This window comes from Salvelinus fontinalis, chromosome 25, assembly GCF_029448725.1.
Source record: "Salvelinus fontinalis isolate EN_2023a chromosome 25, ASM2944872v1, whole genome shotgun sequence".
Lineage (NCBI taxonomy): Eukaryota > Metazoa > Chordata > Actinopteri > Salmoniformes > Salmonidae > Salvelinus > Salvelinus fontinalis.
The window spans coordinates 31218373-31289648 of record NC_074689.1 but is presented as its reverse complement, the minus strand read 5'-3'; the positions used below and the strand labels follow the sequence as shown (position 1 = coordinate 31289648).

The following is a 71276-nucleotide window of genomic DNA, read 5'->3' as shown; positions in this document are numbered from 1 at the left end:
AGGCCACAAATGTGCTTACAGCCAACACCGTGCAGGACGTTTGGCATTTGCCAGAGAACACCAAGATTGGCAAATTCGCCACTGGCACCCTGTGCTCTTCACAGATGAAAGCAGGTTCACACTGAGCACATGTGACAGACGTGACAGTCTGGAGACGCCGTGGAGAACGTTCTGCTGCCTGCAACATCCTCCAGCATGACCGGTTTGGCGGTTGGTCAGTCATGGGGTGGCATTTCTTTGGGGGGCCGCACAGCCCTCCATGTGCTCGCCAGAGGTAGCCACACTGCCATTAGGTACCGAGATGAGATCCTCAGACCCCTTGTGAGACCATATGCTGGTGCGGTTGGCCCTGGGTTCCTCCTAATGCAAGACAATGCTAGACCTCATGTGGCTGGAGTGTGTAAGCAGTTCCTGCAAGAGGAAGGCATTGATGCTATGGACAGGCCCGCCCGTTCCCCAGACCTGAATCCAATTGAGCACATCTGGGACATCATGTCTCGCTCCATCCACCAACGCCACGTTGCACCACAGACTATCCAGGAGTTGGCGGATGCTTTAGTCCAGGTCTGGGAGAAGATCCCTCAGGAGCCCATCCGCCACCTCATCAGGAGCATGCCCAGGCGTTGTAGGGAGGTCATACAGGCACGTGGAGGCCACACACACTACTGAGCTTTATTTTGTTTTAAGGACATTACATCAAAGTTGGATCAGCCTGTAGTGTGGTTTTCCACTTTAATTTTGAGTGTGACTCCAAATCCAGACCTCCATGGGTTGATAAGTTATCAATAGAAATCAAATGTTTGTGTGATTTTGTTGTCAGCACATTCAACTATGTAAAGAAAAAAGTATTTAAGAATATTTCATTCATTCAGATCTAGGATGTGTTATTTTAGTGTTCCCTTTATTTTTTGGAGCAGTGTATTTTTAAACCTGCATATTTAGTTAATATTGCCTGCTAACATGAATTTCTTTTAACTAGGGAAATTGTGTCACTTTCCTTGCAACAGTCAGGGGATATGCAGCAGTTTGGGCCGCCGGGCTCGTTGCAAACTGTGTGACGACTATTTCTTCCTAACAAAGACAGCCAACTTCGCCAAACAGGGGATGATTTAACAAAAGCGCATTTGCGAAAAAAGCACAATCGTTGCACGACTGTACCTAACCATAAACATCAATGCCTTTCTTAAAATCAATACACAGAAGTATATATTTTAAACCTGCATATTTAGCTAAAAGAAACCCAGGTTAGCAGGCAATATTAACCAGGTGAAATTGTGTCACTTCTCTTGCGTTCATTGCACACAAAGTTAGGGTATATGCAACAGTTTGGGCTGCCTGGCTCGTTGCGAACTAATTTGCCAGAATTGTACGTAATTATGACATAACATTGAAGTTTGTGCAATGTAACAGGAATATTTAGACTTATGGATGCCACTCGTTAGATAAAATACAGAACGGTTCCGTATTTCACTGAAAGAATAAATGTTTTGGTTTCGAAATTATAGTTTCCGGATTCGACCATATTAATGACCAAAGGCTCGTATTTCTGTGTATTATGTTATAATTAAGTCTATGATTTGATAGAGTAGTCTGACTGAGCGATGGTAGGCAGCAGCAGGCTCGTACGCATTCATTCAAACAGCACTTTCGTGCGTTTTGCCAGCAGCTCTTCGCAATGCTTCAAGCATTGAGCTGTTTATGACTTCAAGCCTATCAACTCCCGAGACTAGGCTGGTGTAACCGATGTGAAATGGCTAGCTAGTTAGCGGGGTGCGCGCTAATAGCAGTTCAATCGGTGACGTCATTCGCTCTGAGACTTGGAGTAGTTGTTCCCCTTGCTCTGCAAGGGCCGCGGCTTTTGTGGAGCGATGGGTAACGATGCGTCGAGGGTGGCTGTTGTCGATGTGTTCCTGGTACGAGCCCAGGTAGGGGCGAGGAGAGGGACGGAAGCTATACTGTTACACTGGCAATACTAAAATGCCTATAAGAACATCCAATAGTCAAAGGTATATGAAATACAAATGGTAGAGAGAGAAATAGTCCTATAATTCCTATAATAACTACAACCTAAAACTTCTTACCTGGGAATATTGAAGACTCATGTTAAAAGGAACTTTCATATGTTCTGAGCAAGGAACTTAAACGTTAGCTTTTTTACATGGCACATATTGCACTTTTACTTTCTTCTCCAACACTTTGTTTTTGCATTTTTTAAACCAAATTGAACATTTTTCATTATTTATTGGATGCTAAATTGATTTTATTGATGTATTATATTAAGTTAAAAATAAGTGTTAATTCAGTATTGTTGTAATTGTCATTATTACAAATAAATAAATACATTTTTAAAAACAGCCGATTAATCGGTATCGGCGTTGAAAACCCATAATCGGTCGACCTCTAGTCATCACCCATCTTTGTGCCCCTCTGTACTGCTGAAAGTCACGAGCCTGTTCAGTTGCAGAGTGAACACTGATCTGTGTGAGCCTGACAGAAGTGCATGTGTCTGCATGTCTACATCTTTGCACGTTATGTTGGCCTAAATCACAAAACCGCTAACTTCCCCTTCCTGCCTAATCTCACGGTCTTTGGCTGACAGTTCTCCCAGTAATGCTGTCAATCACCATGGAGATACACCCCTTCACCTCTTATCATTATACCTCATCAAGACCATAAGTGACCATGAAGCTTAGCCTATATAATCACACTTGTTCAATTTCCATGAAACCTACACAAAGTGTCTAATTTCACCCTGGATAGCCAGTAGAATATAGTCAACTAGATATCAACTGATCAAATCAAAATCTGACAAGGATAGAAAGAGAGCATGCTCATATTTATGTGAACATAACCACCTGGTGGTTCATAAGTCATTTTGAAAGTGATAGTTGAATTACATAACAAACCATAGATATGATCTCAAGCCTCTCCTGTGGACAGGAAACATGTAGGCACCTATCGCTGAACTTTGACCCTGTGTGTACACAGTCCTTTATAGAGTTAGTTGCAGAGTGAGCTTTTAGGAAGGAAGGACATCATTGCTCATCTGTTGTAGTTCAAATAAAACAGATAAAACAAACCAAGTCGCAGCCAGTCAGTCGAACAGCGAGCAAGTCTGGAACAGAGACAGAACAGTATATGTGCTTTAGCCGAGCAGACAGGCCCACAGGAGATTCAGTTCAATAACAGCCACGGTGTCTTCTAAACTCAGAGAACATAAAAAAAAGCAGTGAGAACGCACTCCTCGCTCTACTCCACACAGAACCTCCCACCCCTTAAACTGAACCTCACAGCTTGTTCTTGCCGAAGACTGGCTCCACCCCAACCCTCCTCCACAGAAATGACTACCTGCAAGAATGAGTGTGTGAGGGTTGTGTGGCTATTAAAAAGTCCCCACGCAGCAGATTTATATCAATGTCAAATTATTTCTGGGTAACAATTAAGTACTTTACTGCAATAGATTTCCATTAAAATGGGCAAAAATGGCTTTTTAGCAAAAAATATTTCTCAAACAAGTATTTTGCCAGGACTGTCTGTGAGTGGTGTTAGTGGGGAGGGGAAAACTGAAAACAAGTTGTTACTGGCAGAGGTTTGGAACTCATTATTGGTCTATTAGCCAATTTAACGTATGGTAATGTCACCATGGAAACCTGCTGATTTGAAGTTCCTGTGTAGATTGTTTTTCAACCAGCAACTATCAGGAAATAACACTGAACTAATTTATTCACACTTTTACAGTATTCATTTCATCAGCTGTTGTACAATATGATACAAAAACACAGGAACAACTAGATATAGACTGCACTGGGCCTTTAATAGAGTCAATAGCATAGGGAAGATGAAATCAAGGATAATTTACTGGGAGGGACGCTCTCTCCTGTATCTCAGTTCATGTATGCAACCAGGCATACCAGAGTAAAACAAACTGTCTTCTGGCAGCAAGCAGATGACAGTTTATCATACCTTTTAAAAATGGGTGCCACTAGGTAGGCCTACTGAAAGTTTGACATGTCACTCCCTAACCCTACCCTGTAAGTATTCAAGTTTGTATAGGAATGCGTCAGCTTGGGCATCACCGTCAGGAGTGGAAAAATCCCCTGGAGGCCAAAAGTCAAAATGCGTTGGTTCTACCTTTTTAAATAAAGAAGCTTTTTATTTGATTCCATTGTCCTCCAAGTGTTGCTGAATCTCCTCTCTACCTCAGTAGTGCACGCTACCAGCTTATAGGCTTCTGTGTGGCCTAGTTTGCTCATCTGCATTCTTCATGTATCATCAGTGTACTTTGAGATTGGTCGGTGAATGCTTGGAACTTTTAACATGAGCCACCGTGTCAATGACTCAGCCTGGACAGGGAGGGCCGGTGGTTCTGTGGAACAAATCACTCAGTGACTGGCCCTCACTATGAATACTCACAAAAAAATATTTGTTTGGTGTGGTTTAGTCCCCAAGAGAAAAAGCAAATGACTTACACATTTGTGCATACATGAGTTACAGAGTAAGGTATTCAAAGGGACTTTATAGGCCAAAAACAGGGATTACTGTGAACCTGTGTTCCACATAGGCCGAGGCTTAGTAACAAACAGGCCTAAGTATTGGTTAGGGAGACAAATGTAATCTAAAAATGGGTTTGAAATCTGATTAAAGCAGCCTTATAGGCAATAATGATAAATCCAGCAACATATCAATTGGTAGTGGTAGTTGACCATACATGTTGGCTAGATTTAGCTTGGGCCTAAATAGCATTCCTGTTCCATCTGAGGACAGGAAGAACCAACCCCATGTACATTGTGTCCCTGGCTTTTATATAGGCTAACAATGCTGAATCAATGGTGTTCTGGAATGATCCTGCCACCTGAACTACTGCCCAGTTGTCTAATCTCCTGGTCAATTTTCCAAAAGGCCTTTCCCCCCCATCCCCAGCTTTAAAATGGTTTAATGAGCATGACATGACACTTCAGAAGTCCTATCATGTGTGGACTGTAGTGACCTTTAGCCATGTTAGCCACAATCCCTCAGCCTTCTGAGGCTACAGGGGAAGACAGACGGAGAAAGACAGGCGGGAGAGCAGAGGGAAATTAAGGCAAGAGGATGTGGAGGAAAGACAGTGATGGAGATAAAGAGGAATGGGAAGGCAGGAGGGAGACAGACCCAAAGGCAATATTTTAACGGGTTCCGTTCAGTAGGTGGCAAAAAATGAAGAGGAAATGTCAGTCAGGGTGCAGTAGTTATAAACTCCTTCAAGGCTTATCAGCCCAACCGTCTCACTGTCTTATCATTAGGCTATACAGTAGTTAGAGATGGATAAGTGACAACAAGATTTGTGAAGGCTACACTATATGGCTCCTCTGAAAACTGAACATTGTCCCCAGCAGTTAGGCCTCCATTGATAGGCAGAGAAAAGCAGAGCTAGTATTGTTTATCCTATGGTTGGATAAGACGTTTGGTTAGGTATGGTTCTCTCTCCTTGCTGTGTGAAATCTGTACTGTTCAACATAAAGACCTTAGACCCTCTCAAAAGAGTTAGCAAGATTTAAAGTCAACCAAACACAAGTCAGCCACAGAGCAAAAGTTTACGTAGGCCAGTGTGTGTACCATGTTGCAATGTGGCCTAAGCTATTGTGTTAATCTCCAGAATCTTAGATAGTGTACACATGTGAGTGCAGCAGTGTGCGCTACTCAAGCTCATGCAGTAGATGTAACCTCTACCTCTCCTCTGCCAGATCTCTCTAAAGTATAATAAGAAATGTGACCTGCTTCCTCTCTTTCAATAGACTGTTTCTTCATGAAAACAAAATCAAATGCTAACTTATGCAAATCCAGGGAAATAAGAACAACTATGACCAGTATCATAAATATTAGCAGCACGGACATTAAGTGTAGGGAAAGCCGACATAAGGTACAAAGTGCGTTTGTCATTTACAAGGCTGTGTCATTCTTATAACGTAAATTCTAAGCCTGATATCCTGTTGGTCCTTGACACACACAAATATAATACACTAACACTTCATACAGTCAGACCTGGAAAAGAACGCATGGACAAAATACATAAATGCAATAGACTTGAATTTATATTCTAAAGTAAGGCATTAAAAATGTATACATCTATCTATGCTTCTTTACTTGGTACCTGGCAAAACAGTCTTGCAGTGCAGCCTACTGAAAAATACAAGTAACTTGTTGCATGAATTGAACATGTTAACAACTGTCTACAATCATGTATCAAGTTATCCTCCTAAAATAACAGGAAATGTCTGATGACTGAATAATACATTACAAACTTTGAATAGTAAGCAAGCAGAATCATTATGAAAAATGTGTTTCACTGTGTGTAGATGTTAGCAGATTTAACTAGCACGCCTCAGGTAAGAAACTAGTTTAGCATGCTAGGTGCCAGGTTACACTAGACGCAGTAAGTAGCTAGGTAGCTATCTAGTTCAGCCAAAAGTCTAAATCTAATCCTCCAGTCACAAAAACTATGCAGCTGGTTATCTGACGGTACTAAATTAAATTTGGTCATCAACAAACGTTTTCTACGTCGCTTAACATAAACTACCTGCTACATCAAACATACGTTACCGCTCTCCGTGGCCAACCTGTGCGTCATTGCCATTTTGTAATGCCTGCCATGCAAATTAATTAGGAAGCCAAGCTATCGCTAGGCTGCTAACACAACTCACTTACCTGACCTCATTCAGTCGCGGTAAAAGTTTGCTTTGCGTAGCTCAAATGTCGACTTTCAAATGTATTGGCGATGAAAAACAAAGCATGTTGCTGTCTCGTTGCTTACCTATGGAGTTTATTCAGTCTGACAGAAGCGCGAGCTCGTGCTCTCAGCCCGTCTGAAACCGATCAGCTGCTTTCTGTCCCCAACGCCAACTCTCCAATGTTTCTCCAGCCTTCAGGGGAAATGCTTCTCCATAACAACCGCTGCGCTGTCATATTCTTCTTCTTTTTCTTTTTAAGGTTGTTTGGCAGAATACACCGATTGGTGTATGTCTATTGCCGCCATCTACTGCACCGGGTATTGAAACAAAATATATTTCATTGCGGGATGGGGTGGGAACACGAGGTTATACAAAATAAAAAACATCTCACTCCTCCAGTCACAGTTAAAATCCCATCCATAAACAGGCTTAGGTGCATGTGAAGATGGAGCATTCATCGACAGCATTCCTTGTAATGCCTCTGCTGTAAAAAAATAAAAATACCACAGTCCCAACAAAATACTCAGCCGCACTCACAATACCTATTCTCTTAGATGTCCTCTTGTTTGCCCTGTGCAGATGATAACCAATGCAATTAACGCTAAAGTCCACCTTCTTAACATGCAACATGTCAGGATCCCTCTGACAATTAATAGTATCTGGTGTCTCTACTCCTATTAACATTATTTCTTAAACTTCACTCCTTTCTTCCACTCTTCTCACCGCCGCCGGATAGGACATGCTGGACAGTCCATATTCTTACCGCCTCCGTCTCCTTCGCCCTAACAGGACACTTCAGAAATTCGGGTGCATGTTCACCAACGCAATTACAGCAGAAGCCTCCCGAGTCGCGCAGTGGTCTAAGGCAATGCATCGCAGTGCTAGAGTCGTCACTACAGTCCCTGGTTTGATTCCAGGCTGTATCCCAACTGGCCGTAATTGGGAGTCCCATAGTGTGGCGCACAATTGGCCCAGCGTGTTAGGGTTTGGCCGGGGTAGGCCGTCATTGTAAATAAGAATTTGTTCTTAGCTGACTTGCCTAGTTAATTAAATAAAGGTAAAATTAAAAAAAAGTGGTTCAGCTGGCATACGATACCCTGCCCATCTACATACACGTGACCAAATATTTTGCATTTATCACACTGTGGGTTTGGGCATGAAGGCTCTCACAGGGTATCTCATAAAATCAAAATACACAGGTGAAGGGAGAAGAGACTTCGTTTTTTTTAAACTATAGAATGGATGGAGTGGGCTTCTTCGCGCCATCTACTTCGCGGGTTAGTCGGTGTGCACCAACAACTTGATCCAATTCTTCACATATATCCTTTGATTTCACTTCTAGTGCCACCCCAGAGAAAACACCCTGGATATGCGCTCTGCTTCGAAGAGCCACACACGTCACATTCCAATCCGATATCTTCTTGAGGCGCAGAGCACGCTCCTTCTGTTCCAAAGATACACACAACAAAAAGTGCACACCTCTCGTTACTCTCATCGACGCCACCTCAAACCACAATTTCTATAGACTTCAATCGGACAACATCGATCCAAAACCTTTACTCCGACCTAAAAATTGTCATAACTACGCTTGGAGTCTAGAGTCCACTAGCAGTTTACTTCTCTTATTTCCTTTTGCATTTTCCACTGTAATCCAATTATTCTCACTCTCATCTCCACTTGACACGCCATCTGATTCAAACATAACATCGGCTGTTGTCATTGAAAGGTGCCACAAGAGGACGACATTGCTCAGACCAAACCCTATAAATTAAAATACTGTGAGCCTAGTGCAATATTTATTATGTGACATACAATGCATATCAGCTGTAACTGTACAGTAAAATGACCTTCACCAAACTATTTGACAACAAAATCCTAGCTATCTAAACTTAGTCTCACATTTTCTGACATTTCCCTTTAAAATCATTCAAAAGAACAGCTGTATGAAAAGTACTGTAGTCCACTCCTTCTCATGCTTCATAGAAAGGGGAAAGAGGGATACCTAGTCAGTTGTACAACTGATTGCATTCAACTGAAATGTGTCTTCCGCATTTAACCCAACCCCTCTGAATCCACGTCTTCAGTGCGGGGAACAGTGGGTTAACGGCCTTGCTCAGGGGCAGAACGACAGATGTTTACCTTGTCAGCTCTGGGATTCGATCCAGCAACCTCTCAGATACTGGCCCAAGGCTCTAACCACTAGAAAAAAATATATAGGTGTGTTATATTTTACAATAGTGAAAGTGGAGGGTATTGTATCTATCAGGTAATGAAGATAACACACCTGAAGAGATCTAGCTAACATGTGCTATATTTGACCTGAAATTTGTTTAAAATGTAGGCCTATTCTGTTTATGTGACGGGTCCACTGACAGCTCGGGGTTGGTTGGACTGATAGATAATCCTGGGGAAACTCCCAGGCCAAGACGATCTGCTACTGAGACCCACAGACAATGATGACTCAGTAATCTGTTGACCTCTGCTGACCTCCCTGGTCAACACTGGAGTAACATTCTGCAGAGGTTTGGACACAGATTTTTTATTTTATTTTATTTAACCTTTATTTAACTAGACAAGTCAGTTAAGAACAAATTCTTATTTACAATGATGGCCTACCAAAAGGCCTCCTGCGGGGACAGGGGCTGGGATAAAAAAATAATAATAATAATAATATATATATATTTTATAGGACAAACACACATCACGACAAGAGAGACAACACAACACTACATAAAGAGAGACCTAAGACAACAACATAGCAAGGCAGCAACACATGAAGACACAGCATGGTAGCAGCACAACATGACAACAACATGGTAGCAACATGTTTGTTTTTTTAAAGCAACACAACATGGTAGCAGCACAGAGAATGGGATGCTTCTCTTGTTGTTTTTCACTTTAGAAATCATGCATCCTGAATTATGTGTTTTCTCAATTGTTTTGTGATCGGTGGTTAAATTATACTTTATTGACTGTGCTTGTTGAAGCAACATTGTCTAGAGGAGGCTCAGGAAAAGGAAGGTTTGCCATTATCTCATGATGTGTACCGATTCAAGATAACTTAAATAGGATGTTGGGATTACATGGTTATTGTTCATGTGGATCATCCATGCTGTGCAGTGGCCTCCATTTCTGTTTCTCAAACTAAAGATTTTGTCTTAGTCTTATCCAAACCAGAGGATTGTGCATCCTGACTGAGAATGTATTTGAAAGGTCTGTAGATGATTCAGACATGGAATTTGTCCCTTTATTGGAAAGCTTCAGAGGGACAAAGACAGCGACTCCTCTCTCCCAGCAGGACTAAACCTACTCTCTTTAGTCCATCTCAGTATCGGGGAGTATCTCAGAGAAGCTTAAAAGGATTACAGTGGCTTCAGAAAGTATTCACACCCCTTGACTTTTCCCCCATTTTGTTGTCATACAAAGTGGGATTCAAATGGATTTAATTGTCATTTTTTGTCAATGATCTACACAAAATACTCTGTAATGTCAAGGTGGAAGAAAAATTCAAACATTTATAAAAAATATAAAAAATACAACACTAATATATCTTGATTTAATAAATTCAATTCCGTTACCCCCTGAGTCAATACATGTTAGAATAACCTTTGGCAGCGATAACAGCTGTAAGTCTTTCTGGGTAAGTCTCTAAGAGCTTTCCACACCTGGATTGTGCAACATTTGCCCATTATTCTTCTCAAATTCTTCAAGCTCTGTCAAATTGGTTGTTGATCATTGTTAAACAACCATTTTCAGGTCTTGCCATAGATTTCCGAGCAGATTTAAGTCAATACTGGCCACTCAGAAACGTTCACTGTCTTCTTGGTAAGCAACTCCAGTTTAGATTTGGTCTTGTATTTTAAGTTATTGTCCTGCTGAAAGGTGAATTAATCTCCCAGTGTCTGGTGGAAAGCAGACTGAACCAGGTTACCTCTAGGATTTAGCCTGTGCTTAGCTCCAATCCATGTATTTGCCCCAAACATTAACACTTTGCATTCAGGACAAAAAATGAATTGCTTTGACACATTTTTTGCAGTATTACTTTAGTGTGTTGTTGCAAACAGGATGCATGTTCTCCAGAGTGAAAGCAGCGGTTTAAAGCACTGCATCTCAGTGCTTGAGGCATACCTACAGACACCCTGGTCCGAATCCAGGCTGTATCACAACCGGCCGTGATTGGGAGTCCCATAGGGCAGAGCACAATTGGCCCAGCATCGTCTGGGTTTGGCCGGTGTAGGCCATCATTGTAAATAAGAATGTGTTCTTTACTGACTCCAAAATAACACAATACACTATTTACCATTAATTTCTATTGGGCATCAAATCATCTCAAACACAACCAAACAAGGTGAATCCAACAAATTTGTAGAGTACCAAGCTGGATATAGTCATTGAGTGTCTCCTGACCCCTCCTGTCTCAGCCTCCAGTATTTATGCTGCATTAGTTTGCGTCGGGGGGCTAGGGTCAGTTTTTATATCTGGAGTACTTCTCCTGTCTTATCCGGTGTTCTGTGTGAATTTAAGTATGCTCTCTCTAATTCTCTCTTTCTTTCTCTCTCTTGGAGGACCTGAGCCCTAGGACCATGCCTCAGGACTACCTGGCATGATGACTCATTGCTATCCCCAGTCCACCTGGCCGTGCTGCTGCTCCAGTTTCAACGGTTCTGCCTGCGGCTATGGAACCCTGACCTGTTCACCGGACGTGCTACCTGTCCCAGACCTGCTGTTTTCAACTCTCTAGAGACCGCAGGAGCGGTAGAGATACTCTTAATGATCGGCTATGAAAAGCCAACTGACATTTACTCCTGAGGTGCTGACTTGCTGCACCCTCGACAACTACTGTGATTATTATTATTTGACCATGCTGGTCATTTATGAACATTTGAACATCTTGGCCATGTTCTGTTATAATCTCCACCCGGCACAGACAGAAGAGGACTGGCCACCCCTCATAGCCTGGTTCCTCTCTAGGTTTCTTCCTATGTTTTGGCCTTTCTAGGGAGTTTTTCCTAGCCACCGTGCTTCTACACCTGCATTGCTTGCTGTTTGGGGTTTTAGGCTGGGTTTCTGTACAGTACTTTGAGATATCTGCTGATGTAAGAAGGGCTATATAAATACATTTGATTTGATTGCGTGCTATGAATTTCGGACCAAATACTTATCTTTTTACTACTTTAATATAAGTACAAGTGAATTTATCCCAATACTTTTGGTCCCCTAAATTGGCTGGACTATGTACAAAAAGTGCTGTGATTTCTAAACGGTTCACGTGATACGGATGAAAATACCATCCAATTAAAGCTGACTTTAACCTCATAGTAATTTCAAGTCCAAACTTGTGGAGTATAGCGCCAAAATAAGAAAAACATGCTTCACTGTCCCATTAATTAAGTAGGGCACTGTATAATCTATTATCCTTCATTTTCTAATTTTAATAGTCATCAGGGAGCAATACTGAAGTATTGATTTTGGCCTAAACATGTCTACTCAAATGTACATACATGTCCTAACAAGTTTCTGAACAGCAGACTATAAAATATTAGTTAGTCTTTATAAATTATATCACATTGTTCTTCTATAAATACCCAAATAACCAAACATATTTAGTTTCATAGTACTCTGAAATTGTGTTTTGCATGGAATGCCTGTCAAAACACAATTCATAATAGGAAGCAGGAAGAGTTGGTCGATTACAACTAATTGGAAACGAGAGGTCACATTGGAGCAATTAGACCGTGTACCAGGCGATTGCTAGCCAGGTGAGGACAGCATGAATGCACGACGGTCTCCTGTACCTTTTCGATTTCATCTTCACTCCAATATCTGATCTGAAACATTTGACTGCTCATTTCTACACCGTAAGATCGAAGACATAAAAAAAAACGTCAGGCCTAGCTTACCTGAGACACTCAACAGGGTAAAACGCGCTTTGCCACTTTCACATATTGTAGGCAACATGTATTTATTACTTGCCCATTTTTCAGTTTTGTTTGAAAGTGCAAATTGCTCCCCATATTGGTCTGCCTAACTGTCAGAGTTAATGAATTATAAATGTTCCCTTGGTTAGACAGACTTCATAATAATGTGTCATGTAACGGCTTCTGCATAGCCTATATTTAAATTGAACCTGTGCATAAATCGGACAATAGCTCGTATTTACAAGGTGCGAATGTCTCCATCACTTGGCGACCATGGATGGTGTTCAATCTTCCATTGTCTTCCTCACATGCTGAATAGTAGGCAATCCCAGGAACGAGACGGGGTCAATCTGGCTAATCCAACTTGTTTTGCTGAGAGGTAGGGGCTATGGCATTAACACTACATTAATTTACACAAAAGAAACTAATCTCTTTGGACCTGCACTGCATATTCTCAAGGGACTTCCTACTGTGCGCAATACACCCTCAACCCGGTGCGCTCCTGCACGGTCCCTGGGTTTTTGAGAACTCTCAAAAATGTGTATTTACTCTTGAATACGAACATCGATCCTAATTCTGCTGACACCACGTAGGCTATACCAGTGCCTAGTCTGCCTACTGTTTCTTTTCTCCGAATATGCAACATCTCCCATATTTAAATAATTCGATTATATTATCCTTCTAATAAATATGGTATACAGGATCTTAATAATCGGGCAGTTACTATTGACAAATGTGATCGATTAGATTTTGTCCGGTGTTGACAATTTATAACAAATCAGCAACACAATTAATGAGGTAATCTTTCAGTTGACATTTTCTCTGTCTTCCGTCAGTATGTGTTTTAGTGGGCCAGGGTGTTAATCCCTCAATATTTGTATATTAGCGGTCCTATGTATATTGAATGAAATGAAAGCCTCACAAAAAAATACCTCTTGGTTTATTTTTCAATCTGCTTTGTGGGACCCTCTCGTTCTACTTCTCCCCGCTCTCAATTCACCCCTTTTATATGGGGCACGCTGGCGACTGATGTAGTGGCATTGGAACGTCACAATCTGTGTTTACTGTAAGCAAGTTTTAAAAATGAAGGGAATGAGATGGAGGTTGGGGGTACCTTTCTCACTATGATCCCCAACACATTGTGTAAGGGGGGCTAATGATTCAATTCATTCCAGTGGACTGATATATAAATAAAAACATTTGGTTGTTTCTCTCTGCGGATATAAGAAGCTCACTCCTGTGCGCACTTGATGCGTAAAAGTTTTGGAGCGGATTACCAAAATTAACGCTGTGTGCTAAGTGGCATGTTGTTTGTCCGAGGGGTTATTTACAGGTTTACTGTCTCTTTCTCACACACAGAACCTCCCTAGCCGCCCGGGGCGATCAGTCATTCTGCCCGCAGATAGCGCTCCATTCTCTCATCGATTACACAGCGGGATTTACATGAAACTGTTAATTGTTTGCTCTTCAAATAGGTAGCCAGCCAGCGGCCTGGAGCCAGCAGTCTGCCAGGGGTTAAGGGCCGACTCCCTCCCTCTCCGACCGTGCAGCCCGATCTGCCCCCAGGTTGATCAGCATGACAAAGCACTGGGGGGGTCAGAGCATGCTGGCACCACCCGCTCTCTACCTGCACTGTCCTAGCCTGGAAGGCCACCAAGATCATCAACTTGACTTCCAGATCCATCCTCTGAGCAACACAGCGCGGAGCTCTCCAGCCCAACACTGGCCCTACTGCTCAATCCAGGCGCCAGTCCGACAGCCTCCACGGCTCGAGAAGCCTGCCCTTGACCAATTCAGCCTGGTCTCAGCGCCCATGGATAAAGCGACGCCGCTAGACCAGGAGAAATCTTGGGACGAAGAGAAAAATGCGAAAAGTGGAAAGAAAAAGAACTATCAGCGCTACCCCAAACCACCCTACTCCTACCTCGCAATGATTACCATGGTCATCCAAAACTCTCCAGAGAAGAAGCTTACTTTGTCTGAGGTAAAGTGAGTTTGTGTGTGGACATGCGAATTTAGAATGGTACATTTTGGCCCTAATTACGAACGGTTGTGTCAATTTTGGCCAAATTATGCATGGTTATGTGTCCGTTTTGTCTATTAAATGATGGTTATTTTAATATATTATTTAAGTTTCCGAAAATAAAGGTTAAATGGGTTTTAATTATTTAAAAACTTAATTTCTAATCGGGGATGTTCTCTTATGATAAGTAAAAAAAACTGTCTTTGTTGGGGTAGGGATATGCAGTTCAATTGCATTAAACCAACAGGACAATCATTTGACGCTTAACAGAGTAGTAACACTGCCATGCTTTTCTTGGTTTGTTTTGTTAAGGATAGCAGCATACAGTGAAACCAGACACTGAGATGTATCAGCTGGAGTGGGTTGAGTTGATAAGAAGTATGGTCAAGGATTGCTCTCCGTGCAGTCCTACAGTGTATCTTAGGTTATTTATTCTAGGCCTATGAAAATGCTGCATGATGACAGTGAATGATTAGTTAAATGTATGCCTACAAACATGTGGTGTGTTAAATCGTACATATCTTAATATAGTCGGTTAATTTGTCTGTTTTAATGCAGACACCAATTGAAGTAAATTGACTCCCTTCTCTCTCCCCAGATTCTAAAGGAAATTAGTACACTTTTCCCTTTTTTCGAAGGGAACTACAAGGGCTGGCGGGACTCAGTGAGACACAACCTCTCTTCCTATGACTGCTTTGTTAAGGTGTGTCTTATTAGGGGTCTTTATTGGTATGTCAATCAGTGGGCTCAAAAAGGCACTTTTGATTCTAAAATCCAAACAACCTACAAGCAAGTATACTCTCCCATTTGTATTTCTTTAGACAATGAAGCAAAAACTTTTACTTCAGCTCTATACTTCAGCATTTTTTATTTGAGATCAAATGTTTTGTACGAGGCGACAGTACAGAATGTCACCCTTTGTGAGGGTATTTTTATACTTGTTTTTCTGCTTGAAATGAAAGCATTAAGTATCTACCCCCCCCCCCCCCCCCCCCCCCCATTGGAAGGTGCCATGTATTAAAGTAGTGAAAAGGTCAGTATTTGGTCCCAAATTCCTAGCAGACAATGACTACATCAAGCTTGTGACTAGACATGTGTAATTAATTAATGGTAAAATAATGTTTTGGAGTCACTTTTATATTAAATAAGAATGTTTCTAAACACTTCTAAATGGATGCTACTGTGCTACAGATTATCATTGAATTAATTGTAAATAATGATGAATGAGAAAGTTGGAAGCAAATATCATACCCCCCCCCCAAAATGCTAACATCCCCTGTGACAATGGTGAGAGGTTAGCATGTTTTGGGGGCATGATCTTTGTGCACACAACATTATTTACTATTAATTTCTATTGGGCAAACCATATTCCAAAAAACACAACCAAAACAAACTTCAAATGCTGCCAACAAGTTTGTAGAGTCACAAGCTTGATGTAGTCATTGTGTGCTTGGAATATGGGACCAAATACTAAACTTTTGACTATTTGTCCAAATACTTATGACCCCTTCAAATGGGGGGACTCAATACAAAAAGTGCTTTTTATTTCTAAACAGAAAAATATATATTTTAAAATACTCTAAATAAAAGGTGACGCTCTGTTGCCTCATACTGTATATAAAACAGGAGTAAAACTGGAGTATTGAGAGAAATTAAGTTTAAGCTTCACTGTCCAAATAAATACAGAATACATTTTATTTGTAGCCTACCAAGAGTCACTGCAGTGCTTCATGAAACTTTAGATCAAGTAAATCATTCTAGCTAATTCTGAGTTTTGTGAAACTGGGGCAATCCTGTCTGACTGGTTTTCAGGTTGTACTATACTCTTGATCTCACTGCTGTCTGTCACTCCCGGTCCCTGTAGGTATTGAAGGATCCTGGTAAGCCCCAGGGGAAGGGCAACTTCTGGACTGTGGAGGAGAGCCGGGTGCCTCTGGAGCTCCTCAAGAGACAGAACACTGCCGTGTCGCGCCAGGATGAGACCATCTTCGCCCAGGACCTCGCCCCTTACATCCTGCATGGGCACCAACTTAAGCCAGACGCAGAGCCCCCGGCCCCACCGCCACCAGTCGCTGTTCTACCCCCAGGCCCACTTGTCACTGCTCTACCCCCCTTTCCCACCAGACAACACTCCCCCCTTCAGGAGGAGCTGTACCGGCCCAAGCTGGACTCGTCCTTTGCCATTGACTCCCTCCTCCACAGCCTGAGGCCGGCCAGCGCTGCAGGAGAGCCTGGCAGGGACTGCTGGGGGGTGGAGCTCCACACTCGTCCACACCCTCGCTACTCCTCCACTGCCCGCAGCGCCTCAGCCAGCTCCGCCAGCCCCGCCTCCTCCTCCTCCGATGAGGACTGGAGGGGCATGTCGCAGGGAGGGAAGCGGGTGCCTGAGGGAGAGGCGGGATCAGATGGGTACGAGGACTGCAGACTCCCTCCACACAAGTCTGCCCGCAGAGTCTCCGCACCTCCCTGGGAGCTGCCCACCTCGTATGCCAAGTACACACCGCCCAATGCTGTGGCCCCGCCCAGCATGCGTTTTAATGGGGGCCCTCTGATTCCACTAGGGATGCCTCTGTATGGCTATGGGGGGTCTCCTGTCACATCTAGCCATTTTGTAGGTCATGCCTACTGGCCCCTCTTACCCAGCGGGCGCCCTCCCCTCATTATGGACTTGGACGCTATGCTCCAGTCAGTACCGCCCAATAAGAGTGTGTTTGATGCGCTGGGTCCGCCCAATCAGTCGTCTCACCAGCCTGCTGGTCAGTATACCCTACAGAGTGGGCCCCCTCTCAGGCGTCATCCCCATTATTGACTATGACTGTCAAATCAAACCAGCACCAAATATATTGTAAGTGCAATGCAAGGATACTACTGACCTATTCGTACAAGCTTAACTCATGGCTAGAAATGTGTCCACCCTATCAATCTGTCACTTCTAATTGTATTAAATGTTTACAGAAGACAATTGTACATTCAAATGTGCTACTAACATCTAACTCGACCATACAACCACTAATATTTACCTCAAATATAACCACTGTTTACCTCCGTCTTAATACAGGGATTTGTTTTCACTATTGTATATGTTAATTTTCTTTAAATAATTCTTTGTTGCAACTATTCAATGTTTTTCAGCTGATTTTTTTTTCTCTTCCCCTCCTGTCTTTATGGTTGTATTTAAGATTTAATTGTAGAACTGCACATCAAGCCAGGTTATGGACAGAGCATTATTGAAAAAGTTTACTTATCTTTTACAGGGTATGACTTTTTTCCCACTCTTTTGAGTGTCAATGTAGGAAGAGGCAGGGTGCTGTTCAACATTGTGCTCGTCCAGTGCCGAGAGCCTCAAGTAGGAAAACAAAGTGAGGTTTTCTGAACCTCAAAGTGAAGCGTGAGCTGTTTGTCTTTGTGTGCGTGCGTGTGTTGGTCATCTTGTCTCATTGCTTTAGAGACCAGTGGATCACCCCCCTTTTATTCCAGTGAAGTTGTGTTTGTTCAGATGGTGCAACCCAAATTAAGTGTTTGTTCCTGACTTGAGTAAGGTTGTCAGTGTTAATGGGTTCAGCGTTAACGTTCCTTGTCAAAGTTCAGTCAAATACCTTGTATTCCTTGTCCTTTAGAGCTGTGCCAGTGTTACAAGACAATTTGATCTTACTGTGTCTCTATTTTCAGTTGACAAAAGTTGAGCTTCAATCCCCCAGTCAGCTCTAACGGGCTTATTTGTATACTGTGAAGGATAACTTCTAGACTGGAGTCATGTCTACAATTTGATCTATTTCACCCATTTTTAAAAGGTTAACTGTATACAAAACTGCCGATTGAGTAGTATTTCCTGATGTGTAGGCAGATATCCCATGTCAGTCAGGGCTGTAGCTACCACCCTGTCTCTCAACCCAAGCGTGGGTGAGTGCTCAGTGGTGACAAGGAGAGGCAGACTTGCTCTTTGGGTGTGACCAACATTTTTACCACAGGAATTGTGATTTTCTTGTCTTTGATCCGCGGTCCCACGCCACTCCAACCTCCTGCTGCTGGAACAGCAATGCTCACTATCTCTCAATCTAGTCTCCATGCATGCCTGCCCCCTCAGACACTCCTGCTGTGTCTCCTAATCTCCCAGAACACCCTGGAATTCATATTGGGGTTGGGGCTTTAGTTTGAGGGGATACTGTAAACCTAGGCACCATGCAGGGGTTAGTGTTGTAACTGAGGCCTGTGAGCGCAATCATTGTACTCATTATTATTGTGTCGTGTGGTGCTCTGAACACAGGGTGGCAGTGCAAGAACAGCAAACCAGAGGGGTCAGACATTTTGGCTTTGTGTGTGTGAATTTTGATAACTACTTTCCTTGCTTCTCTGGGAGACTCAAATGGATATTCCTTGATGCCTCAACCCATTGGATGAGCAATGAGTTTTGAGAAGGAGAGTATGCAATTGAGATGCTCCCTGTTGTCAGGGCTGTGCTCACACTGCTACTGTAAAACCTCATGAATGTTTTTAAATGGCGTAATTTTTCAATAAATAAAATGGCAAGCTTTCAAATGTAGTCAATTGGTATCACATAACTGCATGTATCCATCTCCAAACTAGTTGTATAATAATGGAATGAAAATCAAAGTTCCACACAGAACAAATCCAATGCAGCGATTTACTGTATACATCTGATCCAAAGGTCGGCTAGTTTTCGTTACACCTCAGATTTGAAGAGTAATGTTTCAAGTCTAGTTAGTTCGCACCCTTGAAGCCATACAACTGTATAATCTAGTGTTGCTTTTACATCCTGTTTCTAATCAGTTGTGGTGAGAGGCAGCAGACTAGTCTAGAAGAGTGTAGACTAGATGTCTACAGATAGCTTTAACACACTGTGTTGCCTAAGCTTAAAGGAAAATACAACAAACGATACTGTTGACAGGTCAGGTTAACCCTTGACCTGACTGAATCTAGGCCTAAAGGTCTACTGTCTTCAGAGGATTAAACTTGTTTCATTAACTCCCCTACCGGTGAAACAATTTCCATGTTTGTCTCTGTGCAAACTCAGAAGTACTGTAAAGGACATACCATTAGCATCCTTTTAAACACTGTGGTATGGGTTGTTGACTACAGACATGAAAAAAGGCATTGTTCAAGGCCTAAAAAAACCTGGACATGAATGCATTAGCATTTTAAAAGCTCTCTCCAGCCTTCATCTTTGGAGTTTTTCAGCACATCTCTCATCTTCTTAGTGGAACTGTGTCTCTTTCCCCTCCAGCTCTGGCCTGTCGCCTGTTCTCATACACCCTCCTGTGCCATGCGATACTCAAACACACTGCCCCTCTCGGAGAAGTTGTCATTGAAGCGCCTGCGCTTTTTAAGGAGTCTTCCATCCCCAGCTGTTTGCTTGTCCTCCTCACCATATCCACCTCCGCCAGGTGTGTACAGGCAAAACATATCCTGCAACAAAGAAACACACAGATGGTCAATCAACACACACACTCAGAACAAAAGACAAGCCTGAACACGAGTACAATGCAACAACACTAACAGGCCCATAGTGGGCAGTACACCACACCAACAGGCCCATGCAGATGTGCCACACAGACAAGCCATGACAATAGTCTAGTCTCACCCCAGGCTCCAGGCTCACAGTGGTCTTGGCCCCCAGGTTGAGAACCCTTCCATCTGCTCTGTGGAGCTGGTTCAGGCCTGATGCCCCACAGCCACCCCCTAAGAGAGAGAGAACAGAATACAGTGAACAACAAACCATAGAAGATGTTATGACTGGAAGACATGGCGGTACAAAACAACAGACAGCTACTCAATCAAAACTACACAGACATTATCATACTAATAAAGGTCATTGGAGAGGTCATAGGTGAGAGATTACCATGGAGACCATAGGGTCGGGTGGAGCGCCTCTCTGTCAGAACTGACAGGACCACCTTATTCCTGAACAGGAGCTTCCGGATCACCCCGTCGCCTCCACGGTACTCCCCTGCACCCCCCGAGCCGGGCCGCAGGGAGAAGTGTTCCAGAACCACAGGGTACCTGAGAATCAGATCAACAGGACAGAAGAAATGATTGCAAGACAACTACTATGGAACTGAATGTTAAGTCATTGCCTTTCTCACTAGAAGGTTAAAGCCTATATTATAAATCCTCCACCCACCTCTTCTCCAGAATCTCTGGGTCGGTGATGCGTGTGTTAGTCATGTGACTGTGGACACCACTCCGCCCAGTCCAGCCTGGTCCCGCCCCTGCTCCCCCGGCAACCGTCTCGTAGTAACCGCTCCCCTCGCTGCCGAAAGTCACATTGTTCATGCAACCCTGAGTGTGAGTGAGAAGAAACGAGAGAGTGAGGGCTGGTAACACTCAAACATCAAGACTATTGCTCCATATGGAACTGTAGCAGGACTTTCCAGTAGCAGCTCTCTCCTACCTGTGAGGCAGCGCAGACCTCGAAGGCGCGGAAGATGACATCAACCACCCTCTGTGACGTCAGTACATTTCCCCCCACCACAGCGGCATTCTGGGAAGGCTGGAGAATGGAGCCGCTGGGAATGATGACCTTGATTGGAGTGAGACAGCCCTGAGAGACAGTGGCTTAATTAATACATTCTCAATATAGAGACACTGTTTCACATATCATAATAATACAAATATTATTATTATGTTGCCACATTCTGCATTCAGTGCAGACATGTCATTAGAAGTGATCATATCACCTAAAGGACATACAAAAGAAACCTACAGCTGTAGGTATACTGAGCCCAAACTTCAACGTTGCAGTATCCATGATCCCCCACCAGAGGTCCTAGCATATGTTTCCCATTACTGACTTTGTTCTGTGGTGGATTGAGAATGTGAATGGTGTCTGACCTGGTTGAGGGGGATGTCTTGGCCCACCATGCAGCGCAGGCAGTAGATGAGGGCAGATAAGGTGATGGCACGAGGGGCGTTGCAGTTCCCCCACACCTCTGTTCCCGTCCCTGTGAAGTCAAACACTGCACTCCCCTGGGAGGGACGATAGCGAGATACAGGGATAGAGAGAATGAGGGATAAAGATAACAAGAGATAGAGAGAACGAGAGAGAGTGATAGAGGGATAGAGGGAACGAGAGAGGGATAGAGAGAACGAGGGATAAAGATATTAAGAGATAGAGAGAACAAGAGAGAGAACAAGAGAGAGGGATAGAGGGAACGAGAGAGGGATAGAGAGAGGGATAGAGGGAACGAGAGAGAGGGATAGAGGGAACAAGAGAAAGATAACAAGAGAGAGAGAATGAGAGAGAGTGATAGAGAGAGGGATAGAGGGAATGAGAGAGGGATAGAGAGAACAAGAGATAAAGATAACAAGAGATAGAGAGAACAAGAGAGAGGGATAGAGGGAACGAGAGAGGGAACGAGAGAGAGGGATAGAGGAAACGAGAGAGAGGGATAGAGGGAACGAGAGAGAGGGATAGAGGGAACGAGAGAGAGGGATAGAGAGAACGAGGGATAAAGATAACAAGAGAGAGAGAACGAGAGAGAGGGATAGAGGGAATGAGAGAGAGGGAACGAGAGAGAGGGATAGAGGGAACGAGAGAGAGGGATAGAGGGAACGAGAGAGAGGGATAGAGGGAACGAGAGAGAGGGATAGAGAGAGGGATAGAGGGAACGAGAGAGGGATAGAGAAAGGGATAGAGGGAACGAGAAAGGAGCAGTAATGTTGATTAACATTATTAACAGTAGTTGTTGCCCAGTCTTGATGGTGGGTAGCACACTGGTTGCCAGATCTGTCTATTTTAACCAACACTTCTCTCGTGTTCGTAGGCCTGACAAACACGAAAGAGCAAGAGGAGTTTGCTCCAGTACAAACAGATCTGGCGCCCCAGCCATGCTAGATGGGTAGTATTAGATCTCCACCCACCTCGTGCTCATTAATCTGGACCCGCAACCTGATTGGTGTTCCATCGTCCATGAAGTCCTCTGCCTCCACCTCCAGGGAGCCTGTTTGTTGCCGCCGGCAACGGGCAAACTCTTTCAACATGTCTCTCACCGCCAGTTCTGCATTGGACTGGAATAACACACACACACGTCAGATTACACAAAGACAATCACCTGAACAGGAATGCTTCCCACTCCATTTATAATGTGATATGACCTAAGAATCCAAATAAAGCGAATAGAATACAGCCCAATTGAAAGAAGCATCTCACAGTGACGTCCTCCTCACCTGGATGTACCCCATGTAGGCCTGCACCACAGCCAGCCCATAGCTGTCAATCAACTCCCCCACCAGCGTGCTCCCTCGCTGATTGGCTGCCACTTGAGCTCGCAGGTCTGACAGGTTGTCATGGAGATTGCGAGTCCCAGAGCAGTCTGGGTACTGAGCCGGAGCCATGAGGGCTTCAGTTACAGCTGACAAAGGAGGAGAAAGAAAGAAAGAAAGAGAGAGAGAGATCAGTACAATGCCATGGAAACATTATTTCAAAACAGATCCTGGAGTGCTTTGAATTCATAGGATTTAAGCCAGTCAGACAAGTCTCATGGTGTGTTTAGTGAAGCTCAACATATCCTATTGTGACTATAGCTTTACACTGAAAGCCACTGCTACCAACATCTCCTGGCTACAACACATTATACAGCCAACTGATAACAACACACTATCTCAATGACTGCCTGTGCCAAGCAGATATTACAACATATTGGCTCTCCCTTTCATAAGGGTTCCTCTCCGTAGAACTTCCTCACCCTCCTCCTGGAAGACTCCAGCAGTGACCAGTTTGAAGGAGGTGAAGACAGCACCCTCCTGCTGCAGTGAGGTGGAGTGGGGGGGCATGGAGCCCGGGGTAATCCCCCCGATGTCTGCATGGTGCCCCCTACTGGCCACAAAGAACACTGGCCCACTCACACCTCTCCTGAACACCTGAGAGGGACAGAGAGCGCGATATATAGTGATAAGGGGCTCCAGGCCCCCCCACCCCGGGCTCCAGGCTCCCGACTCCACCTCATGTTTCTAGGGACTATTATAAGTGAAACTCACCGGAGTGATGACAGTGAGGTCAGGGAGGTGACTGCCTCCTGCACATGGATGGTTACTCAGAATCACATCACCCTCTTTAATGATGCTCCCTATGGATTTGATCTGTAGATGACAACGATAGAAATAAGGAAAGCGGGACAGAGAGACATGACAATTTACTCTTCCTGGCTTAGTGTATCAATGTATCCACTTCCCCAAATACTTGCTTAGTATGTTTTGCAGACTTTTAATAGATTGTTGAAGCAGTGAATTGTCATGCTTGCAGTGATCGTCCAGACCTGGTATTGGACGGTCTCCTGCATGGCTCCCAGGTGAACAGGGATGTGTGGTGCGTTGGACACCAGGCCTCCGTCAGGACCAAACACAGCGCAGGAAAAGTCCAGACGCTCCTTGATGTTGGTGGAGATGGAGGTTCTCTGGAGCACTCTGCCCATCTGTTCTGTAGATGCATGAGACCATGGGGCATTTAATGGAGACTTCAGGGAAAACTTACAGTGGTGTTTTGCTTGTTTTCAGTTAGTTACCTTTCTGTTACTTAAATGGCAATGATTATGGTAAATGGCAATGGTACAGTTGAAGTCGGAAGTTTACATACACTTAGGTTGGAGTCATTAAAACCCGTTTTTCAACCACTCCACACATTTCTTGTTAACAAACTATAGTTTTGGCAAGTCGGTTAGGACATCTACTTTGTGCATGACACAAGTAATTTTTCTACAATTGTTTACAGACAGATTATTTCACTGTATCACAATTCTACTGGGTCAGAAGTTTACATACACTAAGTTGACTGTGTCTTTAAACAGCTTGTAAAATTACAGAAAATAATGTCATGTATTTAGAAGCTTCTGATTGGAGGTGTACCTGTGGATGTATTTCAAGGCCTACCTTCAAACTCAGTGCCTCTTTGCTTGACATCATGGGAAAATCAAAAAAAATCAGCCAAGACCTCAGAAAAAATATTGTAGACCTCCACAAGTCTGGTTCATCCTTGGGAGCAATTTCCAAACGCCTGAAGGTACCACGTTTATCTGTACAGTCGTGGCCAAAGTTATTGAGAATGACACACATATTAATTTTCACAAAGTCTGCTGCCTCAGTTTGTATGATATTTGCATATACTCCAGAATGTTATGAAGAGTGATCAGATGAATTGCAATTAATTGCAAAGTCCCTCTTTGCCATGCAAATTAACTGAATCCCCCAAAAACATTTCCACTGCATTTCAGCGATGCCACAAAAGGACCAGCTGACATCATATCAGTGACTCTCTCGTGAACACAGGTGTGAGTGTTGCCGAGGACAAGGCTGGAGATCACTCTGTCATGCTGATTGAGTTCGAATAACAGACTGGAAGCTTCAAAAGGAGGGTGGTGCTTGGAATCATTGTTCTTTGTCTGTCAACCATGATTACCTGCAAGGTAACACGTGTCGTCATCATTGCTTTGCACAAAAAGGGCTTAGCAGGCAAGGATATTGCTGCCAGTAAGACTGCGCCTAAATCAACCATTTATCGGATCATCAAGAACTTTAAAGAGAGCGGTTCAATTGTTGTGAAGAAGGCTTCAGGGCGCCCAAGAAAGTCCAGCAAGCACCAGGACCATCTCCTAAAGTTGATTCAGCTGTGGGATCAGGGCACCACCAGTGCAGAGCTTGCTCAGGAATGGAAGCATGCAGGTGTGCGTGCATCTGTACGCACGGTGAGACAAAGACTTTTGGAGGATGGCCTGGTGTCAAGAAGGGCAGCAAAGAAGCCACTTCTCTCCAGGAAAAACATCAGGGACAGACTGATATTCTGCAAAAGGTACAGGGATTGGACTGCTGAGGACTGGAGTAAAGTTATTTTCTCTGATGAATCCCCTTTCCGATTGTTTGGGGCATCCGGAAAAAAGCTTGTCCGGAGAAGACAAGGTGAGCACTACCATCAGTCCTGTGTCATGCCAACAGTAAAGCATACTGAGACCATTCATGTGTGGGGTTGCTTCTCAGCCAAGGGAGTGGGCTCACTCACAATGTTAACTAAGAACACAGCCACGAATAAAGAATGGTACCAACACATCCTCCGAGAGCAACTTCTCCCAACCATCCAGGAACAGTTTGGTGACGAACAATGCCTTTACCAGCATGATGGAACACCTTGCCATAAGGAAAAAGTGATAACTAAGTGGCTCGGAGAACAAAACATCGATATTTATGGTTCCAAGCCAGGAAACTCCCCAGACCTTAGTCCCATTGAGAACTTGTGGTCAATCCTCAAGAGGCGGGTGGACAAACAAAACCCACAAATTCTGACAAACTCGAAGCATTGACTATGGAAGAATGGGCTGCCATCAGTCAGGATGTGTCCCAGAAGTTAATTGACAGCATGCCAGGGCGGATTGCAGAGGTCTTGGAAAATAAGGGTCAACACTGCAGATATTGACTCTTTGCATCAACTTCATGTAATTGTCAAAAAAAGCCGTTGACACTTATGAAATGCTTATAATTATACTTCAGTATTCCATTGTAACATCTGACAAAAATATCTAAAGACACTGAAGCAGCAAACTTTGTGGAAATTAATATTTGTGTCATTCTCAAAACCTTTGGCCACGACTGTACAAACAATAGTACGCAAGTATAAACACCATGGGACTACGCAGCCGTCATACCGCTCAGGAAGGAGACGCGTTCTGTCTCCTAGAGATGAATGTACTTTGGTGCGAAAAGTGCAAATCAATCCCAGAACAACAGCAAAGGACCTTGTTAAGATGTTGGAGGAAACAGGTACAAAAGTATCTACATCCACAGTAAAACGAGTCCTATATCGACATAACCTGAAAGGCCGCTCAGCAAGGAAGAAGACACTGCTCCAAAACGCCATATAAAAGGCAGACTACGGTTTGCAACTGCACATGAGGACAAAGACTTTTTGGATAAATTTCCTCTGGTCTGATGAAACAAAAATAGAACTCTTTGGCCATAATTACCATCGTTATGTTTGGAGGAAAAAGGGGGACGCTTGCAAGCTGAAGAACACCATCCCAACCGTGAAGCACGGGGGTGGCAGCGTCATGTTTTGGGGGTGCTTTGCTGCAGGAGGGACTGGTGCACTTCACAAAATAGATGGCATCATGAGGATGGAAAATTATGTGGATATATTGAAGCAACATCTCAAGACATCAGTCAGGAAGTTAAAGCTTGGTCATAAATGGGTCTTCCAAATGGACAATGACCCCAAACATACTTCCAAAGTTGTGGCAAATGGCTAAGGACAACAAAGTCAAGGTATTGGAGTGGCCATCACAAAGCCCTGACCTCAATTCTATAGAAAATTTGTGGGCAGAACTGAAAAAGCGTGTGCGAGCAAGGAGGCCTACAAACTGATTCAGTTACACCAGCTCTGTCAGGAGGAATGGGCCAAAATTCACCCAACTTATTGTGGGAAGCTTGTGGAAGGCTACCCGAAACGTTTGACCCAAGTTAAACAATTTAAAGGCAATGCTACCAAATACTAATTGAATATATGTAAACTTCTGACCCACTGAGAATGTGATGAAAGAAATAAAAGCTAAAATAAATAAATCCCTCTCTCTACTATTATTCTGACATTTCACATTCTTAAAATAAAGTGGTAATCCTAACTGACCTAAAACAGGGAATTTTATTAAATGTCAGGAATTGTGACGAACTGAGTTTAAATGTATTTGGCTAAGGTGTATAAACTTCCGACTTCAACTGTAAATGGCAATGATTTTCTCCATGATAAGTTTGACACTCCCTATCCCTCATTTTTCTGCATCCTCGACTCACATCCATTTCCCTCTCAGCTATCTACCGGTTATCCTCTATCCGTTTTCACACTATCCTCCCCACCCTCCTCTTTCCCATCCCCCTCCCTCGGTCCCTCCTCCCTGGGTACTAACGGACCTGCGATGCTCATGAAGCGATGGGAGAAGATGGAGAGCTGCACAGTGTTGAGTTCAGTTCCCAGGAGGCAGTGGGGGTCGGAGCCCACGGCGATGCACACATCACCCCCTTCTGTCAGATGGGCCACACAGCTGGGCTCCACCAGGATGGTGCTGCGAGGAAACAACCCAATGACACTTGTCTAAAACAGTACTTACAGAGGACATTACTCTGGTCTATAGCAGTGGTTCTCAGTCCTGGTCCTGGGGACCCAAAGGGGTGAATTTGTTTTGTTTTTGCCCTAGCACTACATACCTGATTCAAATCATCAAAGCCTGATGAAGAGTTGATGATTTCAATCAGGTGTGTAGTGCCCAGGGAAAAAACAAAAATGGTCACCCCTCTAGGTCCCCAGGACCAGGATTGAGAACCACCGGTCTATAGAATGCCAGCATAATCTAACCCAACGGGTGTAATTCAGTGGCTATTTTAGGCTTGAAAACTAATCTGAATTTAGTATTTGCAATGTCATTATTTGTAAATACTCCAAGGTAGCCTTGTCCCTTGTCCCTTCTCCCTTCCTGACACTTAAGTTATACTGCATGACAAATACACACCTGTTCTTGTCTATGATGATGGCTGGACCAGGGATATTGTGGTCACATGGCAACTCCTCCCATAGGTAAACACTGGTATCCAGGTAACCGTCCTCAAAGTAACACTTGGTTATCTTAGGGATGGAAAAGAGGATATATTTGTGAGGATCCCAGGATGGAGCCATACATTAAATATACTGTAATACTACTTGTTACTCACATAAAAGGAGACTGTATTCACAGCCCCGTAAACACAGGTGAAAAAAGTGACATTACTTTGAGATTTACAGTAAGGAAACCGTGCTTGTGATGATTTGTGACTCTCAAAATACTAATCTCTTTACCGTAGTGGCTTTGAGAATTCCATATCCCATCTTGGTGTTGGTCACAGATTTGATTCCGGACTTCCCAGAGCCCCTGACTCTGATGTCATCCACCATGATTGGCCGGTCTGGGATGGTGAAGCCAAACTCCTGCAGGTAGCTGGGAAGGAGAGAGAGGGGAGGCAGGGGTACAGAGGGAACATGAGGGCTCCGTGCGATGGTTGTAGACGTAAGATCATTGGTTGTTATCATGAAGGAACATAGTGAGGGGAAGGTTCATGTGCTCACCGCTTAGTGAAGGCACTACAGAAGTCCCCTGACTTACAAGACCGAGAGTTGCCGGGGTAACCTGTGGCTGTCACCATGAGAGCACAGTCTGTTTTCTCGTAACGCAGGTGGAGGAAAACCTCAGTGGTTATCTGAGAGCTGAGAGAGAAAGAGAGACAAGAAAGCATTGGTTCATTCTTAATTATAAACGGGTGGTTTGAGCCCTGAATGCTGATTGGCTGAAAGCTGTGGTATATCAGACTGTATACCACCGTTATGACCCAAAATAACTTTTCACTGTTTTAATTATGTTGGTAACCAATTTATAATAGCAATAAGGCATCCTAGGGGTTTGTGGTATATGGCCAATATACCACGGCTAAAGGCTGTATCAAGGCACTCTGCATAGCGTCGTGGAATAAGAACAGCCCTTAACCGTGGTATACTGGCCATATACCACACCTCCTCGGGCCATATTTCTTAATTATAGAACCCATACGATTGAAAAGAGTATGTGTGTGTGTGTGTGAGTGCTCATGTGTCTGACCTGCTGAAGCCGCGGTCTCTCAGGGTCTCTGTACAGCGCTGGGTCAGCTGCTCCACCCTGTGATCCAGCTCAGAGAAGGAGCGAGGGTTGTACTGCAGAGAGCACGGCTCTTGGACTTCCTCCACCACGTCAGCCAGCGCCAGGCCGTAGGCCGACAACACACCACTGTACCTGGGACCGAGAGAGACAGATGAAGAGATGTACTATTTTATTTTTCAATAAACTTATGTAACACCTAAAGAGAAAGAAGGAGGAACATTGATTGAGTTTTATTTAATCTAGTGCTGAGCGATTAACCAATGTATTTATTTTTTGTTATTAAACAACTAACTGACTGACGTCGTTTCAATTACTTGAATTCAATTTAGTTCGGGGTTTTTGTGAGCCCAACATGCCGCTTCTCTACAGAGAAATCAAATCATTCACAATATATATATATTTTATGTTTTATTGAAACCGAAGTCGAAAAGTGATGTTTTTTCTTCGAACCGACTTTAAAAAGCACTAATCTCTCAGCACTCATTTCATCTAAGGGTAAGAGAAGGGAAATGTACCTAACGCTAACTTATACACTATAATACACAGCGTCTAGTGAAAGTCTACACACTCCTTGCCGTCTTCACATTTTGCCTCATCTAAAAAGGGATTCAATTACATTTTTTTTTCTAGAGAGATATACACAACCTACTCCACATTTACAAAGTGAAAGAAAGTTATAGATAACAAAGAATAAAGAAAAATATGTTTTGATTGTGTAGGTCTTCACAGACCAGAGCTAACACTAGGTGAAAGCACCTTCGGCAGCCCTTACAGCTGTGAATAATTGAATAAGATTCACTCACACTTGACTTTTCCCCCTACTAGCACTGACTGTTAGCTACTTTATTGAGGAAAATGTACTTATTATGACTGAGGTTGTCCCACCTAGCTGAATGCCCTAAATGTAAGTCTCTCTGGATAAGAGTGTCTGCTAAATGACTAAAATGTAAATGTAAAATGTACAGTAACGGATCAAACTGTCAAATGACATTGCAATAGGAACCAACAACCTCCTAGGCACCCGTTTTCCCTGGCCAAACACAAGCCTGGCATTTTCATGCCAGTCTCGCTCGCTCACCCTCACTTTCTCCACCTGTCCCTCCTTGGAATACACAACCACCTGTGTACTAAACTCACTCCCTACTCAGACATGTGTAGACAGGAAACAGGACTCCCTACTCAGACATGTGTAGACAGGAAACAGGACTCCCTACTCAGACATGTGTAGACAGGAAACAGTACTCACTTGTGAATGAAGACGGTCTTCATACCTAAAGCTTGTGCGATGGCACACGCATGTTGCCCACCTGCTCCACCGAAACATGCCAACACATGCTGAGAGGTGTCATGTCCCTTAGCCTACACAGAAAGACAGAGGGCAAGCGACAGGGGGAGAGAGAGCAAGAGAGTCTTTGGAAAAGGCAGCAGAAACTTCTGTTCAACATGAAATGGTGGAATTATCAGCAACATCAGAGCACTGCTGTAGTCTAACAACAAACTCCACTGGTGTAGTCTAACAACAAACTCCACTGGTGTAGTCTAACAACAAACTCCACTGGTGTAGTCTAACAACAAACTCCACTGGTGTAGTCTAACAACAAACTCCACTGGTGTAGTCTAACAACAAACTCCACTGGTGTAGTCTAACAACAAACTCCACTGCTGTAGTCTAACAACAAACTCCACTGCTGTAGTCTAACAACAAACTCCACTGCTGTAGTCTAACAACAAACTCCACTGCTGTAGTCTAACAACAAACTCCACTGCTCATTTTGAATGTTTAAATGGGACTAATTCAAGTATTTCAACAAATGTCTCTAGTGAAACACCATACTACACAAAACAAACACATCAATATAATCCCTCCCATCAATACCTGTGTCAGTGCTCTGATTGGACGACACATGGCCTCGTTGGCCACTCTGATAAAACCCATAGCAACCTCCTCCATGCTCATCTCTGATTTGCCGCTCATGACCTTGCTGTTGTTTGAATGGGCGCTTCCGTTGGCGCTGCTCTGGGATTGCTTGGTGGAGAGGAAGAGGTTGATCTCACGGGTGAGCTGTTGGAAGTGCTCCATGGTTTCCTCGCTGGACAGAGGCTCGTCCTCTCCAGGACCGAAGATCCTGGGGAAGAAGGAGGGGAGCAGGCGGCCCAGAGCCAGGTTGGCATCCGTCACAGTCAGAGGACCACCTATGAAATCATATAGGAATACCTGGACATTACACCAGGCCTTTGACCACACCACAACTCACAGATTGATGTCTTCTCTGTAGTATTACCAAACCATAAGTGTTCAGAATATAGGCAATACTATAAATAGCACACTTCCACATCAGGAGTCATACCATACCAACAGTAGCAGGAGAAAACTAAATGGTGTTGTAGGTTACTACAGTACTTCACTTGAGCTGTATCTAGAGCTGTTACATAATCTCACATTTCTGTTGGAATTTGGGAGTTATTCCAACTTTTTTAAGCCTTCCCCCTCGGCCACACCATCTTTCTAGAGATGGGGTAGCGGAAAGGGACCAGAGAGGGAAAAGCTTCAGCCATACAGATGTTAAAATGTCTGTACATTTTAATTTAACTGAGTGGAACGGATTAAGGATAGAAATCTGTACCAGGGAAAAAAAGGGTAACAGCTCTATTCAACAGAGAAAAGGAGAGGAAAGAAGAGGAGAATGTGTGTGAGACAGAGAGAGAGACAGAGAGAAGGACGGGGTGGGGGGCACTATTCCTACCCTTTCTGTAGCAGGCTGGTCCTGGATGGGCACCAGCTGACTCTGGCCCCACAACAAACATCCCCGACCTGGGAACAAAGAGGGGAGATTTATGGGGTCACGACTATAATGTCACATTTCCCTCCCTGTAGACTGACTGGACTAGATTGACATCCACCACATACACAGTCATTCCCTGTGGAAGTTATACATTGGCATCCAATGTTTGTCTAATGGGTTCATATGTAGTAACTGTGGGTTAATGGTTTAGCTATGGCAGAACAGTCTGAGCATAAATCACAAACACGAGAAAATAGATATTATACTTCCCAGACCTCCAAGCAACAGACTGTGTACAGTGAAGTCTATGTAAACATACAGTATGCTGAAAGTCCATATTCATACTATGTGTGAACCTGTTGTCCTGACTGACCTGAAGAAGAGGCGGGAGCCACCGCCTGCTGCTACGGTGTTGATGTCTAGCTGTGGGGCCTGCAGGGTGACGCCGGCCGTGGTGGCCTCAAACACGTGCTCATAGTGACCCGCGTAGCGACTCACATCTGTAGACGTGCCTAAAGGGGGCACAGAGTGGCCCAGAGTAGCTGTTAGGGGCATGAAGTGTAAAAGAGCCAAAGTTTCCCTAAATGATGGAACGCTAGGACTTCATCAAACCAGTATTAGCGAATAATGTGAGATTTAGTCATCAAGGGCTTCAAAGAAGCCTTTGTCTAACATCCATCAGTACCATTCCTGCTTCCTGCTATGATTGTTTCCTTTTAAACCCTTTAGTTCACACCTCTCTCTCTCAAAGTCAGCAACCCTTTAAGGCGTCCTCATGCTTCCCAGCCGAAACAGTTTGGAAGAGTTTGTGTATATATTATGACAACATTTTATGATGTTTTTGTTCGTTTTGGACATCGGTAAGGGTTTTTTCGGCTGTCCAGGCACACAATTTTTTCAGGGAGGCAAGCCGAAGTCGGTAGTAATAGAAGAATTTGTATGTTTAAGATAATGACTAAAGTATTCCACCCTGAAACCATATAATTGTATGAAATGTGTTAGAGTCATAATCCAATAATGTGTGTGACTAGACTTTTTAAGACTAGGCCATTGTGTTACTATTTCTCAATATGAGCAGGGTATAGTTGAGACATTCAAGGACAACTGAACTGTCGACTTGTGATAATGGTGAAACTAATAACTAGAAAGAGGCCTTCCCACCCTAGGGAGAAAAACTGTTAGAAACGGCTAGGCTTGCAGAAGATGATGAAACATGTTGCAGAAGTGTGATAAACAATGTATGTGAACTGTGGAAAAATACAGCCCACCTAAAGAGAGGTGGAGTTTCTACTGAGGTGAGTTCATTTGTGTGTGTGTGCTATAAAAAAGATTGTGTTCTCATTTTGAAGGCAGAGCGCTCTCTGAATAAAGGACTGATCTATTGCAGACTGGGACTTTGTCTAATTCTTCATTAACCAGAGCCTTACAACCTCTGGGAATTGGTCAAAGCTTGAGTGATAGTTGAGTTCAACCATTGAGCTAGCAAAATTCTCGTGACAGGTAGTCAAAGTCTATTCGTCGATGATTGGTCAACAGTAGGGATTCTTCAATGAAGTCTTTGTTGTCATTCAACTCATTTTCATGCAAATGTTTTCATTGAGAAATACTGCAACAAACATCTTAGATGTAAAAATGCGCGACTAAGATCCTCGGCAAAAAGGTCCAAATTAATCACAGATTTCGTGAGTCATCTTCGATTAATTCTGACTCTTTGGAGGAAGTATATACTGGCTACGGAGTCTCAAAATGGACAAACAGTAGTATTTGTGCTTTTTTCTCATTTTTCATGCGAAGGTCTTTTAAAGGGATTATGTGAGTACACTCGTTCAGTTCATCTAGACAACTTCAGCTAGCCGCTAACTGAACAAAAGCATGCTGACGCCTTTACCCTCTTCCCCTGTCCTCATGCTATATAGGCTGCATATGGCCCCTCCCCCCCTTTAGCTGTTTTCTTCTTTTCCATTGTGCCCCCCCACTACATCCTGTGCTCCTCCTCACCCCCCATGTCGAACCCAATGACGGGCTTGTTTTCTGTCTGGCTGTAGGAGGTGATGGCGTAGCCCACCACACCCCCCGCGGGCCCAGACAGCACAGCCCGGGACCCACAGAACTGCTCCATGGGGGTGAGACCTCCATCAGACTGCATGAAGAGAACACTCACACCCTACAGTTGAGAGAGAGGCGGAGGGAGTACAGGAGGTTGAGAGAGGCAGTCATTTCAAGGTGTGTAGCTATACAGAATGTGACCTATAAGAGTATGATCTCTCTGCACACCTATGAGTGCTCAGTAAATACAGCTACACAACATTATGTTTACATAATAAAACACATATTTATTTACAAAAACACTGACTAACCTCCAGTCCACCGCTGAAGCCAGAGGTGAAGCCTTTCAAGTACTGACGGATTTTAGGTGTGAGGTAGGCATCGGCGCATACGGTGTACCCGCGTGGCACTGCCCTCACCATGGGCATGACCTCATTGGACAGGGACACCTGGGTGAAACCCAGCCTGCGCGCCAATGCCCCAACAGCCTTCTCATGGGCAGACCACCTGACATACAGAGAGAGAGAGGAGTTCTCACATCAGATTCATTCCATTAGGGGCCTCCCGGGTGGCGCAGTGGTCTAGAGTCTCTGGGTTCGCGCCCAGGCTCTGTCGCAGCTGGCCGCAACCGGGAGGTCCATGGGGCAACGCACAATTGGCTTAGCGTCGTCCGGGTTAGGGAGGGTTTGGCCGGTAGGGATATCCTTGTCTCATCGCGCTCCAGCGACTCCTGTGGCGGGCCGGGCGCAGTGCGCGCTAACCGAGGGGGGCGGGTGCACGGTGTTTCCTCCGACACATTGGTGCGGCTGGCTTCCGGGTTGGAGGCGCGCTGTGTTAAGAAGCAGTGCGGCTTGGTTGGGTTGTGCTTCGGAGGACGCATGGCTTTCGACCTTCGTCTCTCCCGAGCCCGCACGGGAGTTGTAGCGATGAGACAAGATAGTAATTATTAGCGATTGGATACCACGAAAAGGGGATAAAAAAAAAGAAAAAAAAGATTCATTCCATTATGTTCCTGTCCAACATATAAACTCAGCAAAAAAAGAAACGTCCCCTTTTTCAAGACAATGTCTTTCAAAGATCATTCGTAAAAATCCAGATAACTTCACAGATCTTCATTGTAAAGGGTTTAAACACTGTTTCCCATGCTTGTTCAATGAACTATAAACAATTAATGAACATGCATCTGTGGAACGGTCATTAAGACACAAACAGCTTACGGACGGTAGGCAATTAAGGTCACAGTTATGAAAACTTAGGACACTAAAGAGGCCTTTCTACTGACTCTGAAAAACACCAAAAGAAAGATGCCTAGGGTGTCTGCTCATCTACGTGAACGTGACTTAGGCATGCTGCAAGGAGGCATTCAGACTGCAGATGTGGCCAGGGCAATAAATTGCAATGTCTGTACTGTGAGATGCCTAAGACAGCGCTACAGGGAGACAGGATGGACAGCTGATCGTCCTCACTGTGGCAGACCACGTGTAACAACACCTGCACAGGATCAGTACATCCGAACATCACACCTGCGGTACAGGATGGCAACAACAACTGCCCGAGTTACACCAGGAAGGCAGTCTCTCCATCAGTGCTCAGACTGTCCGCAATAGGCTGAGAGAGGCTGGACTGAGGGCTTGTAGGCCTGTTGTAAGGCAGGTCCTCACCAGACATCACCGGAAACAACGTTGCCTATGTGCACAAACCCACTGTCGCTGGACCAGACAGGACTGTCAAAAAGTGCTCTTCACTAATGAGTCCTGGTTTTGTCTCACCAGGGGTGATGGTCGGATTTATCATCGAAGGAATGAGCGTTACACCAAGGCCTGTACTCTGGAGCGGGATCGATTTGGAGGTGGAGGGTCCGTCATGGTCTGGGGCGGTGTGTCACAGCATCATCGGACTGAGCTTGTTGTCATTGCAGGCGATCTCAACGCTGTGCGTTACAGGGAAGACATCCTCCTCTCTCATGTGGTACCCTTCCTGCAGGCTCATCCTGACATGACCCTCCAGCATGACAATGCCACAAGCCATACTACTCGTTGTGTGTGTGACATCCTGCAAGACAGGAATGTCAGTGTTCTGCCATGGCCAGCGAAGAGCCCGGATCTCAATCCCATTGAGCACGTCTGGGACCTGTTGGATCGGAGGGTGAGGGCTAGGGCCATTCCCCCCTAGAAATGTCCGGGAACTTGCAGGTGCCTTGGTGGAAGAGTGGGGTAACATCTCACAGCAAGAACTGGCAAATCTGGTGCAGTCCATGAGGAGGAGATGCACTGCAGTACTTAATACTGGCTGTTACTTTTGATTTTGACCCCCCTTTGTTCAGGGACACATTATTCCATTTCTGTTAGTCACATGTCTGTGGAACTTGTTCATTTTGTGTCTCAGTTGTTGAATCTTATGTTCATACAAACATTTACACATGTTAAGTTTGCTGAAAATAAACGCAGTTGACAGTGAGAGGACGTTTCTGAGTTTAGTACTGTGAGGCAAACTACAAAGTTAACTCATTAACTCGTACAGTGTTTTCTTCAAAAGTCTTTCAGTGCTCTCCCTCCTGTTGAAAGGTTGTGTGCTATGTGGTTATCAGACCTGGCATTAAGCCGGACAGTTCTGAAGGTACAATGTACTTACATCCAGCGACTTTAAATTACTTTACAGTTTGAAACGGAGTAGAAACGGAGTAGAAAGAACCCTATAAGTCAATAAACGAGAACTCCCAGAGTGGATATAACAACGGAGAGAAACTCAACTTTCTAGATGGCAGGAGAAAAAGCACAGTGAAGGAGAAGAGGCCCAGTCTTCCTCTACAACTTCTCAGACTGACTGTTCATAACCTTCCACATCTACCACCGTGATCCCACACCAAGAAAAACAGGTCATCTGACACCAGGCACTATACACACACAACGACAATCTTTAAAGATAGTAAACTGTGAGAAACTCTTGCTGTCTGGGTTGGCAGTATACTGACGTGTAGGAGTGTAGCAGCAGAACAGCCAGGCTGTGGATCCCCCGGGACAGGACTCCTCTCAGATCGTCCTCCACACGCTGTATGTCCAGCTCACGCCACACCTCCAGGGAGTCCCCTGTACTGCCTGGAGGACAGAGACACAGGGCAGAGGTAAGGGACAGGTTTGTGTGTGGATACAAATTATTAACCAAAGCAGTTACCACTCAAACCTGTCATAAACTTGACAAACAGGAGGTAATAGTCCTGTGGGGATTTTGCATCTGAAAACTGTATATGTTGAAAAAGCTCTCCTTGTCAGTCATTGCCTGTGCCCATATAATTTCCATATCTAACAGGATATGGTCAAGAATACTGCACTCTCTGTGTTTAAATTTGTGTAATAATTAGTTTATTGTAAAATGGGTATTGTAATAGATTAAATGGTAAAAGACCCAATGCAGCCATTTTTATCTCAATATCAAATCATTTCTGGGTAATAATGAAATACCTTACTGTGACTGTTTTATATTAAAATGGTCAGAAATAAACAAAAATAGCTTATTAGCAAAGAACAATTTCTCAAAAAAGAATTTTACTAGGACTATCTGAGGGTGGTTTGACTGGGGAGGGAAAAACTGAAAATGTGCTGTTATTGGCAGAGAGGTGATGTCACCAGACAGGCCACAATTCCATCCCACCCAAACAGGCAAACATTTCACGCGGTCTTTTCAAACAGCTCTTACACTAAATCTTCCTTTTCACAGTATTATTCCAACCTCATAGTGTGGAAATACACATACAGTGCAATAGGAAAGTATTCAGACCCCTTGACTTTTTCCACATTTTGTTACATTACAGCCTTATTCTAAAACGGTTAAATAATTTGTTGGTTTTTCTCCACACAATATCCCATAATGACAAAGGAAAATCAAGTTCACAATGTTTAGCTAATTTATTAAAAATTAAAAAAACAGAAAATATCACATTTACATACAGTACCAGTCAAAAGTTGACACCTGCTCATTCAAGGGTTTATCTTATTTGTACTATTTTCTACATGTGTTATTTTATAGTTTTGATGTCTTCACTATTATTTCTACAATGTAGAAAATAGTAAAAATAAAGAAAAACCCTTGAATGAGTAGGTGTCCAAATTTTTGACTGGTACTGTAAGTATTCAGACCCTTTATTCAGTACTTTGTTGAAGCAACTTTAGCAGCGATTACAGCCTCACGTCTTCTTTGGGTATAACGCTACAATCTTGGCACACCTGTATTTGGGGAGTTTCTCCCATTCTTCTCTGCAGATCCTCTCAAGCTCTTCTAGGTTAGATGGGGAGCGTTGCTGCACAGCTATTTTCAGGTCTCTCCAGAGATGTTCGATCGGGTTCTAGTCCGGGCTCTGGTCGGGCCACTCAAGGACATTCAGAGACTTGTCCTGCGTTGTCTTGGCTGAGTGCTTAGGGTCATTGTCCTGTTGGAAGGTGAACATTTGCCCCAGTCTGAGGTCCTGAGTGCTCTGGAGCAGGTTTTCATCAAGGAGCTCTCTGTACTTTGCTCCGTTCATTTTCCCCCTCGATCCTGACTAGTCTTCCAGTCCCTGCTGCTGAAAAACATCCCCACAGCATGATGCTGCCACCACGCTTCACTGTAGGGATGATATTGACCAGGTGATGAGCATTCAGGCCAAAGAGTTCAATCTTGGTTTAATCTGACCAGCGATTCTTGTTTCTCATGGTCTAAGAGTCTTTTAGGTGCCTTTTGGCAAACTCCAAACGGGTGGTCATGTGCCTATTACTGAGGAGTGGCTTCCGCCTGGCCACTCTACCATAAAGGCCTGATTGGTGGAGTGCTGCAGAGATGGTTGTCCCTCTGGAAGGTTCTGCCATCTCCACAGAAGAACTCTGGAGCTTTGTCAAAGTGACTATTGGGTTCTTGGTCACCTCCCTGACCAAGGACCTTCTCCGCCGATTGCGCAGTTTGGCCGGGCGGCCAGCACTAGGAAGAGTCTTGGTGGTTCCAAACTTCTTCCATTTAAGAATGATGGAACCCACTGTTTTCTTGGGGACCTTCAATGCTGCAGACATTTTTTGGTCCCCTTCCCCAGATCTGTGCCTTGACACAATCCTGTCTCGGAGCTCTACTTACAATTCCTTCGACCTCATGGCTTGGATTTTGCTCTGACATGCACTGTCAACTGTGTGACCTTAGACTGGTTTGTGCCTCGTCCAATCAATTGAATTTAAAACAGGTGGACTCCAACCACGTTTTAGAAACATCTCAAGGATAATCAATGGAAACAGGATACACCTGAGCTCAATTTCAAGTCTCATAGCCAAGGGTCGGAATAATTATGCAAATAACGTATGTTTTGTATTTTTTTATACATTTGCAAAAATTTCTAAAAACCTGTTTTCACTTCGTCATTATAGGGTATTGTGTGTATATTGAGGGGGAAATATGAATCAACTTTAGAACAGGGCAGTAATGTAACAAAATGTGGAAAAAGTCAAGGGATCTGAATCATTTCTGAATGCACTGTATAGTAGAGTCTGTGTAGCTGAAGGCCTGCATGTTATTGAGTTACTCCTGTGTAGTCCTGTTACCTGTGACAATACGCTTGGGTTCTTTCCTGGGTAGCTGGCAGCCATCTTGTCTAAGGACAACTCTCTCATCAACCTCAATGACCTCTTCATACAGCACGTCTGGAACAGCCACCTCCTGTCACACACACAGACACACACAGACACACACACACACACACACACACACACACACACACACACACAGTTAAGATACTTCAACTTGCAAATAATCTACAAGACTCCCAACTTTATAATTTTAATAAAACAACTCAGTATCCATGATGGTAGTTGATATTGGATAAGAGCTGGCTGTCCTAGCTGGCCTGGAACAGGAAAAGTTGGGAAATGGTATTAGTCATCACTTACATATAAACCTTAGGACCTCCAACTAAAAATTATCAGAGAGCAGGGTCTGGTCCCAAAGGTGCAGCGGACAGCACAAAGCTGTTGCAATATCATTGGATATATGCTAGGTCAGTATGTCACCACAGTGACCTTTACGACAGTCAAAGTTCACTCGGACCAACAGTAGAACACAGGTCTGGGGACAAACTCCAAGACCAACCCCCATGAGTTTATAGCCTACCCACCCATTAACTGCCCACGGAACAGTGTTTCTGAGACAGCTGCATGTTCCGTGTCTGCACTGAGTGTTTGTTAATGCACATGCATCAATGTGTGTTTTTCATTCTATGCTGCCACACATCTTCCAGTAAGTACACGGTGTATTCATTCAGTCCCTGTTGCATCCCTTCCAACCCCTTAGCGCTCCCTGACAGGCCCACCTGTCCCTGGTAACAGAATGTAGATCTGTACTGTGAGCCCAGCAGGAGATGGGAGGGTGCAGCTGTAGTTCCAACAGGTCTCACACAGACCTACTGAGGAGCAGTGGTACACTCCAGATGTGCACCCTTACACTCCCATTACAACACAACTAAACATGTATACACAGTAGAACAATGTCAAAGTATTATTTAAAGAAACAGAGACAATTGTGAGCTCTGCCTCTCAAACCCTTGATGCAATAAATTGGGGACTTTATCTGAAGCAGTATTAGATCCTAATTTAAAGTATCACTTACTAACTTTGTTGGCTTAGTATAAACTTGTCATTAAAGAGTCTACCTAAACATTACTGAATCATTTGAAACGCTTCAATGATAAGTGTACATTATTCCATTACCAAGCAACATAGTGGAAAAGTGCCGACTGCCACTTGTGTATAGTATAATCAGAGCTCAGTTAACCGTACCATTAGCACGGCCGGTGTGGTATTGTTCAAGTGAGCTATAATTCATTCATCAATACATTAGTGTCAGTCTCCGACAAGGCAGGACATGACCCCCACCTCACCACCCCAAACAATGGAAAGCTCTATTGTGCTGTAGCATCAACCCAGTCTCCATTCCATAGAGAAGCACTAACCAAATCGAAGAGCTTTGGCCGGGCTTGGGTGCCAATATGCAGCAGATCCTTGAACCCCTTTGTGACCAGGAGGGCAGTCCGCTCTCCTTGCCTCTCTAGCAGGGCATTGGTCGCCACTGTGGTGCCCATCCTGATCCAGCCAATCAGGGATGTCTCCACAGGCTGTTCCCTGGGAAAGGCCTGCCCAGTCTCCTGTGAACATAGCAGGATGTAGCGGGGGGGGGGGGGGTTTAGAGAGGATCACACATTAAGCACTGGTTAACCTCTGGTCTGCTGACGTCATGTCTGATCTCAGCTTGTCACAAGCTTTAACTAAAACTACTCTTCCTGCTCTCTTCATTTCTCCATAAACTACCTCTCTTTCTCATCTGTCTATTCCTTCGTCCTTTAATTCCTCTCCCCGTCTCTCCAGAGTTCCATCTCACCTCTTCCAGAACCCTGCGGATCCCCTCAGTTGGAGCGTCTTTGTAGTTCTGGGGGTCGTGGGACAGCAGTTTCAGGACCCTCTCCCGGCCGTCAGGTAATCGGGCAAAGACGTCGGTGAAAGTGCCACCGCGGTCGATAGCAAAATCAAACTTCCCTTCAGTCTCTGTCATCCTGAAGAAATGAAGGATGGACAGAGAACTGCTGCTCCTGAAATCCTGGACAAAACTACTCACTCAAGATGCAGTAATCTGGTTTCTGGAGAGATAGAGATATTTACATTACCAGTCAAAAGTTTGGACACACCTACACATTCAATTTTTTTTCTAACTATTTTCTACCTTGTAGAATAATAGTGAAGACATCAACACTATGTGATAACACATGTGAAATCATGTTGTTAAAAAAAAGAATTAAATCAAAATCTATTTTATATGTTAGATTCTTCAAAGGAGCCACCCTTTGCCTTGATGACAGCTTTTCACACTCTTGGCATTCTCTCAACCAGCTTCATGAGGTAGTCACCTGGAATTAATTTTAATTAACAGGTGTGTCCCTAGTTAAAAAGTTAATTTGTGGAATTTATTTCCTTATTCATGCGTTTGAGCCAATCAGTTGTGTCGTGACAAGGTAGGGGAGGTATAAAGAAGATAGCCCTATTTGGTAAAAGACCACGTCCATATCATGGCAAGAACAGCTCAAATAAGCAAAGAGAAACGACAGTTCATCCTTTCTTTAAGACATGAAGGTCAGTCAATGCGGAACATTTCAAGAACTTTGAAAGTTTCATAAAGTGCAGTCGCAAAAACCATCAAGCGCTATGATGAAACTGGCTCATGAGGACTGCCACAGGAAAGGAAGACAGAGTTACCTCTGCTGCAGAGGATAAGTTCATTAGAGTTAACTGCACCTCAGATTACAGCCCAAATAAATGCTTCACAGAGTTCAAGTAAGACACATCTCAACATCAACTGTTCAGAGGAGACTGTGTGAATCAGACCTTAATGGCTGAATTGCTGCAAAGAAACCACTACTAATGGACACCAATAAGAAGAAGAGACTTGCTTGGGCCAAGAAATACGAGCAATGGACATTAGACCAGTTGAAATCTATCCTTTGGTCTGATGAGTCCAAATTTTAGATTTTTGGTTCCAACCGCCGTGTCTTTGTGAGACACCGAGTAGGTGAACGGATGATTTCTGCATGTGTGGTTCCCACTGTGAAGCATGGAGGAAGAGGTGTGATGGTGCTTTGTTGGTAACACTGTCTGTGATTTATTTAGAATTTACGGCACTCTTAACCAGAATGGCTACCACAGCATTCTGCAGTGATACGCCATCCCATCTGGTTTGCGCTTTGTTTTCAACAGGACAATGACCCAAAACACTCCTCCAGGCTGTGTATGGGCTATTTGACCAAGAAGGAGAGTGATGGAGTGCTGCATCAGATGACCTGGCCTCAACCCAATTGAGATGGTTTGGGATGAGTGGAACCACAGAGTGAAGGAAAAGCAACCAACAAAGTGCTCAGCATGTGGGAACTCCTTCAAGACTGTTGGAAATGCATTCCAGGTGAAGCTGGTTGAGAGAATGCCAAGCGTGTGCAAAGCTGTTATCAAGGCAAAGGGTGGCTACTTTGAAGAATCTAAAATATATTTTGATTTGTTTAACACTTTTTTGGTTACTACATGATTCCATGTGTGTTATTTCATGGTTTGATGTCTTCAGTGGTTCCACTACTGCATGTGCCACAGCAAATATATACTATATGCTACCAGAAGATTTGAAGACATAAGTGCACTCAATAGTGGTTTTGCACATATTACTATATTATAGCCCCTTATGAAAAAACACATAGTAGACTAGACTACGCCGAGGAATCGCTAACTAACCGCCATCGATAGGAAACAATACTGTGCAGCCGTATTCATTGACCTGGCCAAGGCTTTTGACTCTGTCAATCACCACATCCTCATTGGCAGACTCGACAGCCTTGGTTTCTCTAATGATTGCCTCGCCTGGTTCACCAACTACTTCTCTGATAGAGTTCAGTGTGTCAAATCGGAGGGTCTGTTGTCCGGGCCTCTGGCAGTCTCTATGGGGGTGCCACAGGGTTCAATTCTTGGACCGACTCTCTTCTCTGTTTACATCAATGATGTCGCTCTTGCTGCTGGTGATTCTCTGATCCACCTCTACGCAGACGACACTATTCTGTATACTTCTGGCCCTTCTTTTGACACTGTGTTAACAACCCTCCAGGCGAGCTTCAATGCCATACAACTCTCCTTCCGTGGCCTCCAACTGCTCTTAAATACAAGTAAAACCAAATGCATGCTCTTCAACCGATCGCTGCCTGCTCCTGCCCGCCTGTCCAACATCACTACTTTGGACGGCTCTGACTTAGAATATGTGGACAACTACAAATACCTAGGTGTCTGGTTAGACTGTAAACTCTCCTTCCAGACCCACATCAAACATCTCCAATCCAAAGTCAAATCTAGAATTGGCTTCCTATTCCGCAACAAAGCATCCTTTACTCATGCTGCCAAACATACCCTTGTAAAACTGACCATCCTACCAATCCTCGACTTCGGTGATGTCATTTACAAAATAGCCTCCAAAACCCTACTCAATAAATTGGATGCAGTCTATCACAGTGCCATCCGTTTTGTCACCAAAGCCCCATATACTACCCACCACTGCGACCTGTACACTCTCGTTGGCTGGCCCTCGCTTCATACTCGTCGCCAAACCCATTGGTTCCAGGTCATCTACAAGACCCTGCTAGGTAAAGTCCCCCCTTATCTCAGCTCGCTGGTCACCATAGCAGCACCTACCCGTAGCACGCGCTCCAGCAGGTATATCTCTCTAGTCACCCCCAAAACCAATTCTTCCTTTGGACGCCTCTCCTTCCAGTTCTCTGCTGCCAATGACTGGAACGAACTACAAAAATCTCTGAAACTGGAAACACCTATCTCCCTCACTAGCTTTAAGCACCAGCTGTCAGAGCAGCTCATAGATTACTGCACCTGTACATAACCCATCTACAATTTAGCCCAAACAACTACCTCTTTACCTACTGTATTTATTTATTAATTTATTTTGCTCCTTTGCACCCCATTATTTCTGTCTCTACTTTGCACTTTCTTCCAATGCAAACCAACCATTCCAGTGTTTTTTTTAGTTTTTATTTTACTTGCTGTGTTGTACTCACTTCGCCTCCATGGCCTTTTTATATTTTTATTTATTTATACATATATCTGTTTGCCTTCCCCTCCCTTATCTCACCTCACTTGCTCACATTGTATATAGACTTATTTTTTTATCTTTTTCACTGTATTATATGTTTGTTTTTACTCCATGTGTAACTATGTGTTGTTGTATGTGTCGAACTGCTTTGCTTTATCTTGGCCAGGTCGCAATTGTAAATGAGAACGTGTTCTCAATTTGCCTACCTGGTTAAATAAAGGTTAAATAAAAAAATAAAAAAAAATAACTGGAGAACAGTCTGGTGAGGACGGATGTAGTTTGTATCGCAGGCATACAGTCTTTATCAATCGGCAATATTGTGCACTGTTCTATTCATACAGCAAACTGTCATGAGCAATACATTCGACTAAATCAATGCAGCAATTACTATATTATTATCCTAATTGCTTTGGTCATAAATGACGGATTGCTCCATTTATGTAGGTCGTTCATAAGTCACTGATCCACGAGCGACCACTTTGTACTGCCGGTGTAGTGGTAGGTTGGCATGGCTTTAATACATTTTTCTCGCTCCGTTTTCAAAAGTTGAGTGGGTAATTTTCCGATCTTTAGGCTACTTACGAGTCTTCTTGCTCTGGGTGTATCACTGATGATCCGATGTGTCGCAAATCCTTGCCAGTCGTCTATCGTCCTTTGGCGTTCTCCTTCCTCACTCTCACTCTTGTCTCAATGCAGGATATCTTTGCTCTGGTTGCCAAAGTCAATACGGTTTCTAATTTACTATAGACTACACTCCACCCCCTTGCCTTCGTGCTCTTCTTCTTCGACACGGCGGTCCGCAAACAAACGTTTAGGCTACGTGCATGACGCCACCTACTGTGCTGGAATGTACGATCAATTATGATCTGTCCAATTCTGTACTACCATTAAAATAAAATTAACCCCCTACCCCATTAAACTTGTTATATTTCATGCTGAAAGATTTCACCCTTCAGATTATTCAGCATGTCAACAACCATTTATACTGTAACATATGTTACCCCCAGTCTCCACAATAACCTTCAACCTGTTATTTTTGCTTCCCAGGACCCGAGTCGTATTGATAGCCTTACCAATAAAACCTATGAAGTCAACTTTATTCATTATCAAAGTGTCCTTTGACACCGCACGTTCATGGGCGCAAGATTTCTGAACAGGCCTCGGAACCATGCCAGGACCAGCAAGAACACCAGCCCCGACATTAGGTTCACTTAGTTGAGGAGCAGCCGTGGAAGCTCCATCATTCCACACTGTACTTCCACCAATCTGTCTTACAGCCTATGCATACGACTAATTTTATATCTCTGAACCTCTCTAGCCGCTCTCTGCACCTGGCATCCACCAAATGCCGCACCATGTTACTGTCACGCCCTGACCTTAGAGAGCCGTTTTATTTCTCTATTTGGTGAGGTCGGGGTGTGATGTGGGGTGGGCATTCTATGTTTTGTATTTCTTTGTGTTTGGCCGAGTGTGGTTCCCAATCAGAGGCAGCTGTCTATCGTTGTCTCTGATTGGGAATCATACTTAGGTAGCCTTTTTTCCACACCTATGTTGTGGGATCTTGTTTTTGTACAGCTCTTGTAGCCTACGGAACGGTACGATCGTTTTGGTTTCATTATGTTGCTGGTTCTCATTTAAATAAATATGATGACCACAAGCTGCGACTTGGTCTCCTTCAAACAACGCTCGTTACAGTTCCCCCCCACAATTACAACACTTAACCTTTTTATTTCACCTTTATTTAACCAGGTAGGCTAGTTGAGAACAAGTTCTCATTTGCAACTGCGACCTGGCCAAGATAAAGCATAGCAATTCGACACATACAGCAACACAAAGTTACACATGGAATAAACAAAACATACAGTCAATAATACAGTAGAAAAAAAGAAAACAAAAAGTCTATATACATTGAGTGCAAATGAGGTAAGATAAGAGATTTAAGACATTGCTCCCACATTCAACGTAATCATGTTCCCCGCCACACTTGGAACTATCAAAATAAAGTCGCACACTCCATGTGTAATCTCTATCAAAATAAAGAAAGTTGTACACTCCATGTGTAATCTCTATCAAAAGAAAGTTGTACACTCCATGTGTAATCTCTATCAAAATAAAGAAAGTTGTACACTCCATGTGTAATCTCTATCAAAATAAAGTTGTACACTCCATGTGTAATCTCTATCAAAATAAAGTTGTACACTCCATGTGTAATCTCCCAGCAATTAAATGGCTATTTACCAACGTTTCACATCACTGTGCTGCACCCTGAAGAAGGCACAGTGATGCCGAAACGTTGGTAAATACCCTTAAATTACTGGGAGATTACACATGGAGTGTACAACTTTCTTTATTTTGATAGTTTATTGGCCATTAGTCAGCACCTCCACACAAACTATTATTCTGGCTGTGCGCCAGCTCATGTTTTTATTTTTATATTTTTTATCTACGTTTTTTTAACCTCTCCACACTTTGCACATATTTTTCTTTCTTTACATTGAACAGCTACATGTCCATTCTTTGGGATTTAAAACAGCTCAATGGGGATGGGACAAATTCTCTGATATTGAAAGTAAGGTATCCTATCTGTACTTTTCCAGGCAAAACCTTCTCAAACCTCAGCAGCATGGATAAGCTTTCACTTCTTTAACCCTTTCCTACTAATCAACCTTCAATCACTCTTCCTCCCTTCACATTTTCTTTAATATCATCTGTGGACATAGATATCGGACCCCAGTGATGACTCCTCTCAACCTAGCATAATCACCAGGGACATGGTTTTTAATCTTCTTCCAATTAAGCTTTTCCATTTGCAGAATCTTCTCTTGCTGAGTGCTTTCAGGCTCTGGATGAGATGTTCACAAGCTGCAGGCAGGGTAGCCATCTCCGTGTGTTCTCGAGCTGCAGGCAAAGTTGCCATGTCCATTATTTTCCCCATGGCTTTCTCAGAAATTGGGCACCTTTGAAAATTATGTTGTGGGTGAAAAGGTATTGGTTGCCGGTTTTTGTGCTACTTCTAAATTTCATCGTGGCCGCCATGGCATTAATCAACAACAAAAACGATTTCACTGTGACCTGCTGTTGCTGACTATCCGGCAGTGAGCAGGCTGTTACTGAGTGAGTGGGGTGGAGGCCCGGAGGAGCGTGTGTTGAGAGAGCGCTGCACACATAGATTGTAGGCGATACAGCACTGCAACTGCCTCTGCAATACAATGCTGCAAGGCAAACGCAGCGTGTCATTGGAAATTAATGTAATTCTGGTGTCCCAAAATGCAATGATGCTGTCCTGTTCCTTACACTTCGAACACACCCACTGCGTCATTGCATCACTGCTGCATAACATTTTGTGCAGCTATGCAACTATACTGATGCAGGTATCTTTTGCAGATGGTCGCATGCGGTTGGACACATGGAGGAGAGAATCATGTTCGCAGTATCCTCAAAACCATGTCTTTTTGACACAACTGCTGACAGCTACAGGGACATAAACACAAAAAATGCTGCTTGGATACAAGTGTCTACGATAGTAGGATTACCAGGTCAGTTTAGTAGTGAGCTTGTGCTAACCTAGCCAATGAGGTGTGTGTGAAAGAAATAGTAATATAAATTATGCTAGTTACTACCCCTGATAACTTGCCCAAATAATTATGTTTGAAAGAGTGTGAATGTCAGATAAATAGTAATAGAAATGGTACTCTACCCCTGATAATTTGGTCAGATAACCGCTTGTGTGTGTGTGTGTACAGTTGGTGACATGTCCATGATAGCCATCTAATAACTATAGTTATGCTAGGTAATGGTTTGGCTTATCATGTGCATGTCTATGTAGAAGAAGACTAGGAGGAAGTGGAGAGGACTCAGGGACAGGTATCAGAGAGAGAGAAGGGCAGAGAAAGAGAAGAAGAGGTCTGGGTCAGCAGCTTCAGGCCAGCAGCCTTGGCGCTTCTGCCACATTCTTTCTTTTCTGGATCCATTTATTGTGCCTAGGGCAACGAGTGGCAATTTTACAGCCAGACCCTTTACGTCATCCACAAGTGTGGGCGCCATCGGTGCATCAAGACCCTCTACGTCATTTACAAGTGAGACCCACGCCTCTACGGGTGCAGCGAGACCCTCTACAACGTCTACATCATCCACAAGTATGACCACCACCGGTGCAGCGAGACCCTCTACAACGTCTACACCATCCACAAGTATGACCACCACCGGTGCAGCGAGACCCTCTACAAGGTCTACATCATCCACAAGTATGACCACCACCAGTGCAGCGAGACCCTCTACATCATCCACAAGTATGACCACCACCGGTGCAGCTGTAACGGATGTGAAATGGCTAGCTAGTTAGCGGGTACGCGCTAGCAGCGTTTCAATCAGTTACGTCACTTGCTCTGAAACCTAGAAGTAGTGTTGCACCTTGCTCTGCAAGGGCCGCGGCTTTTGTGGAGCGATGGGTAACGACGCTTCGTGGGTGTCAGTTGTTGATGTGTGCAGAGGGTCCCTGGTTCACGCCCGTGTCGGTGCGAGGGGACGGTTTAAAGTTATACTGTTACATTGATGCTGTTGACCCGGATCACTGGTTGCTGCGGAAAAGGAGGAGGTTGAAAGGGGGGTGAGTGTAACGGATGTGAAATGGCTAGCTAGTTAGCGGGTACGCGCTAGTAGCGTTCCAATCAGTTACGTCACTTGCTCTGAAACCTAGAAGTAGTGTTGCACCTTGCTCTGCAAGGGCCGCGGCTTTTGTGGAGCGATGGGTAACGACGCTTCGTGGGTGACTGTTGTTGATGTGTGCAGAGGGTCCCTGGTTCGCGCCCGTGTCGGGGCGAGGGGACGGTTTAAAGTTATACTGTTACACAGCCAGACCCTCTACATCATCCACAAGTATGACCACCACCGGTGCAGCCAGACCCTCTACATCATTCACAAGTCTGACCACCACCGGTACAGCCATGGAAGATGATGAAATGGAGGAAGCACCTCTGGATCTAGGACCACCTGAGATTATTATGACCCTCACGGAAGTCACTGAGGACCTTGTTGAATAGGATGTGGCCGAGGAGAGAAACGAGGCCGTCGAGGGGGATGCAGCCCAACCTGATACTCATAGGAAGGAGGACGAAGATACCCTCTTTGCCATGAGTCTGGTGCCAACCCTGAGGAGGCTGCCTCAGCAAAGAACAGGTTAAAATTCATCAGCTGCTTTTCGATGACGAGTTCAATGGTACGTTTTTTTCTCCACAACACAAGTAGTGTTAAGTATTGCGACAGTGAAGTAGATCATTTTTACAGTATACTCATGTAGGCTAATTGGTATTTCAGATCAAAGGATTAATATGAGGCAAATGTATAGCTGTTGTTTCTGGGTTAGAAACTATTTTAAAACAGTTTGCTGTCTAAATATTTGCCTGTCATATTCATCTTTTGATCTGAAATACAAATTAGATGAGTAAACAGCAAGAATGACCAACTTTACCACACTGTTCCAATATTTATGCCACTAACTACACTATACAAGCAGTATTTAGTTAACATAAATCTCACCTTTTATGGTGTTATATTATGTGACGCTTGTATGTGTTGTTTTTCTCTTCCCTTCCAGAGATGGAGTCAATTTAGCCGACCAGCTCAAAGGAAGGACAGGAAGAGGAGTTGTCTGGTTGTCCTCCAATGAGTTTTGAGCGGGAGGTGAGGAGAGAGGACGCGAGGAATCAAGGAAATGCAACTGAGATTTTCCAACTGACCTTATTCTGCTCACTATGTCCTTGTTAGTAGTTTCTCAATACTTAGGATAGCATTCATTATTAGTTGAACAAAGATTGCATGAAAATTGACTGAATTGAAACTGACACACTGGAGAATTCAGATGCTCTTGTTGTTATTTTACAAAACTAAAGGTGAAATGTGTTTACTTGTATTGTGGCTACACATCCACTCTCCTCCACTCCTCTCTGTCCCTCAGATCTCTTGAGCCCTGCCCTCTTTCTATTTATGGCCATGTCTGAAGTTCCCCTACTACGTCTAGGCTTTATGAGTAGTGCCTGTATCTGTCTGCAGTTGGGCCAAAAATACATGCTCTTGCTGTTCTCTTACAGATTACAGGCTGCACATTATTTTTTGTATTTTTACACGCACATACACAACTCTTTCAATAGTTTTATCTACATTTTCACAACACACATACCTGTCATGTTCTTTCCTGTACTTGAATAGTTATATTATAATGCTTTTATAGTCAGTTGTTTCATTTGTTTATTAATATCTCATTTAGACTTAATCTGTTTATTTCTTCCCTACACCTTTGCAGATCTAAGACTAGATGAAAGTAAAAACACATTCTCTTCCTAATTGTTTTTTATTTCCACCTGCATTTTGTCAGAGCAGTGAAGATGGTGGTAAACTGTACTATTTGTATGGATCCTAGGTTACCTTTTCCCATTATCATACTAACTGTATGTCATATAACCTGAGAGGTCCTGCTCACCTGATGTACCATGCCAGGTGTGTATAATAATGATGTTAATGGGAGAGGGAAGGAGTTAAGTTGTGGTCTTTACTCCCAAATTTCACTTAAATATAACTTCCAAATGAAGAGAGACAAGGAGACATAAAATAATCTGGGGGAAAATGCTATTTTATGGACAACGATGGATGGTTTGGTGTTAAGGGGCTCTTAAAAGAGCTGTTTCACTCCACGGCATACTGTCACCTGCTGGCGATGAGAAGTAGGTGGTCAGCTTCTCCCTCACCTGGAGTGCCTGTCTGGGGGCGTTGTTGGCACCTGCCCCGGTGACATCAGGTAGGTGACCATTTGGCGTGCCCGTCTTCATCTGGAGCACCTCCTGGAATGACCTCCGCAGGTAGTTGTGGAGAACACATGTGGCCTTCACGCAGGCATCGACATTTGAGGGGCTGAGACCAAGCACTCTCCGATACATACTCCACCGCTCTGCCAGAATCCCAAAGGTGCATTCAACAACTAACCTTGCCCTGGATAGTCGTTTGTTAAATATCCTTACAGGCTTTGGCAATGGCAGCTGGCGTCCAGCGTAGGGCCTCATGAGATTGCGTCTCAAAAGGAAGGCCTCGTCATCGACGAAGACGTGGGGAACAGGTCCCAGGTCTTCAGCCCCAGGGAGTGATGCAGGTGGTAGAATCTCCAGGGTGCCATCCTGAAGTGCCTGGCCGAAGGCAGAGTCCCGGAGGGTCCCGCCATCACTTCCCGAGCCGTAAGCACCAACATCGACGACACGGAAACAGTAGAAGGCATCTATGCAATGGAGCCAAGACAGTTGGGGAAATTCCACCTCTCCAGGAACTCGGCAGCGATGGCCCTCCAGTCTTCCTCTTGGGGACAGGCATGTATTCACCAACCAGACAGTCCCAAATGGCTTGTGCCACAGAGGGGACAATGCCTGCCACCGTGGACCGTCCAACTCCGAAGCTGAATCCAATGGTCCTGTAGGAGTCCCCTGACTCCAAGAATCTGAAATATAATTCAAAATAGTTATCAATATTGTGTGTAACTTGAAATTGCGCCCACATATTCTACTACATTACAGTTTATTATGCTCTACTAATTATATTGTAATACTCAACCATCATTAACAATGCCTTGAAACAGTACAATTCAATCTATGACTATCAATAAACTGTAGCCCAGCCTAACTCTGCTCTTAGCACCGTTTTTTCTATCTAGAACCTAAAAGTGTTCTCCGGCTGTCCCCATGGGAGAACCCTTTGAAGAACCATTTTTGGTTCCAAGTATAACCTTTTCCCCAAAGGGTTCTACCTGGAACCAAAAAGAGCTATCTATGGGGAAGGCAGGAGGACGCGTTTGGAACCCTTTTTTCTAAGAGTTTAAGTGATTCCAATAAGAATTGAATGAATGACTGACTGTCTTGAACAACAATGGGCCCTGGAGAAGACTAGCCTACCTTCATCAGCTATCTTGACTTTTTATTATTGCATTTCGCACCAAAACTATGCATTTGAGGTAAATTATATTATAGGCTCTCACAATAGATTCTTAGGTGTCATCGAATAAATAATATGTTTGCTACTTGGCAAATAAATGAAGAAAATATGTAAAGAAATTATGCAAGCAAACTATTTTTATTATGTAATCCCATTTTTTTTACTAGCTACTGATATTAAATTGTTTTACCAAGGATCCTTTAGCTATTTGATTTGGAATTTTAAGACCCCTTGAACTATACTGCTATTAGCCCATACAAACACATTTAATAACATTCACTACATGGAACAGCAGAATGTTCTTAAGTGTTTCTCCTATATCTGAGAGATAAGAAAGATCAGGAATTTATTTATTTTACACCATATTTTTGGCATTAAAAACAGTCTCCATATATACTTCCATTCATTTTTTCAACTGGTACCAGGGACGTTCAGATGAGTCTTGTGAGGCCTCGTGTTTAGTGGCTTTGACACACTGTTAAGGCACAATGTCACACCAGCAGTTCCTGCGCAATTCCACACATTCTTCCATGAAAACAGACAGTGTTTTCTTGACCTTCATAATGAGTTTGTAATAGGAGCCAGTGAGTAATAAACAGAACCTTTAGTATTCACATCCGGTCTGTGACAGAGCCTTGCATTATTCATTCAGGACAAAAACATAGAACATACCAAAGTATTAATTTCACATGAACACTCATGTACTTACAAAATGGCTATTAATTGACACACAGCGCAATGTAGTTTGAAACAGATTATTTTTATTATGTTTCTAAGCAGAAAAAATTGCATTATTTCCAGTCAGAACACAGTACGCTCTCTGTTTCAACCCCAGAACGCTGTGTCATTGGCATTAGGCTTTAGCTTTGAGTGCTGAAAAGGTGAATGACACTTAGTTTAATGTGTCCCTGAACAGTATTGCATGACTTTATAGGGAGATCAAAAACAAACAGGAAATGTGCAGAGCTGAACATGCAGTGAGATCATCAATCCTTTTGAGTGACATACACATTTGTCTTGCATGGTCAACTTTTGCTTCTGGTTCCTACTCCTACCATTCTAACTTGCTACCTATCTGACTCTCACAACACACACATCCCTTATTGTCTTTCTCAGTGACAGTTCTGACACTTATGGTTGTTGATGTTCCAGCTGCAGCCCTTGCTGGTGTCATCCCGACCCTTAGGGGGAACAGAAACACAGACCGGTAGCAGACACAGATGGGAAATCTCTGTATTAGAGGTGAGCAGTGGAGCACAACCAAGCAGAGCTTGACTGAATGTGGCAGAGAGAGACAGGAGAGGCGGGCTCTTACCCCTGGCCCCCAGGGACGCAGTCTGGTGACCAAGCAGATCTCGGTGTGACAGACAGTGCAACGCAGCCAATCACAGCCCTCCTTTTTCTGCACAATGATAATGCACTGAGGGCAGTGCAAGGCCTCCCCGGGGAGGACCAGGGTTGTGTGTCACTGATTGTGTGTCACCTTGAGCAGATCTCTGCTTCTGCAGGCTGCTGAGTCATTCTCAGCATGGCTGTTAGGTCATCCTGGTACTGTTTACAGTCCATCTCTTCATGGATCGCCTGAGAGAGAGAGGGGAAAGTAGAGGAGGTGGTCTTTTCAAATCCATTTAGTTTGCAATCATTGGTGAATGTAAATGTGATGTGTGTACCTTGCAGAGCAGGCAGTTGTGCTTGTTGCAGACGGGGCAGTGGAACACGTTGACTGTGTCCTCGTGCACACACCATCCGAAGTTTTCTGGTCTGCATTAGCCAGTTTGTTTATACAGAATGTCTATAATATCCAATGTGCCATCTTAAGTAGCTAGTAGGTTTAGGTATACTGAACAAAAATATAAAGGCAACATGTAAAGTGTTGGTCCCATTTTTCATGAGCTGAAATAAAAGATCCCAGAAATGTTCCATATGTACAAAAAGCGTATTTCTCGCTAAATGTTGTGCACAAATTTGTTTGAGTCCCTGTTAGTAAGTATTTCTCCTTTGCCAAGATAATCCACCTGACAGGTGTGGCATAGCAAGAAGCTGATTAAACAGAATGGGCTGTCAGGTCATCCTGGTACTGATCATTACACAGGTGCACCTTGTGCTGGGGACAATAAAAGGCCACTAAAATAAGCAGCTGTGTCACACAACACAATGCCACAGATGTCTCAAGTTTTGAGGGAGCGTGCAATTGACATGTTGACTGGAGGAATGTCTACCAGAGTTGTTGCCAGAGAACTGAATGTTCATTTCAGGACCTCCACATCCGGCTTCTTCACCTACGGGATCGTCTGGGACCAGCCACGTGGACAGCTGATGAAATCGAGGAGTATTTCTGTTTGTAATAAAGCCCTTTTGAGGAGGAAAAACTAATTCTGATTGGCTGGGCCCTTCTCCCCCATAATATAAGGAAATCAGTCAAATGAAATAAATAACTTAGGCCCTAATTTATAAGTGGGCCCACCCATCTATAAATTAGGGCCTACGTTATTTATTTCAATCGACCGATTTCCTTATATGAACTGTTACTCAGTAAAATCGTTGAAATTGTTGCACGTTGCATGCATCTTTGGAAAACTAGGGGTAGGGTCACTAGGGTCAGAGTCACTAGGGTCAGGGTCACTAGGGTCAGAGTCACTAGGGTCAGGGTCACTAGGGTCAGAGTCACTAGGATCACTAGGGGTAGAGTCACTAGGGTCACTAGGGGTAGAGTCACTAGGGTCAGAGTCACTAGGGTCAGAGTCACTAGGGTCAGGGTCACTAGGGTCAGAGTCACTAGGGTCAGGGTCACTAGGGTCAGAGTCACTAGGGTCAGAGTCACTAGGGTCAGGGTCACTAGGGTCAGGGTCACTAGGGTCAGAGTCACTAGGGTCAGAGTCACTAGGGTCAGGGTCACTAGGGTCAGAGTCACTAGGGGTGGAGTCACTAGGGTCAGGGTCACTAGGGTCAGAGTCACTAGGGTCAGAGTCACTAGGGGTAGGGTCACTAGGGTCAGAGTCACTAGGGTCAGAGTCACTAGGGTCAGAGTCACTAGGGTCAGAGTCACTAGGGGTAGGGTCACTAGGGTCAGAGTCACTAGGGTCAGAGTCACTAGGGGTGGAGTCACTAGGGTCAGAGTCACTAGGATCAGAGTCACTAGGGGTAGAGTCACTAGAGTCAGAGTCACTAGGGTCAGAGTCACTAGGGTCAGAGTCACTAGGGTCAGAGTCACTAGGGTCAGAGTCACTAAGATCACTAGGGTCAGAGTCACTAGGGTCAGAGTCACTAGGGTCAGAGTCACTAGGGGTGGAGTCACTAGGGTCAGAGTCACTAAGATCACTAGGGTCAGAGTCACTAGGGGTGGAGTCACTAGGGTCAGAGTCACTAAGATCACTAGGGTCAGAGTCACTAGGGGTGGAGTCACTAGGGGTAGGGTCACTAGGGGTAGGGTCACTAGGGTAACAAGGTTCACTAGGGGTGGGTTCAATAGGGTCACTAGGGGTAGGATCAAGATGGGTAGGGTCACTAGGGGTAGAGTCACTAGGGTAATTAGGTTCACTAAGGGTAGAGTCACTAGGGGTAGGTTCAATAGGGTAACTAGAGGTAGGGTCACTAGGGGTAGAGTAACTAGTGTAACTAGGTTCACTAAGAGTAGAGTCACTAGGGGTAGGTGCAATAGGGTAACTGGGGTAGGGTTACTAAGGCTAGAGTCACTTGGGGTAGGTTCAATAGGGTAACTAGGGGTAGGGTCACTAGGGGTAGGATCAAGAGGGGTAGGTTCAATAGGGTCACTAAGAGTAGAGTCACTCGGTTCACTAAGGGTAGAGTCACTAGGGCCACTAGGGGTAGGTTCAATAGGGTAACTAGGGGTAGGGTCACTAGGGGTAGGATCAAGAGGGGTAGGTTCAATAGGGTCACTAAGGGTAGAGTCACTCGGTTCACTAAGGGTAGAGTCACTAGGGTCACTAGGGGTAAGGTCACTAGGGGTAGGGTCACTAGGGGTAGGTTCACTAGGGGTAGGGTCACTAGGGGTAGGGTCACTAGGGGTAGGGTCACTAGGGGTAGGTTCACTAGGGGTAGGTTCACTAGGGTCACTAGCGGTAGGTTCAATAGGGTCACTAGGGGCAGGTTCACTAAGGGTAGGTTCAATAGGGTCACTAGGGGTAGGTTCAATAGGGTCACTAGGGGCAGGTTCACTAAGGGTAGGTTCAATAGGGTCACTAGGGGTAGGTTCAATAGGGTCACTAGGGGTAGAGTCAATAGGGGTAGAGTCACTAGGGGTAGGTTCACTAGGGGTAGGGTCACTAGGGGTAGGCTCAATAGGGTCACTAGGGGTAGGGTCACTATGATAACTAGGTTCACTAAGGGGTCGAGTCACTCGGTTCACTAGGGGTAGAGTCACTTGGTTCACTAGGGGTAGAGTCACTAGGGGTAGGTTCAATAGGGTCACTAGGGGTAGAGTCACTAGGGGTAGAGTCACTAGGGGTAGGTTCAATAGGGTCACTAGGGATAGGGTCACTATGGTAACTAGGTTCACTAAGGGGTCGAGTCACTCGGTTCACTAGGGGTAGAGTCACTCGGTTCACTAGGGGTAGAGTCACTAGGGGTAGGGGGTCACTCAGGCCACTAGAGTCACTAGGGATATAGTCACTAGGGGTAGGATCACTAGGTTCACTAGGGGTAGGTTCAATAGGGTCACTAGGGGTAGGTTCACTAGGGTCACTATGGTAACTAGGTTCACTAAGGGTAGAGTAACTAGGGGTAGGGTCACTAAGGGTAGGTTCAATAGGGTCACTAGGGGTAGGTTCAATAGGGTCACTAGGGGTAGGTTCAATAGGGTCACTAGGGGTAGGGTCACTAGGGGTATGGTCACTATGGTAACTAGGTTCACTAAGGGTAGAGTCACTAGGGGTAGGTTCAATAGGGTCACTAGGGGTAGGGGTCACTAGGGGTAGGGTCACTAGGGGTAGGGTCACTAGGGTCACTAAGGGTAGAGTCACTAGGGGTAGGGCCACTTGGGTCACTAGGGGTAGGTTCACCAAGGGTAGGGTCACTAGGGGTAGGGTCACTTGGGTCACTAGGGGTAGGTTCACCAGGGGTATGGTCACCAGGAGTAGGGTCACCAGAGGTAGGGGGGGTAGGGTCACCAGAGGTAGGGTCACTAGGTTCACTAGGGGTAGAGTTACTCGGGTCACTAGGTTCACTAGGGGTAGAGTCACTCGGGTCACTCGAGGTAGGGGTTCACTCGAGGTAGGGGGGCACTCAGGGGTCACTAGGCCGTCACTAGGGGTAGGGTCAATAGGGATATATTCAGTAGTCACTAGGGGTAGGGTCACTTGGGGTAGGATCACTTTGGTCACTAGGGGTAGGTTCACTAGGGGTAGGTTCACTAGGGGTAGGGTCACTAGGGTCACTGGGGGTAGAGTCACCAGGGGTTGATTCAACAGGGGTAGGGTCACTAGGAGTAGAGTCACTAGGTTTACTAGGGGTAGAGTCACTAGGGTCACTAGAGGTAGGGGGTCACTAGAGTCACTAGGGTTAGGGTCAATAGAGGTAGGATCACTTGAGTCACTAGGTTTACTAGGGGTAGAGTCACTAGGGGTAGGGTCACTAGGGGTAGGATCACTTGGGTCACTAGGGGTAGGTTCACTAGGGTCACTAGGGGTAGGTTCACTAGGGGTAGGGTCACCATGTTGTGTGTTACCCTCAGAAACAGTGGAGAGACTCTCTGAGCAGGACTCCTTCCCCAGGCTGTAAGTCCAGGTAACAGATCATATAGTCCACAGCCTCTGGGTTGGGCACCGGGTCCTTCCCATCATCAGCAGGGCAAAGTTATCTCTCCATTCTGCTTCTGTAGCCTGGGGAGGTGAGGATCCACAAAAACGCACACATTAAAAACACACACAACAATTAACACACAGGCAATTAATTTTATTCAAAACAGCATTTTACTTGCTTAATTACAGTTAAATACGTTTTAATTGCAATAACAGATGTTTTTTTGTTCTACTTTCAGTCAAAATCCATTCATTATTAATTCAACTGTGCATTTTGAGAGTTAACACATTGAAAACAAACAGCAATTCAAGTTTTGAACTTCATGACTGAAACAAAGACTGAAACAAACAGGAACAGAGTGGGCAACACAGCAGAGTTGTTTTCCCTCTCTGAAACAGGTTTCAACTGGTTGACACACTGCAAAAATGGCCTACATGGACTTGCAGTAGTTACAATATTTATTATAAACATGCAAAATAGCAGCTTTAACAATGTCCTATATAAAAAGATTTCAACATAAAATAGCCATTCATTTGCTTAGACATACAGTATTTGTTTCAAACAAGGGCAGAGGGTAGGTAGCCACAATGCTGTCCTATGTAATGTTGTCACTGAGGTTGTGTCGTAAGACAAATTACTATTGCTCAGTAGCTTGAGAGAGACTGCATGGGTTGAAGAGAATGGTACATCGTGTTACAGCTGCAAAGTATAGAAAGTGTGTGTCAGTCTCTTTCTGTGATGATACGTGGAGCGAGCCAGTCTCTTTCTGTGATGATACGTGGAGCGTGCTAGCCAGTCTCTTTCTGTGATGATACGTGGAGCGTGCGAGCCAGTCTCTTTCTGTGATGATACGTGGAGCGTGCGAGCCAGTCTCTTTCTGTGATGATATGTGGAGCGTGCGAGTCTCTTTCTGTGATGATACGTGGAGCGTGCGAAACAGTCAGTCTCTTTCTGTGATGATACGTGGAGCGAGCGAGCCAGTCTCTTTCTGTGATGATACGTGGAGCGTGCGAGCCAGTCTCTTTCTGTGATGATACGTGGAGCGTGCGAGTCTCTTTCTGTGATGATACGTGGAGCGTGCAAGCGAGTCTCTTTCTGTGATGATACGTGGAGCGTGCGAGCCAGTCTCTTTCTGATGATGATACGTGGAGCGTGCGAGCCAGTCTCTTTCTGTGATGATACGTGGAGCGTGCGAGCCAGTCTCTTTCTGTGATGATACGTGGAGCGTGCGAGCCAGTCTCTTTCTGTGATGATACGTGGAGCGTGCGAGCCAGTCTCTTTCTGTGATGATGCGTGGAGCGTGCGAGTCTCTTTCTGTGATGATACGTGGAGCGAGCCAGTCTCTTTCTGTGATGATACGTGGAGCATGCGAGTCTCTTTCTGTGATGATACGTGGAGCGTGCGAGTCAGTCAGTCTCTTTCTGTGATGATACGTGGAGCGTGCGAGCCAGTCTCTTTCTGTGATGATGCGTGGAGCGTGCGAGCCAGTCTCTTTCTGTGATGATGCGTGGAGCGTGCGAGCCAGTCTCTTTCTGTGATGATACGTGGAGCGTGCGAGTCTCTTTCTGTGATGATACGTGGAGCGTGCGAGTCTCTTTCTGTGATGATACGTGGAGCGTGCGAGTCAGTCAGACTCTTTCTGTGATGATACGTGGAGCGTGCTAGCCAGTCTCTTTCTGTGATGATGCGTGGAGTGTGCGAGCCAGCCTCTTTCTGTGATGATGCGTGGAGCGTGCGAGCCAGTCTCTTTCTGTGATGATGCGTGGAGCGTGCGAGCCAGTCTCTTTCTGTGATGATACGTGGAGCGTGCGAGTCTCTTTCTGTGATGATGCGTGGAGCGTGCGAGCCAGTCTCTTTCTGTGATGATACGTGGAGCGAGCCAGTCTCTTTCTGTGATGATACGTGGAGCGTGCGAGTCTCTTTTTTGTGATGATACGTGGAGCGAGCGAGCCAGAGTCTTTCTGTGATGATACGTGGAGCGAGCGAGCCAGTCTCTTTCTGTGATGATACGTGGAGCGTGCGAGTCTCTTTCAGTGATGATACGTGGAGCGTGCGAGTCTCTTTCTGTGATGATACGTGGAGCGTGCAAGCGAGTCTCTTTCTGTGATGATACGTGGAGCGTGCGAGCCAGTCTCTTTCTGATGATGATACGTGGAGCGTGCGAGCCAGTCTCTTTCTGTGATGATACGTGGAGCGTGCGAGCCAGTCTCTTTCTGTGATGATACGTGGAGCGTGCGAGCCAGTCTCTTTCTGTGATGATACGTGGAGCGTGCGAGTCTCTTTCTGTGATGATACGTGGAGCGTGCGAATCAGTCAGTCTCTTTCTGTGATGATACGTGGAGCGAGTGAGCCAGTCTCTTTCTGTGATGATACGTGGAGCGTGCGAGCCAGTCTCTTTCTGTGATGATACGTGGAGCGTGCGAGTCTCTTTCTGTGATGATACGTGGAGCGTGCAAGCGAGTCTCTTTCTGTGATGATACGTGGAGCGTGCGAGCCAGTCTCTTTCTGATGATGATACGTGGAGCGTGCGAGCCAGTCTTTTTCTGTGATGATACGTGGAGCGTGCGAGCCAGTCTCTTTCTGTGATGATACGTGGAGCGTGCGAGCCAGTCTCTTTCTGTGATGATACGTGGAGCGTGCGAGCCAGTCTCTTTCTGTGATGATACGTGGAGCATGCGAGTCTCTTTCTGTGATGATGCGTGGAGCGTGCGAGTTTCTTTCTGTGATGATACGTGGAGCGTGCGAGTCTCTTTCTGTGATGATACGTGGAGCATGCGAGTCTCTTTCTGTGATGATACGTGGAGCGTGCGAGTCAGTCAGTCTCTTTCTGTGATGATACGTGGAGCGTGCGAGCCAGTCTCTTTCTGTGATGATACGTGGAGCGTGCGAGCCAGTCTCTTTCTGTGATGATACGTGGAGCGTGCGAGCCAGTCTCTTTCTGTGATGATACGTGGAGCGTGCGAGTCTCTTTCTGTGATGATACGTGGAGCGTGCGAATCAGTCAGTCTCTTTCTGTGATGATACGTGGAGCGAGCGAGCCAGTCTCTTTCTGTGATGATACGTGGAGCGTGCGAGCCAGTCTCTTTCTGTGATGATACGTGGAGCGTGCGAGTCTCTTTCTGTGATGATACGTGGAGCGTGCAAGCGAGTCTCTTTCTGTGATGATACGTGGAGCGTGCGAGCCAGTCTCTTTCTGATGATGATACGTGGAGCGTGCGAGCCAGTCTCTTTCTGTGATGATACGTGGAGCGTGCGAGCCAGTCTCTTTCTGTGATGATACGTGGAGCGTGCGAGCCAGTCTCTTTCTGTGATGATACGTGGAGCGTGCGAGCCAGTCTCTTTCTGTGATGATGCGTGGAGCGTGCGAGTATCTTTCTGTGATGATACGTGGAGCGAGCCAGTCTCTTTCTGTGATGATACGTGGAGCATGCGAGTCTCTTTCTGTGATGATACGTGGAGCGTGCGAGTCAGTCAGTCTCTTTCTGTGATGATACGTGGAGCGTGCGAGCCAGTCTCTTTCTGTGATGATGCGTGGAGCGTGCGAGCCAGTCTTTTTCTGTGATGATGCGTGGAGCGTGCGAGCCAGTCTCTTTCTGTGATGATACGTGGAGCGTGCGAGTCTCTTTCTGTGATGATACGTGGAGCGTGCGAGTCTCTTTCTGTGATGATACGTGGAGCGTGCGAGTCAGTCAGTCTCTTTCTGTGATGATACGTGGAGCGTGCTAGCCAGTCTCTTTCTGTGATGATGCGTGGAGCGTGCGAGCCAGTCTCTTTCTGTGATGATGCGTGGAGCGTGCGAGCCAGTCTCTTTCTGTGATGATGCGTGGAGCGTGCGAGCCAGTCTCTTTCTGTGATGATACGTGGAGCGTGCGAGTCTCTTTCTGTGATGATGCGTGGAGCGTGCGAGCCAGTCTCTTTCTGTGATGATACGTGGAGCGAGCCAGTCTCTTTCTGTGATGATACGTGGAGCGTGCGAGTCTCTTTTTTGTGATGATACGTGGAGCGAGCGAGCCAGAGTCTTTCTGTGATGATACGTGGAGCGAGCGAGCCAGTCTCTTTCTGTGATGATACGTGGAGCGTGCGAGTCTCTTTCTGTGATGATACGTGGAGCGTGCGAGTCTCTTTCTGTGATGATACGTGGAGCGTGCAAGCGAGTCTCTTTCTGTGATGATACGTGGAGCGTGCGAGCCAGTCTCTTTCTGATGATGATACGTGGAGCGTGCGAGCCAGTCTCTTTCTGTGATGATACGTGGAGCGTGCGAGCCAGTCTCTTTCTGTGATGATACGTGGAGCGTGCGAGCCAGTCTCTTTCTGTGATGATACGTGGAGCGTGCGAGCCAGTCGCTTTCTGATGATGATACGTGGAGCGTGCGAGCCAGTCTCTTTCTGTGATGATATGTGGAGCGTGCTAGCCAGTCTCTTTCTGTGATGATACGTGGAGCGTGCGAGCCAGTCTCTTTCTGTGATGATACGTGGAGCGTGCGAGCCAGTCTCTTTCTGTGATGATACGTGGAGCGTGCGAGCCAGTCTCTTTCTGTGATGATACGTGGAGCATGTGAGTCTCTTTCTGTGATGATGCGTGGAGCGTGCGAGTCTCTTTCTGTGATGATACGTGGAGCGTGCGAGTCTCTTTCTGTGATGATACGTGGAGCATGCGAGTCTCTTTCTGTGATGATACGTGGAGCGTGCGAGTCAGTCAGTCTCTTTCTGTGATGATACGTGGAGCGTGCGAGCCAGTCTCTTTCTGTGATGATACGTGGAGCGTGCGAGCCAGTCTCTTTCTGTGATGATACGTGGAGCGTGCGAGCCAGTCTCTTTCTGTGATGATACGTGGAGCGTGCGAGTCTCTTTCTGTGATGATACGTGGAGCGTGCGAGCCAGTCTCTTTCTGTGATGATACGTGGAGCGTGCGAGTCTCTTTCTGTGATGATACGTGGAGCGTGCGAGTCTCTTTCTGTGATGATACGTGGAGCGTGCGAGTCTCTTTCTGTGATGATACGTGGAGTATGCGAGTCTCTTTCTGTGATGATACGTGGAGCGTGCGAGTCTCTTTCTGTGATGATGCGTGGAGCGTGCGAGTCAGTCAGTCTCTTTCTGTGATGATACGTGGAGCGTGCGAGTCTCTTTCTGTGATGATGCGTGGAGTGTGCGAGTCAGTCAGTCTCTTTCTGTGATGATACGTGGAGCGTGCGAGTCTCTTTCTGTGATGATACGTGGAGCGTGCGAGTCAGTCAGTCTCTTTCTGTGATGATACGTGGAGCGTGCGAGCCAGTCTCTTTCTGTGATGATACGTGGAGCGTGCGAGCCAGTCTCTTTCTGTGATGATACGTGGAGCGTGCGAGCCAGTCTCTTTCTGTGATGATACGTGGAGCGTGCGAGTCTCTTTCTGTGATGATACGTGGAGCGTGCGAGTCTCTTTCTGTGATGATACGTGGAGCGTGCGAGTCTCTTTCTGTGATGATACGTGGAGTATGCGAGTCTCTTTCTGTGATGATACGTGGAGCGTGCGAGTCTCTTTCTGTGATGATGCGTGGAGCGTGCGAGTCAGTCAGTCTCTTTCTGTGATGATACGTGGAGCGTGCGAGTCTCTTTCTGTGATGATACGTGGAGTATGCGAGTCTCTTTCTGTGATGATACGTGGAGCGTGCGAGTCAGTCAGTCTCTTTCTGTGATGATACGTGGAGCGTACGAGCCAGTCTCTTTCTGTGATGATGCGTGGAGCGTGCGAGCCAGTCTCTTTCTGATGATGATACGTGGAGCGTGCGAGCCAGTCTCTTTCTGTGATGATACGTGGAGCGTGCGAGCCAGTCTCTTTCTGTGATGATGCGTGGAGCGTGCGAGCCAGTCTCTTTCTGATGATGATACGTGGAGCGTGCGAGCCAGTCTCTTTCTGTGATGATACGTGGAGCGTGCGAGCCAGTCTCTTTCTGTGATGATACGTGGAGCATGCGAGTCTCTTTCTGTGATGATGCGTGGAGCGTGCGAGTCTCTTTCTGTGATGATACGTGGAGCGTGCGAGTCTCTTTCTGTGATGATACGTGGAGCATGCGAGTCTCTTTCTGTGATGATACGTGGAGCGTGCGAGTCAGTCAGTCTCTTTCTGTGATGATACGTGGAGCATGCGAGTCTCTTTCTGTGATGATACGTGGAGCGTGCGAGTCAGTCAGTCTCTTTCTGTGATGATACGTGGAGCGTGCGAGCCAGTCTCTTTCTGTGATGATACGTGGAGCGTGCGAGCCAGTCTCTTTCTGTGATGATACGTGGAGCGTGCGAGCCAGTCTCTTTCTGTGATGATACGTGGAGCGTGCGAGTCTCTTTCTGTGATGATACGTGGAGCGTGCGAGCCAGTCTCTTTCTGTGATGATACGTGGAGCGTGCGAGTCTCTTTCTGTGATGATACGTGGAGCGTGCGAGTCTCTTTCTGTGATGATACGTGGAGCGTGCGAGTCTCTTTCTGTGATGATACGTGGAGTATGCGAGTCTCTTTCTGTGATGATACGTGGAGCGTGCGAGTCTCTTTCTGTGATGATGCGTGGAGCGTGCGAGTCAGTCAGTCTCTTTCTGTGATGATACGTGGAGCGTGCGAGTCTCTTTCTGTGATGATGCGTGGAGTGTGCGAGTCAGTCAGTCTCTTTCTGTGATGATACGTGGAGCGTGCGAGTCTCTTTCTGTGATGATACGTGGAGCGTGCGAGTCAGTCAGTCTCTTTCTGTGATGATACGTGGAGCGTGCGAGCCAGTCTCTTTCTGTGATGATACGTGGAGCGTGCGAGCCAGTCTCTTTCTGTGATGATACGTGGAGCGTGCGAGCCAGTCTCTTTCTGTGATGATACGTGGAGCGTGCGAGTCTCTTTCTGTGATGATACGTGGAGCGTGCGAGTCTCTTTCTGTGATGATACGTGGAGCGTGCGAGTCTCTTTCTGTGATGATACGTGGAGTATGCGAGTCTCTTTCTGTGATGATACGTGGAGCGTGCGAGTCTCTTTCTGTGATGATGCGTGGAGCGTGCGAGTCAGTCAGTCTCTTTCTGTGATGATACGTGGAGCGTGCGAGTCTCTTTCTGTGATGATACGTGGAGTATGCGAGTCTCTTTCTGTGATGATACGTGGAGCGTGCGAGTCAGTCAGTCTCTTTCTGTGATGATACGTGGAGCGTACGAGCCAGTCTCTTTCTGTGATGATGCGTGGAGCGTGCGAGCCAGTCTCTTTCTGATGATGATACGTGGAGCGTGCGAGCCAGTCTCTTTCTGTGATGATACGTGGAGCGTGCGAGCCAGTCTCTTTCTGTGATGATGCGTGGAGCGTGCGAGCCAGTCTCTTTCTGATGATGATACGTGGAGCGTGCGAGCCAGTCTCTTTCTGTGATGATACGTGGAGCGTGCGAGCCAGTCTCTTTCTGTGATGATACGTGGAGCATGCGAGTCTCTTTCTGTGATGATGCGTGGAGCGTGCGAGTCTCTTTCTGTGATGATACGTGGAGCGTGCGAGTCTCTTTCTGTGATGATACGTGGAGCATGCGAGTCTCTTTCTGTGATGATACGTGGAGCGTGCGAGTCAGTCAGTCTCTTTCTGTGATGATACGTGGAGCGTGCGAGCCAGTCTCTTTCTGTGATGATACGTGGAGCGTGCGAGCCAGTCACTTTCTGTGATGATACGTGGAGCGTGCGAGCCAGTCTCTTTCTGTGATGATACGTGGAGCGTGCGAGTCACTTTCTGTGATGATACGTGGAGCGTGCGAGTCTCTTTCTGTGATAATACGTGGAGCGTGCGAGTCTCTTTCTGTGATGATACGTGGAGTATGCGAGTCTCTTTCTGTGATGATACGTGGAGCGTGCGAGTCTCTTTCTGTGATAATACGTGGAGCGTGCGAGTCTCTTTCTGTGATGATACGTGGAGTATGCGAGTCTCTTTCTGTGATGATACGTGGAGCGTGCGAGTCTCTTTCTGTGATGATGCGTCGAGCGTGCGAGTCAGTCAGTCTCTTTCTGTGATGATACGTGGAGCGTGCGAGTCTCTTTCTGTGATGATACGTGGAGTATGCGAGTCTCTTTCTGTGATGATACGTGGAGCGTGCGAGTCAGTCAGTCTCTTTCTGTGATGATACGTGGAGCGTGCGAGCCAGTCTCTTTCTGTGATGATGCGTGGAGCGTGCGAGCCAGTCTCTTTCTGATGATGATACGTGGAGCGTGCGAGCCAGTCTCTTTCTGTGATGATACGTGGAGCGTGCGAGCCAGTCTCTTTCTGTGATGATGCGTGGAGCGTGCGAGCCAGTCTCTTTCTGATGATGATACGTGGAGCGTGCGAGCCAGTCTCTTTCTGTGATGATACGTGGAGCGTGCGAGCCAGTCTCTTTCTGTGATGATACGTGGAGCGTGCGAGCCAGTCTCTTTCTGTGATGATACGTGGAGCGTGCGAGCCAGTCTCTTTCTGTGATGATACGTGGAGCGTGCGAGTCTCTTTCTGTGATGATACGTGGAGCGTGCGAGTCTCTTTCTGTGATGATACGCTGAGCGTGCGAGTCTCTTTCTGTGATGATACGTGGAGCGTGCGAGTCAGTCAGTCTCTTTCTGTGATGATACGTGGAGCGTGCGAGTCAGTCAGTCTCTTTCTGTGATGATACGTGGAGCATGCGAGTCTCTTTCTGTGATGATACGTGGAGCGTGCGAGTCAGTCAGTCTCTTTCTGTGATGATACGTGGAGCGTGCTAGCCAGTCTCTTTCTGTGATGATGCGTGGAGCGTGCGAGCCAGTCTCTTTCTGTGATGATGCGTGGAGCGTGCGAGCGAGTATCTTTCTGTGATGATGCGTTGAGCGTGCGAGTCTCTTTCTGTGATGATACGTGGAGCGTGCGAGTCTCTTTCTGTGATGATACGTGGAGCGTGCGAGTCTCTTTCTGTGATCGTGCGTGGAGCGTGCGAGTCAGTCAGTCTCTTTCTGTGATGATACGTGGAGCGTGCGAGTCTCTTTCTGTGATGATGCGTGGAGCGTGCGAGTCTCTTTCTGTGATGATACGTGGAGCGTGCGAGTCTCTTTCTGTGATGATGCGTGGAGCGTGCGAGTCAGTCAGTCTCTTTCTGTGATGATACGTGGAGCGTGCGAGTCTCTTTCTGTGATGATGCGTGGAGCGTGCGAGTCTCTTTCTGTGATGATACGTGGAGCGTGCGAGTCTCTTTCTGTGATGATACGTGGAGCGTGCGAGTCAGTCAGTCTCTTTCTGTGATGATACGTGGAGCGTGCTAGCCAGTCTCTTTCTGTGATGATGCGTGGAGCGTGCGAGCCAGTCTCTTTCTGTGATGATGCGTGGAGCGTGCGAGCCAGTCTCTTTCTGTGATGATGCGTGGAGCGTGCGAGCCAGTCTCTTTCTGTGATGATACGTGGAGCGTGCGAGTCTCTTTCTGTGATGATGCGAGGAGCGTGCGAGCCAGTCTCTTTCTGTGATGATACGTGGAGCGAGCGAGCCAGTCTCTTTCTGTGATGATACGTGGAGCGTGCGAGCCAGTCTCTTTCTGTGATGATACGTGGAGCGTGCGAGTCTCTTTCTGTGATGATACGTGGAGCGTGCGAGTCTCTTTCTGTGATGATACGTGGAGCGTGCGAGTCTCTTTCTGTGATGATACGTGGAGTATGCGAGTCTCTTTCTGTGATGATACGTGGAGCGTGCGAGTCTCTTTCTTTGATGATGCGTGGAGCGTGCGAGTTTGTCAGTCTCTTTCTGTGATGATACATGGAGCGTGCGAGCCAGTCTCTTTCTGTGATGATACGTGGAGCGTGCGAGCCAGTCAGTCTCTTTCTGTGATGATACATGGAGCGTGCGAGCCAGTCTCTTTCTGTGATGATGCGTGGAGCGTGCGAGTCAGTCAGTCTCTTTCTGTGATGATACGTGGAGCGTGCGAGTCTCTTTCTGTGATGATACGTGGAGCGTGCGAGTCAGTCAGTCTCTTTCTGTGATGATACGTGGAGCGTGCGAGCCAGTCTCTTTCTGTGATGATACGTGGAGCGTGCGAGCCAGTCTCTTTCTGTGATGATACGTGGAGCGTGCGAGCCAGTCTCTTTCTGCGATGATACGTGGAGCGTGCGAGTCTCTTTCTGTGATGATACGTGGAGCGTGCGAGTCTCTTTCTGTGATGATACGTGGAGCGTGCGAGTCTCTTTCTGTGATGATACGTGGAGTATGCGAGTCTCTTTCTGTGATGATACGTGGAGTGTGCGAGTCTCTTTCTGTGATGATGCGTGGAGCGTGCGAGTCAGTCAGTCTCTTTCTGTGATGATACGTGGAGCGTGCGAGTCTCTTTCTGTGATGATACGTGGAGTATGCGAGTCTCTTTCTGTGATGATACGTGGAGCGTGCGAGTCAGTCAGTCTCTTTCTGTGATGATACGTGGAGCGTGCGAGCCAGTCTCTTTCTGTGATGATGCGTGGAGCGTGCGAGCCAGTCTCTTTCTGTTGATGATACGTGGAGCGTGCGAGCCAGTCTCTTTCTGTGATGATACGTGGAGCGTGCGAGCCAGTCTCTTTCTGTGATGATGCGTGGAGCGTGCGAGCCAGTCTCTTTCTGATGATGATACGTGGAGCGTGCGAGCCAGTCTCTTTCTGTGATGATACGTGGAGCGTGCGAGCCAGTCTCTTTCTGTGATGATACGTGGAGCGTGCGAGCCAGTCTCTTTCTGTGATGATACGTGGAGTATGCGAGTCTCTTTCTGTGATGATACGTGGAGCGTGCGAGTCTCTTTCTGTGATGATGCGTCGAGCGTGCGAGTCAGTCAGTCTCTTTCTGTGATGATACGTGGAGCGTGCGAGTCTCTTTCTGTGATGATACGTTGAGTATGCGAGTCTCTTTCTGTGATGATACGTGGAGCGTGCGAGTCAGTCAGTCTCTTTCTGTGATGATACGTGGAGCGTGCGAGCCAGTCTCTTTCTGTGATGATGCGTGGAGCGTGCGAGGCAGTCTCTTTCTGATGATGATACGTGGAGCGTGCGAGCCAGTCTCTTTCTGTGATGATACGTGGAGCGTGCGAGCCAGTCTCTTTCTGTGATGATGCGTGGAGCGTGCGAGCCAGTCTCTTTCTGATGATGATACGTGGAGCGTGCGAGCCAGTCTCTTTCTGTGATGATACGTGGAGCGTGCGAGCCAGTCTCTTTCTGTGATGATACGTGGAGCGTGCGAGCCAGTCTCTTTCTGTGATGATACGTGGAGCGTGCGAGCCAGTCTCTTTCTGTGATGATACGTGGAGCGTGCGAGTCTCTTTCTGTGATGATACGTGGAGCGTGCGAGTCTCTTTCTGTGATGATACGTGGAGCGTGCGAGTCTCTTTCTGTGATGATACGTGGAGCGTGCGAGTCAGTCAGTCTCTTTCTGTGATGATACGTGGAGCGTGCGAGTCAGTCAGTCTCTTTCTGTGATGATACGTGGAGCATGCGAGTCTCTTTCTGTGATGATACGTGGAGCGTGCGAGTCAGTCAGTCTCTTTCTGTGATGATACGTGGAGCGTGCTAGCCAGTCTCTTTCTGTGATGATGCGTGGAGCGTGCGAGCCAGTCTCTTTCTGTGATGATGCGTGGAGCGTGCGAGCGAGTCTCTTTCTGTGATGATGCGTGGAGCGTGCGAGTCTCTTTCTGTGATGATACGTGGAGCGTGCGAGTCTCTTTCTGTGATGATACGTGGAGCGTGCGAGTCTCTTTCTGTGATGATGCGTGGAGCGTGCGAGTCAGTCAGTCTCTTTCTGTGATGATACGTGGAGCGTGCGAGTCTCTTTCTGTGATGATGCGTGGAGCGTGCGAGTCTCTTTCTGTGATGATACGTGGAGCGTGCGAGTCTCTTTCTGTGATGATGCGTGGAGCGTGCGAGTCAGTCAGTCTCTTTCTGTGATGATACGTGGAGCGTGCGAGTCTCTTTCTGTGATGATGCGTGGAGCGTGCGAGTCTCTTTCTGTGATGATACGTGGAGCGTGCGAGTCTCTTTCTGTGATGATACGTGGAGCGTGCGAGTCAGTCAGTCTCTTTCTGTGATGATACGTGGAGCGTGCTAGCCAGTCTCTTTCTGTGATGATGCGTGGAGCGTGCGAGCCAGTCTCTTTCTGTGATGATGCGTGGAGCGTGCGAGCCAGTCTCTTTCTGTGATGATGCGTGGAGCGTGCGAGCCAGTCTCTTTCTGTGATGATACGTGGAGCGTGCGAGTCTCTTTCTGTGATGATGCGAGGAGCGTGCGAGCCAGTCTCTTTCTGTGATGATACGTGGAGCGAGCCAGTCTCTTTCTGTGATGATACGTGGAGCGTGCGAGTCTCTTTTTTGTGATGATACGTGGAGCGAGCGAGCCAGAGTCTTTCTGTGATGATACGTGGAGCGAGCGAGCCAGTCTCTTTCTGTGATGATACGTGGAGCGTGCGAGTCTCTTTCTGTGATGATACGTGGAGTATGCGAGTCTCTTTCTGTGATGATACGTGGAGCGTGCGAGTCTCTTTCTTTGATGATGCGTGGAGCGTGCGAGTCAGTCAGTCTCTTTCTGTGATGATACATGGAGCGTGCGAGTCTCTTTCTGTGATGATGCGTGGAGCGTGCGAGTCAGTCAGTCTCTTTCTGTGATGATACGTGGAGCGTGCGAGCCAGTCTCTTTCTGTGATGATACGTGGAGCGTGCGAGCCAGTCTCTTTCTGTGATGATACGTGGAGCGTGCGAGCCAGTCTCTTTCTGTGATGATACGTGGAGCGTGCGAGTCTCTTTCTGTGATGATACGTGGAGCGTGCGAGTCTCTTTCTGTGATGATACGTGGAGCGTGCGAGTCTCTTTCTGTGATGATACGTG

At 45.6% G+C, this 71276-nt stretch overlaps 3 protein-coding genes and 1 long non-coding RNA gene across 5 annotated transcripts in view; 2 read left to right on the top strand and 2 right to left on the bottom strand.

The window, feature by feature from the left end:
• LOC129823111 (protein phosphatase 1 regulatory subunit 16A-like) overlaps positions 1-8394 on the bottom strand; it is a 21725-nt gene extending 13331 nt beyond the window's left edge. Inside the window, exon 1 of one of the 2 annotated variants that reach the window (XM_055881869.1) lies at positions 6788-8394. The gene's annotated coding sequence lies outside the window, so the exon portion shown is untranslated. The other variant, XM_055881870.1, reaches the window with a different exon arrangement.
• Positions 8395-14116: 5722 nt separating this feature from the next.
• Positions 14117-17491, top strand: foxh1 (forkhead box H1). Its single transcript, XM_055881868.1, has 3 exons — positions 14117-14606; positions 15244-15348; positions 16510-17491. The coding sequence occupies exons 1-3, from the start codon at positions 14199-14201 to the stop codon at positions 17452-17454; spliced, it is 1458 nt and encodes a 485-aa protein (XP_055737843.1). The 5' UTR covers positions 14117-14198; the 3' UTR covers positions 17455-17491.
• Positions 17492-19273: 1782 nt separating this feature from the next.
• oplah (5-oxoprolinase, ATP-hydrolysing) lies at positions 19274-45531 on the bottom strand. The gene is made up of 27 exons (XM_055881867.1): positions 45340-45531; positions 41512-41767; positions 41087-41278; positions 39684-39798; positions 37100-37223; positions 34440-34635; positions 34081-34246; positions 32456-32594; positions 32044-32111; positions 31176-31492; positions 30546-30658; positions 29261-29431; positions 28735-28872; positions 28468-28606; positions 28145-28257; positions 27549-27700; positions 23918-24078; positions 23640-23741; positions 23348-23522; positions 22830-23014; positions 22524-22670; positions 21495-21629; positions 21055-21204; positions 20785-20942; positions 20503-20663; positions 20245-20342; positions 19274-20069 (listed from the first exon to the last, which is right to left on the bottom strand). The coding sequence occupies exons 2-27, from the start codon at positions 41680-41682 to the stop codon at positions 19908-19910; spliced, it is 3948 nt and encodes a 1315-aa protein (XP_055737842.1). The 5' UTR covers positions 41683-41767; positions 45340-45531; the 3' UTR covers positions 19274-19907.
• Positions 45532-47931: 2400 nt separating this feature from the next.
• Positions 47932-52416, top strand: LOC129823107 (uncharacterized). The gene is made up of 2 exons (XR_008754570.1): positions 47932-49972; positions 50351-52416. It is a non-coding gene; the product is annotated as an uncharacterized LOC129823107 (long non-coding RNA).
• The last annotated feature ends 18860 nt before the right edge of the window (positions 52417-71276 follow it).

What these genes read in the sequence shown, in the direction of transcription:
- foxh1 (XM_055881868.1), top strand. Translation starts at nt 14,199, where the DNA reads ATGACAAAGCACTGGGGGGGTCAGAGCATGCTGGCACCACCCGCTCTC. An exon ending in AGAAGCTTACTTTGTCTGAG is followed by an intron (nt 14,607 to 15,243) that starts GTAAAGTGAGTT and finishes CTCTCTCCCCAG; the next exon opens with ATTCTAAAGGAAATTAGTAC. An exon ending in CCTATGACTGCTTTGTTAAG is followed by an intron (nt 15,349 to 16,509) that starts GTGTGTCTTATT and finishes CGGTCCCTGTAG; the next exon opens with GTATTGAAGGATCCTGGTAA.
- oplah (XM_055881867.1), bottom strand. Translation starts at nt 41,682, where the DNA reads ATGACAGAGACTGAAGGGAAGTTTGATTTTGCTATCGACCGCGGTGGC. An exon ending in AGGAGACCGTCCAATACCAG is followed by an intron (nt 23,742 to 23,917) that starts GTCTGGACGATC and finishes TGTCATCTACAG; the next exon opens with ATCAAATCCATAGGGAGCAT. An exon ending in CCAGAGATTCTGGAGAAGAG is followed by an intron (nt 20,664 to 20,784) that starts GTGGGTGGAGGA and finishes TCTGATTCTCAG; the next exon opens with GTACCCTGTGGTTCTGGAAC.